At 45.8% G+C, this 72,089-nt stretch overlaps 2 protein-coding genes across 2 annotated transcripts; both read left to right on the top strand.

Moving 5' to 3' along the window:
- The first annotated feature begins 24,800 nt into the window (after nt 1-24,800).
- Nucleotides 24,801-35,435, top strand: CDK20 (cyclin dependent kinase 20). Its single transcript, XM_069747847.1, has 8 exons — nt 24,801-24,994; nt 30,922-31,035; nt 32,162-32,350; nt 32,439-32,560; nt 32,825-32,887; nt 32,960-33,083; nt 34,003-34,158; nt 34,320-35,435. Exons 1-8 carry the CDS (start codon nt 24,920-24,922, stop codon nt 34,497-34,499), a joined length of 1,023 nt encoding a protein of 340 aa, XP_069603948.1. The 5' UTR covers nt 24,801-24,919; the 3' UTR covers nt 34,500-35,435.
- Nucleotides 35,436-37,083: 1,648 nt separating this feature from the next.
- GATA1 (GATA binding protein 1) lies at nt 37,084-69,940 on the top strand. Its single transcript, XM_069747846.1, has 6 exons — nt 37,084-37,296; nt 63,864-64,051; nt 67,312-67,668; nt 67,783-67,928; nt 68,179-68,304; nt 69,268-69,940. The coding sequence occupies exons 2-6, from the start codon at nt 63,874-63,876 to the stop codon at nt 69,577-69,579; spliced, it is 1,119 nt and encodes a 372-aa protein (XP_069603947.1). The 5' UTR covers nt 37,084-37,296; nt 63,864-63,873; the 3' UTR covers nt 69,580-69,940.
- The last annotated feature ends 2,149 nt before the right edge of the window (nt 69,941-72,089 follow it).

Genomic DNA, 72,089 nt, shown 5'->3' with positions numbered 1-72,089 from the left:
CATACCCTAAAGGCGATTCGGTTAACGACGCAATACTCCCAGAAGAGGCATCAGTAACCTACGCTTCATTTGACAGGGCGGTCGAGCTCATGTGGACTGCCGGGCCCGGTGCGCTGCTGGCAAAAGACATAGAATCAGCATTCCGCCTATTACTCGTTCACCCCGAATGCTTCCACCTGTTAGGTTGTAAGGTGAACCAGTTCTTTTACTTTGACATGTGCCTACCGATGGGCTGCTCCATCTCCTGTCACTATTTTGAGCTTTTCAGCACTTTTCTTGACTGGGTAGTGCGTTACGAAACCGGCAGCAATTCGACGGTTCATTACCTCGACGATTTCCTGTTCGTTGGGCGGAAAGACTCGAAACTCTGTTATTTCCTCCTCCAAAAATTTAAATTTCTAGCCAGTCATTTCGGCGTGAAAAAACGGTCGGCCTGTGTAATGTGCTGCCTTTCCTTGGCATAGAGATAGACACCAATGCAATGGTTTTTAGATTGCCAGAAGATTTCTGCGGGGTTAAAAAAGTTACCCTCCAACAGATGCAGTCCCTGCTAGGTTTGCTCAATTTTGCTTGCCGCGTAATGCCAGTGGGCAGAACCTTCTCACGCCGACTATCGCTGGCAACGAAGGGCATCTCCCAGCCAGGACATAGAATTAGGCTTACTCGCACACTGAAGGAAGATTTGCTAGTCTGGAAAACATTCCTAAATTCCTACAATGGCCATACTGGCCTCATGTCTCGGGAAACGCCAAGCAAAGAGCTAGGACTAGCAGTGGGAGGAAATCTCAGAGACGGGTTTGTGGCAATCTACCAAGACCAATGGTGCAAAACGAGCTGGCCAGAGTTATGGGCCACAGCCAACTGGGGCCGCGACCCAGCCCTGCTAGAAGTCTTTGCGATCGTAGCTGCAGTAGAGCTCTGGGGCGCACAACTAGATAACAGGAACATAAGATTCTCCACAAAACACCCGGGACAGCAAAGAGCTTGATCAGCATGTCTTCTGCATCCCCACCTTTACTCGCACTGCTACGCCGCCAAGCATTACTATGCTTAAAACACAACATCTGGTGTCGTGCCACAGTTACGTCGGTTGATAACTAACGGGGTCTACTGTGCTGGAGTACCTCTTTCAGCACCCCCCCGTGTTTCAGGAGGTCCACTCTGCTTTTGCTAGATTCTGAATGAAGGACGCTGGCTGGAATTTCTTGATTACATGAGAGCATATAAAAGCTGACTGCTTCTCCACGTATTTCCAGTCTAAGAACACCCTTTATTTACAGCACACAGATACACAGGGCAAGCCAATAGGAAAACAGCAGGCCAGACATACATTACAATAGCCGCAGGGGGTCGGAGCCTGCCGATATTTACTGTGGGAATTACAAAGGTGGTGGGAGGTCAGAAAGAGAATATCTTGTCCAGGGGCGCAGCCTGTGGACTGATGCATTTCACATGGAAACTATTATACATACATATACTGCATAACATTCTTGGTGCTGGGGGGTTCTGTAACAATAACCTTGTTAACGCTCTTATTTTCTGATTGGCAGGCCTTCAAAGCTCTCCTTCCGAACGCGCAAGCATCGGGTGTCCAGTGTCCAATACTCCTTTTGGACACGGTTGCCAATCAATGATGCCACTGATCCACGCATCAGTTACGCCGGCTACCTAGCAGGCTTACAGTAAGGCGTGGGACGAGTGGTGCTCATTAATTCACGGAAGACCAGTTGATAGGTGCGATCGGGCGAGATGCGAGGTGCTGGTTGATCTTTTGAATTTGCTCAGGCAAAGAGGCACGTCGGGAACATCGGCGCAGCGTCATCTTTCGGGAATAGCCTTTTTCTTCCAGCTATTGGGGTGGGCAGACGTGACAAAATATTTTTTCATCAGACAAGCCGTTAAAGGCTGGAAAAGGCTCCAACCTAGTCCGAAGTGTCATCGTCCCATTTCTTTGAGTTTACTACACGATATTATCACGATTTCCCCGTCGGTATGCACCTCCCATTACAAGTCAGCCCTAGTGTCAGCCGCGTTTGTCATTGCCTTTTTCAGAGCGCTTTGGATTAGCGAGCTGGTACCGCATTCAAAAACCTCATCAGATGGCGGACTAATCAACGAAGACCTCGTCATATGTAACAATGCACTGCACATTAGGGTGTGTAAATCCAAATGCGACCCCGCCGGGAGAGGGACGTGGGTCCTCGTTAAGTCATCGGATGGTCCGTATGCCCACTAAACGTAGTAAAAAGATACACGGCAACGAAATGCGCGGGTAGATTCTGTCACACGCAGACTGCTCCCCCTTACCAAATACCAGTTCCACACAATTTTAATCGGTATCTCGAAGCAGTTAGCGTCGATTCGTCGGAATACGGTAAACATTCTATCCGTATAGGGGCTGCCACCGAGGCGGCTAAGGCTGGCATCCCCGAGGCTGAAGTGCAGCGATTGGGTCGATGGAAATCCGCATGCTTTGCCAGATACATAAGACCCGACCTGCTTAAGTAACATATCTTGTCTTTTCCAGGCGCCCAAAAACCTGCAGTTTGGGTGGTTGGACATTCATACATCTACTGGGCAAAGAAGCGGGCCGAACATCGGCCCGGGGGTGTGAATCTAGGCTTCAGGAATGTAGTGGTCAACTGGAGAGGGATAAGAGGCCTACAGTGGCAAAAAATCTTCCCAGAAGTCATGGACATTGCTTAAAGGGCCAAAGGGCCGGTGATACTAGTCTTGCACGCCGGTGGCAACGATCTGGGAAAACGGAGATGTATTGACCTCAGTTCAAGGATGACAGCTGATTTCGCACGTTTCTTCCACCTGTTGCCTGATATGATATTGGTGTGCTCGGAGATGGTGCCGGGAGCGGTCTGGCACGGAGCTAAGGACCCAAGAGGCTTAGAACGATCAAGAAAAAAGGTCAACCTGAGAGTGGCAAGATTTGTAAAATCAAAATTTGGCATTGTAGTTCGCCACTACCAACTGGAAGGCAACAAATTAGGACTACTGAGGCCCGACGGCATTCACCTCACGGACATCGGGCTCTATATATTGTTGTCAGGTCTACAAGACGGAATCGAACAGGCCCTAACGCTGATGGGTGGGGGTCGGAGTCACGTGTAGGTAGTACACATGATCCTCCGTGGCGGAAATGGAGGGAGGGGCGAAGCTTCGTAGCCGCTCACTGGCTGGCCGCCTGTCGGTCGCAGACTGGGCCCACGGCTGTGAGCCTGCTGCGAAATGTAATTTGCCCCTCCCTGCTTATCAAATTAATAAACTGTGACCGACTAGTTCAACCCATCTAAGCCTGTTCGTGTTATCTTTTCGGGATTGGTGGTAGGGGGGAAGGCACTATTTACGACACACGGGTCTCCGCAGTCTGGCAGGCACGGTACCGCATAGGGAACGTGCCTCGGACTGCGGAGCCCCTTATAGAAGCTAATAGGAAACACCGTGCAGTGCCAATTCCCCCGACACTACTCCCCCAGGTGATGCACTAATTGGGACGCCGAGCTGACCAATGGGAAGAGAGAGGAAGGGGCGTCCGGCCACACCCACAAGGGTTAAATCCAGGTGCCGGGGTCAGTCCCTTCCTCTCCCCGGCTGACCCTCTGGAAGCAATTGTCCCACGCTCCCTCCCCTACATATTTGCTAATGTTTTTGTGACGTTTAAAAAATGTTTTTAATACTTGAACTTTAAAGCTGACGATAATAATACTGTTAATTTTAAGTCACAGCGGAAGTGGAGGGAGGGGCGAAGCTTTGTAGCCGCTCATTGGCTGGCCACCTGTCGGTCGCAGACTGGGCCCAAGGCTGTGAGCCCGCTGCGAAATGTAATTTGCCCCTCCCTGCTTATCAAATTAATAAACTGTGACCGACTAGTTCAACCCATCTAAGCCTGTTCGTGCTGTCTTTTCAGGATTGGTGGTAGGGGGGAAGGCACTATTTACGACACACGGGACTCCGCAGTCTTGGCTGGAATTGAGATCGGATGCCATGTCACGTTTAGAGAGCCCTTGATGGAAACCCCCCACAAGAGACAACATTTTGGAAACTAGACCCCTTAAGGAACTTATCTAGATGTGTGGTGAGCACTTTAAACCCCCAAGTGCTTCACCCAAGTTTATAACGTAGAGCCGTGAAACTAAAAAAAAAAAAAAATCGCATTTGTTTGCACAAAAATGATTTTTTTCACCCCAAAATTTTTATTTTCACAAGGGTAACAGGAGAAATTAGTCCACAAACGTTGTTGTGCAATTTCTCCTGAGTACGTTGATAACCCATATGTGGGGGTAAACCACTGTTTGGGCACACTGCAGAGCTTGGAAGAGGAGTGCCGTTTTACTTTTTCAATGTAGAATTGGCTGGAATTGAGATTGGACGCCATGTCGCGTTTGCAGAGCCTCTGATGTGCCTAAACAGTAGAAACCCCCCACAAGTGACCCCATTTTGGAAACTAGACCCCTTAAGGAACTTATCTAGATGTGTGGTGAGCACTTTAAACCCCCAAGTGCTTCACAGAAATTTATAAAGTAGAGCCGTGAAAATAAAAAATCCTTTTTTTTCCCCTCAAAATGATTTTTTTAGCCTGCAATTTTTTATTTTCTCAAGGGTAACAAGACACATTGGACCCCAAAATCTGTTAACCCGTTTGTCCTGAGTATGCTTATACCCCATATGTGGGGGAAGAGGAGCACTGTTTGGGCACCCATCGGGGCTCGGAAGGGAAGGAGCGCCACTTGGAATGCAGACTTTGATGGGATGGTCTGCGGGCGTCATGTTGCATTTGCAGAGCTCCTGATGTACCTAAACAGTAGAAAACCCCCACAAGTGACCCCATTTTGGAAACTAGACCCCCCCAAGGAGCATATCTAGATGTGTGGTGAGCACTATGAACCCCCAACTGCTTCACAGAAGTTTATAATGTAGAGCTATGAAAATAAAAAATCATATTTTTTCCACAAAAATTATCTTTTCACCCCCAAATTTTTACTTTCACAAGGGTAACAGGATAAATTGGACCCCAAAATTTATTGTGCAATTTATGGTGAGTAGGCTGATACCCCATATGTGGGGGGGGACGACTGTGAGCGCATGGCAGAGCTCGGAAGGGAAGGAGCGCAGTTTTGGAATGCAGACTTTGATAGAATGGTCTGCGGGCGTTATGTTGCGTTTGCAGAGCCCCTGATGCACCTAAACAGTAAAACCCCCCACAAGTGACCCCATTTTGGAAACTAGACCCCACAAGGAACTTATCTAGATGTGTGGTGAGAACTTTGAATGCCCAAGTGCTTCACAGAAGTTTAGAATGCAGAGTCGTGAAAATAAAAAAATATTTTTTTCACAAAAAATATTTTTAAGTCTCCCCTATTTTCACAAGGATAACAAGAGAAATTGGACGCCAAAAGTTGTTGTCCAATTTATCCCGAGTACGCCGATGCCCCATATGTGGGGGTAAACCACTGTTTGGGCACACGGCAGAGCTCAGAAGGGAGGGAGCACCATTTGACTTTTTGAGCGCAAAATTGGCTGTCGTGTTTGGACACCCCCTGATGTACCTAAACAGTGGAAACCCCCCAATTCTAACTCCAACCCTAACCCCAACACACCCCTAACCCTAATCCCATCCCGATCCAGAATCCTAATCACAACCCTAACGATAACCCTAACCCCAAAACAACCCTAATCTCAACCCTAACCATAACCCTAAATCCAACACACCCCTAATGCTAATCTCAACTAACTTCAAACCTAACCCTAATCCCAATACACCCCTAACCCTAATCCCAACCCTAACCCCAAGCGTAACCCTAACTTTAGCCCCAACCCTAACTTTAGCCCCAACCCTAAGGCTACTTTCACACTTGCGTCGTGTGGCATCCGTTGCAATCCATCGTTTTGAACAAAAAACGGATCCTGCAAATGTGCCCACAGGATGCATTTTTTGCCCATAGACTTGTATTGCCGATGGATGGCCACACGTCGCTTCCGTCGTGCACTGGATCCGTTGTTTTGGCGGACCGTCGTCACAAAAAAAGTTCATGTAACTTTTTTTTGTACGTCGCGTCCGCCACTTCCGACCACGCATGCGTGGCCGTAACTCCGCCCCCTCCTCCCCAGGACATAGACTGGGCAGCGGATGCGTTGAAAAACTGCATCCGCTGCCCACGTTGTGCACAATTTTCACAACGTGCGTCGGTACGTCGGGCCGACGCATTGCGACGGCCCCGTACCGACGCAGGTGTGAAAGAAGCCTAACCCTAGCCCTAATTTTAGCCCCAACCCTAACCCTAAATTTAGCCCCAACCCTAACCCCAACTCCTCCAGCTGCTGGCAGATCATGGCGGGCGCACTGCGCATGCGCCCATTTTTTGACCGGATGAAGAGGCCGGCGGGCAGGAGTGGACGCAGGAGGACCCAGGGACACTGGTAAGTATAGCAGGGTCCCCGAATCCCCCTATTCCTCTGTCCTCTGATGTGCGATCACATCAGAGGACAGAGAATGACAGATTGCTTTTTTTTTTTTGCGGCCGGCGGTAAACAGTTAATTACCGACCCCGATCATGTTCTTTGGGGTCTCGGCTACCACTGGCAGCCGAAACCCCAAAGATTTTCTGGGTGCCGGCGGGCGCACTGCGCATGCGCCTGCCATTTTTTTGGCCGGAACAAGATGGCGGTGCCCATCGGGAGCCACGAGGAGAGACAGGTGAGTATCGGGGGGCCATTAGGGACCCCATTTCTGTCCTCTGATGTGCGATCACATGGGAGGACAGAGAAATTAAATGGGAAATTGCGTTTTTGGGGGTTTTTTTTGCGACAGCCGGTAAACGGTTAATTACCGGCGATCGCAACCCGGGGGTCGGTAAAAAAACCCCGAATCATGTTCTCTGGGGTCTCGGCTACGCCTGGCAACCGAGAGCCCAGAGAAAATCCGACTCTGGGGGGCACTATTCACTTTTTCCACAGCGCCGTTAATTAACAGCGATGTGGTTTAAGTACCCTTAACTGCCGCCGTTAAAAGGCGTATCGGCGGTCGTTAAGGGGTTAATCACTGCATATAAAAATGTAAATAAACCTTTTAGGATCAGGGAATTTTTTTTTTTTCGCTTTGTTTCCTCTCTTCCAAGATGTTTTTTTATCTTCCTGGAGACATAGCCTTATGTGAGGACTTGCTTTTCCTGGATGAGTTGTGGTTTTGAATGACACCGGTCATTTTATTGTATAACGTAATGGAAAATGGGACAAAATTAATAGTGCTGTGAAATGGCCTAGTACCAGGACTCTTTAGGTCAGTATGAATATGGCACCACTGCAATAAATGCACACCACAAAATTGTATAGAAAATTATTTAACAGTATATTTTATTCGTACACCACACAAAATATTAAAACCAGAAAACTCAGAAAAAAAGTACATGTTATAGTGCCCAATATACACATATAAACCAATCTCAGACCTACTTTCTCATGGGGCAATGTAGTGCAACTCTGCAAACCTAACGTGAATAATAACATGCCCATCAAAGAAAAGGGCCCCCCAAGGTAGGGAAGGATCTGATTCTTTTTGATATTGCGGCTTTTTGGAGACATACGGCGTTAAAAACCAGTAATTAGACCTACTGGTAATTGTATTTCCAGGAATCCATCCTGACAGCACACTGGAGGACGTCCTTCTTATCCTTGATGGGACAGGAACACGAGAGGTTAAAAGGACCCTCCCCCTACCACCCTTCAGTGCTTTTCCAAAGTAACACATCTGGATGGATGCAAAAACACAGGTTTATTCCGACAACATAATCAATCATACAAATGTTATATCACATGAGTATAAAGATCATACATTAGGGAGGGAACTAATAGTGCTGTCAGGATGGATTCCTGGAAATACAATTACCAGTAGGTCTAATTACTGTTTTCCAGTTCACCACCTGACAGCACACTGGAGAAATACCAAAGGAGAATGGTATTTAGGGTGGGACTACTGCTTGAAGTACCTTCCTACCAAAAGCCAACTGAGGCGATACTACATCTAACTTGTAGTGCTTCGAAAAGGTACTAAGGCTAGACCATGATGCAGCTCTGCAGATCTGATCTGCCGTCGCCCCCCCTTTCTCTGCCCATGACGTGGCCATGGCTCTAGATGAATGGGCTTTGATGCTGACCGGGGAATTTTGCCCGCTAGCTCTATAGGCTAAGTTGATCGTGGATTTTATCCACCGTGCGATAGTCGCTTTAGACGCTTTCCTACCTTTATTTGGACCCCTGAACTGGACAAACAAATTGTTGTCCTGTCTCCAGGGTCTGGATATTTCAAGGTACCTGAGCACCGAGACCCTTACATCTAAGTTATGATAAAATCTTTCTTTCTGATTTTTAGGGGACTGGCAAAATGATGGTAAGACAATTTCCTGATTCATATTGGAATCTGACACAACTTTAGGGAGAAACGCCGGATCGAGTCTGAATACTAGTTTATCCTCGAATATCTGCAAGTATGGATTCTGCACCGACAGGGCCTGTAGTTCCCCCAATCTTTTTGCCGACGTGATTGCAACTAAAAATGCGGTTTTGAGAGAGAGTTTATCTACTTCTATATCCCCCGATACATCCCACGCCGGTTTACATAGGAAATTCAGAACCAAGTTCAGATCCCACGGCGGGACAGAACGTCTAATCAGTGGTTTTAGTCTCTGGACGGCTTTAGAGAAACGGCTAATCCAGGGATGAGCAGAAAGGGAAGAGTCAAAGAATACACTTAGGACCGCTATCTGGACCCTCAATGTGCTTGGTCTAAGACCTTTTTGAAACCCTGACTGCAAAAAATCAAGAATTTTGGGGATATTTGGGTAGTCAGTATCAACTGTCGTCTCTCCGCAAAACCCACAGAATCTCTTCCATATTTTCAAATAAATAGCCGATGTTACCGGCTTCCTGCTCGCTTGAAGGGTAGAGATGACATCATCCGAGAGTCCTTTTGCTCTCAAGACCTTCCGTTCAGGATCCAGGCCGCCAGCTGAAGTGCTCCTGGATTCTGGTGTAGAACTGGTCCTTGTAGAAGAAGATCCTCTCTCTCCGGCAACAGGAGGGGTTCTTCTACTGATAGTTTTCTCAACAATGGGAACCAACTGCGTTTCGGCCAGTGAGGAGCTATGAGAATGACCTTGGCCTCGTCCTCGCAGATTTTCCTGAGTGACCTCGGAATCATCGCTAGAGGAGGAAATGCATACAGGAGACCGTGATTCCAGGGTTGTGAGAAGGCATCGATCGCGGCTGGACTCTCCCAAGGGTTTAGGGAGTAGAAGGTCCTGAGCTTTGCGTTTCCCTTTGAAGCGAATAGGTCCCCCGTCGGCATTCCCCAATGATGACACAGGTCTTTGAACACCTCGTTGTTCAGTTCCCACTCCGTGGGGGATACGCTTTTCCTGCTGAGGAAATCTGCCAACTGGTTCTTGGAGCCCTCCAGGTGAATTGCCGTGATTGACAGAACCGACCTTTCTGCCCACTTGAATATCCATTCCGCCAGGTCTTGCAATGCCGGATGTCTTGGACCCCCTTGATGTCGCAGGAATGCTACCGTTGTCGTGTTGTCTGAAAAGACCTTCACATGTTTGTTCTGTAGCAGATGTTGTGCTGCCGTCAGGACCTCCCAAACCGCTTGTAGTTCCCTGTGGTTTGATGACTGGTTGCTGTCTGCCTCTTTCCAGCGACCTTGAAAATATCTTCCCAGTACATGACCTCCCCAACCGAGCTGACTGGCGTCTGTTGTAACTGAAACGCTTGGTGTTTGAAGCCATGGTACCCCCAGTCGGAGGTTCCTGGGAAGAGTCCACCAACCCAGAGATCTTTTGATCTGCGGAGTAAGGTTCAGAGTTCGGTTCAGCGAGTTTTGTCTTCTGTTCCAGCTTCTCAGGACTCCCCTCTGAAGCTGTCGAGAATGAAACTGGCTCCATCTTACACAGGGAGCGGAGGCCAGGCCGAAGGGGAGACAGCGGAATTGGAAATGGAAGATCTTTCCTTCCAAGACTACCGCGAACCGCAGGAACCTCTGATGGTTTAGATAGATGGGAACATGGTAATATGCACTCTTTAAATCTAGAGTGCACATGACCATGCCTTTTCCCAACAGGGGAATGGTGGACCGAATCGACTCCATCTTGAACCTTTTGTAAATGACCCAATTGTTCAGATGTTTTCAATTTATAATGGTTCTCGATTCTCCCGATGGTTTTGTTACCGAGAAGAGATTGGAGTAATGACCCCTGCCTTCTTCCTGAGGGGGTACTGGGACAATGGCCGCCATTTTTAGAAGGTCCTGAATATCTGACCACATGGGGGATGACAGTTTTAGGTGGGAGCTGGATACCAGGAATCTTTCGGGAGGAAGAGATGTGAATTCTATTTTGTATCCCTGGGATACTATCTGTAAGACCCATGGACTTGACGTGATCTCCCTCCAACCTTCCAGAAAACCTGTCAGATGACCCCCTACTCTGATGGCGTCATTTTCTGCGGTAACTGGAACCCTGTCCAGAGTAGCTAGTTTCTTTATTTTTAGGCCTGTTATCCCCCCCTTTTTGGTAGCTCCATCTACCCTGCTTTCCCTTACCCCTATAATCGGGTTTTTGATTATAGCGGGGCCTCCGAAAGGGCTGGAATTTTTTAGGTTTCTCTTCCGGAAAACCTTTCTTAACATCTGCAGCTTTCTCTAAAATATCGTCGAGGACTGGTCCGAAGACCTTGCCCCCGGAAAAGGGTATAGCACACAATTTATTCTTAGAATGCATGTCCCCTGACCAGCTCTTAAGCCAGATGGCTCTACGGGCTGCATTCAATAGCGACTGGCCCCTAGCTGCGAACCTAACCGATTCTGCAGATGCGTCTGCCAAGAAGGTAGTTGCTAGCTTTAGCAAGGGTAGGGATTTTAGAATATTATCTCTGGACGTTTTAGCTATTAATTGATCCTTAAGATCATCTAGCCAAAGGTCCATGGAGCGGGCTACTGATGTCGCTGCAATATTAGCCCCAATAATTGCCGAGGAACTTTCCCAGGCCCTTTTTAGAAGGCCATCTGCTTTTCTGTCCATGGGTTCTTTCAAGTTGGACGAATCTTCAAACGGAATCGCCGTCCTTTTGGAGACTTTAGCCAAGGGTATGTCAATTTTTGGTACATCAACCCACTCCTTGACTTCCTCTGGGTTAAACGGCAAGCGGAGTCTGAAGTCCTTAGGAATAGTCAGTCTCTTCTCGGCTTCCTCCCATTCCTCCAGAATCATAGATCTGATATGGGAGTTAACAGGGAACACTTTGGATGTCTGTGAGCGCAAGCCTCCAAACGTTTCGTCCTGAACGGAGCAAGATGGCTGCGGCTCCTCCACCTGCATGGTGTGCCGCACTGCTTCCAACAGCTCTCCAGTGTCCGCAGCAGAGAACAGATATCTTCTCCCTTTCTCCGGGGGATCTCTACTCTCATCTTCCTCCTCTACCTCCGACCCACAGGATGATGAGTCTATGGAAGAGTACTCGACCCTTGGTCTTTTCCTCGGCCTCTCCGAAGGTGAAGGTGAGGGTGAGACTTGAGGGAGTACCAGACTGGAGACTGAAGCCTGAACTTCCTCCCTTATCATGGCTCTCATATTAGACATAAGAGACGCCTGCTCCTCTCCTATGACTTTGCAGGTGCATGCTTCACATAGGGGTTTCTGCCAGGAATCCTTTAGCTTAACCGCACAGATAGGACACTTCTTATTCCTACTGGGTTTCTTTACCGATTTCTCAGATAGGGAGGCTGCCTATGGAGATATAATATATATATATATATATATATATATATATATATATATATATATATATATATATACACACACACATACATACATACATATATATAGCAAACACTAGCGTTTTTTTTTTTTTGGCCTATACTTACTAGTGCTGCTGACTCCTGACCCTCTGCTCTAGCTGCGTCCTCCATGATGCTCTAGAGATCACTACTGCCCCTGCACATACCGTTTTATTCTGTTCCTCACTCAAAAAATGACGCTCCAGCGTTCTCCACCGCTCTTTCCTCTGCACTTCCTGTAGCAGAGACGCCGTCCGTCCCCCTCAGCCGCAAACCGGAAGTGACATGCGGCCGGAAAGAGAGGAAGGTGCGGCGTTGAACTGGTTCCCCCAGCGGCCGCATGGAGACGCCGACGCCAGCAGAGGCCGCCGCTGAGCCTGCACACACCAGGGGACGGACGGAGGGATCGAGAGCCCCCGCCAGGAGGAAGCGATCCCCAACCCAGGAGCAGCGCTACACTGGTAGGCTGAGGGACCCTTCGGGCGGGTGTCAGCCAACGGGAGTCACAGGAGGGAAGGGTGAGGCTGAGCCCCCCCCGATCCACATCCCCCCCCCCCGCACAGAACGGCAGATCCTCTCGTCCGTTCCTATCCCTGATGGGACAGGAAAAACACTGAAGGGTGGTAGGGGGAGGGTCCTTTTAACCTCTCGTGTTCCTGTCCCATCAAGGATAAGAAGGACGTCCTCCAGTGTGCTGTCAGGTGGTGAACTGGAAAGAGTAGTTACAATTTTTAATTAAACGTACAGTTTAAGTTATTTAATATGTGACAGATCATACTTTCTTTTAACATTACAATCCCAAAAACTTTTTTAATCTTTCTAATTTTAAGGAGAGTGATTTAACTCTTTATACTTTATTATTTTATTACACTTTCTAAAACTTTTTTTTTTGTCTCCTTAGGGCAGGGGTGGGAATCTTTCTACCAAGGGCCATATGGATATTTATACCATCTTGCTGTTGATAAAATACAGCTACTGGCCCAAGGACAGCGGTTTTCTGGAATCTGTCCGGGGCCCTGATAAAAGGTAATAGAGGGCTGTATAAGGCCAGCTTGCTTGAGGTTACCCACCCCTGCCTTAGGCCTGTCCCACACGTCCAGATAATTCCGGTACCGGAAAAATCGGTACCGGAGTTATCCGTGTCCGTGAGCTCACGTAGGCCATCTGTGTGGCACACGTGTGCCGACTGGGTACCACACGGAGCGTGCAGGAAACAGCGCTAGAGATAAGTGTTGCCCCCTGCATCTGGTGCTAAAGCTGCCATTCATATCTTCTCTCCAGCAGCGTTCGCTGGAGAGAAGATATGAAAAATCCTTTTTTTTTTTTCGTGTTTAACCCCTTCCCGACCCATGACGCCACGTAGGCGTCATGAAAGTCGGTGCCAATCCGACCCATGACGCCTATGTGGCGTCATGGAAAGATCGCGTCCCTGCAGATCGGGTGAAAGGGTTAACTCCCATTTCACCCGATCTGCAGGGACAGGGGGGGTGGCTTCACCCCCCCCCCCGTGGCTACGATCGCTCTGATTGGCTGTTGAAAGTGAAACTGCCAATCAGAGCGATTTGTAATATTTCACCTATTAACCCCTTCATGACCCAGCCTATTTTGACCTTAAAGACCTTGCCGTTTTTTGCAATTCTGACCAGTGTCCCTTTATGAGGTAATAACTCAGGAACGCTTCAACGGATCCTAGCGGTTCTGAGATTGTTTTTTCGTGACATATTGGGCGTCATGTTAGTGGTAAATTTAGGTCAATAAACTCTGCGTTTATTTGTGATAAAAACGGAAATTTGGTGAAAATTTTGAAAATTTCGCAATTTTCACATTTTGAATTTTTATTCTGTTAAATCAGAGAGATATGTGACACAAAATAGTTAATAAATAACATTTCCCACATGTTTACTTTACATCAGCACAATTTTGGAAACAACATTTTTTTTATTAGGAAGTTATAAGGGTTAAAATTTGACCAGCGATTTGTCATTTTTACAACGAAATTTACAAAACCATTTTTTTTTAGGGACCACCTCACATTTGAAGTCAGTTTGAGGGATCTATATGGCTGAAAATACCCAAAAGTGACACCATTCTAAAAACTGCACCCCTCAAGGTACTCAAAACCACATTCAAGAAGTTTATTAACCCTTCAGGTGCTTCACAGCAGCAGAAGCAACATGGAAGGAAAAAATGAACATTTAACTTTTTAGTCACAAAAATTATCTTTTAGCAACAATTTTTTTATTTTCCCAATGGTAAAAGGAGAAACTGAACCACAAAAGTTGTTGTCCAATTTGTCCTGAGTACGCTGATACCTCATATGTGGGGGTAAACCACTGTTTGGGCGCACGGCAGGGCTTGGAAGGGAAGGAGCGCCATTTGACTTTTTGAATGAAAAATTGGCTCCACTCTTTAGCGGACACCATGTCACGTTTGGAGAGCACCCGTGTGCCTAAAAATTGGAGCTCCCCCACAAGTGACCCCATTTTGGAAACTAGACCCCCCAAGGAACTTATCTAGATGCATAGTGAGCACTTTGAACCCCCAGGTGCTTCACAAATTGATCCGTAAAAATGAAAAAGTACTTTTTTTTCACAAAAAAATTCTTTTAGCCTCAATTTTTTCATTTTCACATGGGCAACAGGATAAAATGGATCCTAAAATGTGTTGGGCAATTTCTCCTGAGTACACCAATACCTCACATGTGGGGGTAAACCACTGTTTGGGCACATGGTAAGGCTCGGAAGGGAAGGAGCGCCATTTGACTTTTTGAATGAAAAATTATTTCCATCGTTAGCGGACACCATGTCGCGTTTGGATAGCTCCTGTGTGCCTAAACATTGGCACTCCCCCACAAGTGACCCCATTTTGGAAACTAGACCCCCCAAGGAACTTATTTAGATGCCTAGTGAGCACTTTAAACCCTCAGGTGCTTCACAAATTGATCTGTAAAAATGAAAAAGTACTTTTTTTTCACAAAAAAATTCTTTTCGCCTCAATTTTTTCATTTTCACATGGGCAGTAGGATAAAATGGATCATAAAATTTGTTGGGCAATTTCTCCCGAGTACGCCGATACCTCATATGTGGGGGTAAACCACTGTTTGGGCAGTCGGCAGGGCTCGGAAGGGAAGGCGCGCCATTTGACTTTTTGAATGGAAAATTAGCTCCAATTGTTAGCGGACACCATGTCGCGTTTGGAGAGCCACTGTGTGCCTAAACATTGGAGCTCCCCCACAAGTGACCCCATTTTGGAAACTAGACCCCCAAGGAACTTATCTAGATGCATATTGAGCACTTTAAACCCCCAGGTGCTTCACAGAAGTTTATAACGCAGAGCCATGAAAATAAAAAATAATTTTTCTTTCCTCAAAAATGATTTTTTAGCCTGGAATTTCCTATTTTGCCAAGGGTAATAGGAGAAATTGGACCCCATATATTGTTGTCCAGTTTGTCCTGAGTACGCTGATACCCCATATGTGGGGGTAAACCACTGTTTGGGCGCACGGCAGGGCTCGGAAGGGATGGCACGCCATTTGGCTTTTTAAATGGAAAATTAGCTCCAATCATTAGCGGACACCATGTCACGTTTGGAGAGCCCCTGTGTGCCTAAACATTGGAGATCCCCCAGAAATGACCCCATTTTGGAAACTAGACCCCCAAAGGAACTAATCTAGATGTGTGGTGAGGACTTTGAACCCCCAAGTGCTTCACAGAAGTGTATAACGCAGAGCCATGAAAATAAAAAAATAAAAATTATTTTCTCAAAAATGATCATTTAGCCTGCAATTTTTTATTTTCCCAAGGGTAACAGGAGAAATTTGACCCCAAAAGTTGTTGTCCAGTTTCTCCTGAGTACGCTGATACCCCATATGTGGGGGTAAATCACTGTTTGGGCACATGCCGGGGCTCGGAAGTGAAGTAGTGACGTTTTGAAATGCAGACTTTGATGGAATGCTCTGTGGGCGTCACGTTGCGTTTGCAGAGCCCCTGATGTGGCTTAACAGTAGAAACCCCCCACAAGTGACCCCATTTTGGAAACTAGACCCCCAAAGGAACTTATCTAGATGTGTGGTAAGCACTTTGAACCCCCAAGTGCTTCATAGAAGTTTATAATGCAGAGCCGTGAAAATAATAAATACGTTTTCTTTCCTCAAAAATAATTATTTAGCCCAGAATTTTTTAATTTTCCCAAGGTTAACAGGAGAAATTTGACCCCAATATTTGTTGTCCAGTTTCTCCGGAGTACGGTGATACCCCATATGTGGGGGTAAACCACTGTTTGGGCACACGTTGGGGCTCGGAAGTGAAGTAGTGATGTTTTGAAATGCAGACTTTGATGGAATGCTCTGCGGGCGTCACGTTGCGTTTGCAGATCCCCTGGTGTGCCTAAACAGTAGAAAGCCCCCACAAGTGACCACATTTTAGAAACTAGACCCCCCAAGGAACTTATCTAGATATGTGGGGAGCACTTTGAACCCCCAAGTGCTTCACAGACGTTTACAACGCAGAGCCGTGAAAATAAAAAATCATTTTTCTTTCCTCAAAAATGATGTTTTAGCAAGCATTTTTTTAGATTCACAAGGGTAACAGGAGAAATTGGACCCCAGTAATTGTTGCGCAGTTTATCCTGAGTACACTGATACCCCATATGTGGGGGTAAACCACTGTTTGGGCACACGTCAGGGCTCGGAAGTGAGGGAGCACCTTTTGACTTTTTGAATACGAGATTGGCTGGAATCAATGGTGGCGCCATGTTGCGTTTGGAGACCCCTGATGTGCCTAAACAGTGGTAACCCCTCAATTCTACCTCCAACACTAACCCCAACACACCCCTAACCCTAATCCCAACTGTAGTCATAACCCTAATCACAACCCTAACCACAACCCTAATTCCAACCCTAACCCTAAGGCTATGTGCCCACGTTGCGGATTCGTGTGAGATATTTCCGCACCATTTTTGAAAAATCCGCGGGTGAAAGGCACTGCGTTTTACCTGCGGATTTTCCGCGGATTTCCAGTGTTTTTTGTGCGGATTTCACCTGCGGATTCCTATTGAGGAACAGGTGTAAAACGCCGCGGAATCCGCACAAAGAATTGACATGCTGCGGAAAATACAACGCAGCGTTTCCACGCGGTATTTTCTGCACCATGGGCACAGCGGATTTGGTTTTTCATATGTTTACATGGTACTGTAAACCTGATGGAATACTGCTGCGAATCCGCAGCGGCCAATCCGCAGCCAAATCCGCACCGTGTGCACATAGCCTAATTCTAAAGGTATGTGCACACTGCGGAAAACGCTGCAGATCCGCAGCAGTTTCCCATGAGTTTACAGTTCAATGTAGACCTATGGGAAACAAAAATCGCTGTACACATGCTGCGGAAAAACTGCACGGAAACGCAGGGGTTTACATTCCGCAGCATGTCACTTCTTTGTGCGGATTCCGCAGCGGTTTTACAACTGCTCAAATAGAAAATCGCAATTGTAAAACCGCAGTGAAATGCGCAGAAAAAAACGCGGTAAATCCGCCATAAATCCGCAGCGGTTTAGCACTGCGGATTTATCAAATCCGCAGCGGAAAAATCCGCAGAGGACCAGAATACATGCACATACCGAAACCCTAACCCTAGCCCTAACCCTACCCCTAACCCTATTCTAACATTAGTGGAAAACAAAAATTTCTTTATTTTTTTATTGTCCCTACCTATGGGGGTGACAAAGGGGGGGGGGGGTCATTTATTATTTTTTTATTTTGATCACTGAGATAGATTATATCTCAGTGATCAAAATGCACTTTGGAACGAATCTGCCGGCCGGCAGATTTGGCGGGCGCACTGCGCATGCGCCCGCCATTTTGGAAGAAGGCGGCGCCCAGGGAGAAGACGGACGGGACCCCGGCAGGATCGGTAAGTATGATGGGGTGGGGGGGGGGACCACGGGGGAGGGGGGGGGGAATCGGAGCGCGGCAGGCGTGGAACGGAGCACGGGGGGGGCTGGAACGGAGCACGGGGGGGTGGAACGGAGCACGGGGGGGGGGGGTGGATCGGAATGCAGGGGGGGGTGATTGGAGCACGGGGGGGTGATTGGAGCACGGGGGGGAGCGGAGCCGGAGCAGTGTACCGGCCAGATCGGGGGGCTGGGGGGGGCGATCGGTGGGGTGGGATCACATTAGTATTTCCAGCCATGGCCGATGATATTGCAGCATCGGCCATGGCTGGATTGTAATATTTCACCCGTTATAATAGGTGAAATATTACAAATCGCTCTGATTGGCTGTTGAAAGTGAAACTGCCAATCAGAGCGATCGTAGCCACGAGGGGGTGAAGCCACCCCCCCTGGGCTAAACTACCACCCCCCCTGTCCCTGCAGATCGGGTGAAATGGGAGTTAACCCTTTCACCCGGCCTGCAGGGACGCGATCTTTCCATGACGCCACATAGGCGTCATGGGTCGGAATGGCACCGACTTTCATGACGCCTACGTGGCGTCATGGGTCGGGAAGGGGTTAAAACTGGTGAAATATTACAATCCAGCCATGGCCGATGCTGCAATATCATCGGCCATGGCTGGAAACACTAATGTGCCCCCACCCCACCCCACAGATCGCCCCCCCAAGCCACCGATCTGTCCGGTACACTGCTCTGGCTCCTGTGCTCCACTCCCCCCGTGCTCTTGTCCGCTCCCCCCGTGCTCCAATCACCCCTCCGTGCTCCGATCCAACCCCTCTGCACTCCGATCCACCCCCCCGTGCATCATCCACCCCCCCCGTGCTCCGTTCCACCCCACCCGTGCTCCGTTCCACCCCACCCGCGCTCCGATCCCCCCCCCCCGTGCATCCCCCCCACCCACCCCCCCATGCTCCGATCCCCCCCCCCCCGTGCTCCCCCCCACCCCATCATACTTACCGATCCTGCCGGGGTCCGTACGTCTTCTCCCTGGGCGCCGCCATCTTCCAAAATGGCGGGCGCATGCGCAGTGCGCCCGCCGAATCTGCCGGCCGGCAGATTTGTTCCAAAGTGCATTTTGATCACTGAGATATAATCTATCACAGTGATCAAAATAAAAAAATAATAAATGACCCCCCCCCCCCCCTTTGTCACCCCAATAGGTAGGGACAATGAAAAAAAATAAAGATTTTTTTTTTCCCACTAAGGTTAGAATATGGTTAGGGTTAGGGCTAGGGTTAGGGTTAGGGTTTCGGTATGTGCACACGTATTCTGTTCCTCTGCGGATTTTTCCGCTGCGGATTTGATAAATCCGCAGTGCTAAACCGCTGCGGATTTATGGCGGATTTACCGTGGTTTTTCTGCGCATTTCACTGCGGTTTTACAACTGCGATTTTCTATTGGAGCAGTTGTAAAACCGCTGCGGAATCCGCAGAAACAAGTGACATGCTGCAGAATGTAAACCGCTGCGTTTCCGTGCAGTTTTTCCGCAGCATGTGTACAGCGATTTTTGTTTCCCATAGGTTTGCATTGAACTGTAAACTCATGGGAAACTGCTGCGGATCCGCAGCGTTTTCCGCAGCGTGTGCACATACCTTTAGAATTAGGCTATGTGCACACGGTGCAGATTTGGCTGCGGATCCGCAGCGGATTGGCCGCTGCGAATTCGCAGCAGAGTTCCATCAGGTTTACAGTACCACGTAAACCTATGGAAAACTAAATCCGCTGTGCCCATGGTGCGGAAAATACCACGCGGAAACGCTGCGTTGTATTTTCCGCAGCGTGTCAATTCTTTGTGCGGATTCCGCAGCGTTTTACACCTGTTCCTCAATAGGAATCCGCAGGTGAAATCCGCACAAAAAACACTGGAAATCCGCGGTAAATCCGCAGGTAAAACGCAGTGCCTTTTACCCACGCATTTTTCAAAAATGATGCTGAAAAATCTCACACGAATCCGCAACGTGGGCACATAGCCTTAGCGTTAGGGTTGGAATTAGGGTTGTGGTTAGGGTTAGGGGTGTGTTGGGGTTAGGGTTGTGGTTAGGGGTGTGTTGCGGTTAGGGTTGTGATTAGGGTTATGGCTACAGTTGGGATTAGGTTAGGGATGTGTTGGGGTTAGTGTTGGAGGTAGAATTGAGGGGTTTCCACTGTTTAGGCACATCAGGGGTCTCCAAACGCAACATGGCGCCACCATTGATTCCAGCCAATCTTGTATTCAAAAAGTCAAATGGTGCTCCCTCACTTCTGAGCCCCGACGTGTGCCCAAACAGTGGTTTACCCCCACATATGGGGTATCAGTGTGCTCAGGACAAACTGCGCAACAATTACTGGGGTCCAATTTATCCTGTTACCCTTGTGAAAATAAAAAAATGCTTGCTAAAACATCATTTTTGAGGAAAGAAAAATGATTTTTTATTTTCACGGCTCTGCGTTGTAAACGTCTGTGAAGCACTTGGGGGTTCAAAGTGCTCACCACATATCTAGATAAGTTCCTTGGGGGGTCTAGTTTCTAAAATGGGGTCACTTGTGGGGGGTTTCTACTGTTTATCCACATCAGGGGCTCTGCAAATGCAACGTAACGCCCACAGAGCATTCCATCAAAGTCTGCATTTCACAACGTCACTACTTCACTTCCGAGCCCCGGCATGTGCCCAAACAGTGGTTTACCCCCACATATGGGGTATCAGCGTACTCAGGAAAAACTGGACAACAACTTTTGGGGTCAAATTTCTCCTGTTACCCATGGGAAAATAAAAAATTGCAGGCTAAAAGATCATTTTTGAGAAAATATATATATTTTTTTTCATGGCTCTGCGTTATAAACTTCTGTGAAGCACTTGGGGGTTCAAAGTCCTCACCACACATCTAGATTAGTTCCTTTGGGGGTCTAGTTTCCAAAATTGGGTCATTTGTGGGGGATCTCCAATGTTTAGGCACACAGGGGCTCTCCAAACGTGACATGGTGTCCGCTAATGATTGGAGCTAATTTTCCATTTAAAAAGCCAAATGGCATGCCTTCCCTTCCGAGCCCTGCCGTGCGCCCAAACAGTGGTTTACCCCCACATATGGGGTATCAGCGTACTCAGGACAAACTGGACAACAACATTTGGGGTCCAATTTCTCCTATTACCCTTGGAAAAATAGGAAATTCCAGGCTAAAAAATCATTTTTGAGGAAAGAAAAATTATTTTTTATTTTCATGGCTCTGCGTTATAAACTTCTATGAAGCACCTGGTGGTTTAAAGTGCTCAATATGCATCTAGATAAGTTCCTTGGGGGTCTAGTTTCCAAAATGGGGTCACTTGTGGGGAAGCTCCAATGTTTAGGCACACAGGGGCTCTCCAAACGCGACATGGTGTCCGCTAACAATTGGAGCTAATTTTCCATTCATAAAGTCAAATGGCGCGCCTTCCCTTCCGAGCCCTGCCGTGTGCCCAAACAGTGGTTTACCCCCACATATGAGGTATCGGCGTACTTGGGAGAAATTGCCCAACAAATTTTAGGATCCATTTTATCCTATTGCCCATGTGAAAATGAAAAAATTGAGGCGAAAAGAATTTTTTTGTGAAAAAAAAGTACTTTTTCATTTTTACAGATCAATTTGTGAAGCACCTGAGGGTTTAAAGTGCTCACTAGGCATCTAGATAAGTTCCTTGAGGGGTCTAGTTTCCAAAATGGGGTCACTTGTGGGGGAGCTCCAATGTTTAGGCACACAGGGGCTCTCCAAACGTGACATGGTGTCCGCTAAAGAGTGGAGCCAATTTTTCATTCAAAAAGTCAAATGGCGCTCCTTCCCTTTCAAGCCCTGCCGTGCGCCCAAACAGTGGTTTACCCCCACATATGAGGTATCAGCGTACTCAGGACAAATTGGACAACAACTTTCGTGGTTCAGTTTCTCCTTTTACCATTGGGAAAATAAAAAAATAGTTGCTAAAAGATAATTTTTGTGACTAAAAAGTTAAATGTTCATTTTTTCCTTCCATGTTGCTTCTGCTGCTGTGAAGTACCTGAAGGGTTAATAAACTTCTTGAAAGTGGTTTTGAGTACCTTGAGGGGTGCATTTTTTAGAATGGTGTCACTTTTGGGTATTTTCAGCCATATAGACCCCTCAAACTGACTTCAAATGTGAGGTGGTCCCTAAAAAAATGGTTTTGTAAATTTTGTTGTAAAAATGAGAAATCGCTGGTCAAATTTTAACCCTTATAACTTCCTAGCAAAAAAAAATTTTGGTTCCAAAATTGTGCTGATGTAAAGTATACATGTGGGAAATGTTATTTATTAACTATTTTGTGTCACAAAACTCTCTGGTTTAACAGAATAAAAATTCAAAATTGCAAAATTTTCGCCAAATTTCCGTTTTTATCACAAATAAACGCAGAATCTATTGACCTAAATTTACCACTAACATGAAGCCCAATATGTCACGAAAAAACAATCTCAGAACCGCTAGGATCCGTTGAAGCGTTCCTGAGTTATTACCTCATAAAGGGGCAGTGGTCAGAATTGCAAAAAACGGCAAGGTCTTTAAGGTCAAAATAGGCTGGGTCATGAAGGGGCTAAAATAAAGATCCCTGTCCCCACCCCCTGTGCGCCCCCCCGCTGTTAATAAAATACTCACCCGCCTCCCTCGCAGCGTCCTCTCCGCGCCGCACCTTCTCCTGTATGAGCGGTCACGTGGTGCTGCCCATTACAGTCATGAATATGCAGCGGGAGGTGGAGCCGCATAGTCATGACTGGAATGGGCGGCACCACGTGACCGCTCATACAGGAGAAGGTGCGGCGCTGAGAGGACGCTGCGAGGGAGCCGGGTGAGTATTTTATTAACAGCGGGCGGGCGCACAGGGGGTGGGTACAGGGATCTTGATTTTAAACACGAAAAAAAAAAAAAAAAGGATTTTTCATATCTTCTCTCCAGCGAAAGCTAAGGAGAGAAGATATGAATGGCGGCTTCAGCACCACGTGGGGGGGACAGTGCTTACTGTAGCGCTGTCTCCTGCACGGCACATGGACTGCACACGGACAGCGTCCGTGTGCGGTACGTGTTTTACACGGACCCATTGACTTTAATGGGTCCGTGTAATCCGTGCGCTCTCACGAACACTGACATGTCTCCGTGTTTTGCACACGGACACACGGTCCGTGAAAACACGCTGAAATGTGCAGACACATTGAAATCAATGTGTCTACGTGAGTCAGTGTCTCCGGTACGTGAGGAAACTGTCACCTCAACCAGACTTAGGGGGATGCGAACCTGACATAGTTTGATCACCTTTACTATATATTGCGACACCTTATATTGCAGCATCTCTTGGGATCAGACACAGCCAGCGTCTCTTTGGATCAGTGAAGGCTCCAGCTGTGTAACACAGCCAACAAGTCTCAGGATCAGTAGGGGCTCCAGCTGTGTAACACAGCAGTCATCTCTCTGGATCAGTGCAGGCTCCAGCTGTGTAAAACAGCCGTCATCTCACTGGATCAGTGCAGGCTCCAGCTGTTACACAGCCGTCATCTCACTAGATCAGTGCAGGCTCCAGCTGTGTTACACAGCCATCATCTCTCAGGATCAGTGCAGGCTCCAGCTGTGTAACACAGCCGTCATCTCTCAGGATCAGTGCAGGTTCCAGCTGTGTAACACAGCTGACGTCTCTTTGGATCAGTGCAGTCTCCAGCTGTGTAACACAGCCACCATCTTACTGGATCAGTGCAGGCTCCAGCTGTTACACAGCTGTCATGTCTCAAGATCTGTAGGTGCTCCAGCTGTGTAACACAGCCGTCATCTCACTGGATCAGTGCAGGCTCCAGCTGTGTAACACAGCCGTCATCTCACTGGATCAGTGCAGGCTCCAGCTGTGTTACACAGCCATCATCTCTCAGGATCAGTGCAGGCTCCAGCTGTGTAACACAGCCATCATCTCTCAGGATCAGTGCAGGCTCCAGCTGTGTAACACAGCCGTCATCTCTCAGGATCAGTGCAGGTTCCAGCTGTGTAACACAGCTGACGTCTCTTTGGATCAGTGCAGTCTCCAGCTGTGTAACACAGCCGTCATCTCATTGGATCAGTGCAGGCTCCAGCTGTGTAACACAGCCGCCATCTCACTGGATCAGTGCAGGCTCCAGCTGTGTAACACAGCCGTCATCTCACTAGATCAGTGCAGGCTCCAACTGTGTAACACAGCCATCATCTCACTGGATCAGTGCAGGCTCCAGCTGTTACACAGCTGTCATGTCTCAAGATCTGTAGGTGCTCCAGCTGTGTAACACAGCCGCCATCTCTCGAAGATTAATGCAGGCTCAGCTCCTGAACCTGCATCACACTTTGCTTAGGTAACGTTCACATTAGCGTTATGCTAGTTTGCGTCGGGTGACGCAGCGGCGACGCATGCGTCATGCACCCCTATATTTAACATGGGGGACGCATGCGTTTTTGTTTGTTGCGTTGTGCGTCTTTTTTGCCGCAAACGTCGGACCAAGAAAACGCAACAAGTTGCATTTTTCTTGCGTCCAAATTTCTGCAAAAAACGACGCATGCGTCGCAAAACGCAGCGTTTTTGCGTGCATTTTGGCGCGTTTTTGCGTGCGTTGTGTCGCCGACGCAGCGGCGCACAACGCTAATGTGAACGTAGCCTTAACAATTACAAAAATGTACGTTTTTACATTTTCGCCCCTTTTTAGAATGTTTTTCAGTACCATATCAGTGTTATTTCTGCGACTTATCCTGAAAAAAAAAGCAAGCCCTCGTATGGCTGTGGGGCAAGATAAAGAACAAAAACTGACGGCTCTTGGAAGAAGAGAAATAAGGTGTAAAAAAACAAGGACCGATCTCGTTGTGGTGGAGCCACTCAGTATGGTGGGACGGTGTGCGGTGGAGCCACTCAGTATGGTGGGACGGTGTGCGGTGGAGCAGCACAGCGCCGTGCCGGCCTCCTCCTCGCATCTCTTCTCTTCGTCTCTGTCAGTAGAGACAGTCTATCTGGCCGCGAGCGCTCCCTTTCTCCCGCGCTTTTCCCGTCTCCCCATAATGCAAAGCGAAGGGGCGTTCCCCAGTGGTCACATGACGCTGTGTCCCGTCTGCTGTTGCCAGGTAACCCGTAGCCGCACTCCGGCCTGCTCCCGGGGCCTGCGGTGGTGGCGGGCGGATGGAGCAGTACAGCCTGCTGGGGCGGATCGGAGAGGGGGCTCACGGCATCGTGTTCAAAGCCAAACACATAGAGGTGACTGGACTAGGAGGAGGCCGGAATGTGAGGAGGCAGCAGTGTCACGTGACGCGGAGCCCTGGGCTAAAGGGGCTCTCCGACTGTGTATATGTCACGTGATGTCTCACATACAGGGGGTGCACTTATTTATCAGTCGTAGCTCTGAATGACGCTGTGCACCATAGTATGTGCTGGGACAAATACTACAGTGAAAAACCGCACTGCTGCCATTGTTAGTTTTCTCTGCGCTTCTTGTGCGGGAATTGTGACCGCATCACGTGACCCTGAGACATGGCGGCTCTATCCATTATTTCTTCTTTCGCAGATCGTGCTCTCATAGACGCAGTAACAACAAATGGGTTTTTTTTTTTTTTTAAGGGAGTGGGAGCTCATGCGTTTTTTTTATACTTAGTGTTTTTAAAAGCGTTGTTTATTTTTCAATTTATTATCATTATTTATTATTATAGCGCCATTTATTCCATGGCGCTTTACATGTAAGGAGGGGTATACATAATAAAAACAAGTACAATAATCTTAAACAATACAAGTCATGACTGGTACAGGAGGAGAGAGGACCCTGCCCGCGAGGGCTCACACTCTACAAGGGATGGGTGAGGATACAGTAGGTGAGGGCAGAGCTGGTCATGCAGCAGTTTGGTCGATCGGTGGTTACTGCAGGTTATAGGCACCTTATTAGGCATGGGGTCAGTGTAGTTAGGCAGGTGCTGGCTGTATAACACTGGTAGCAGCTGAGCCGCGCCCTGCACCTACGGTGCTCCTCACTAACTGAGAATATCAGCAAAACCTGCATTTATTTCAGTTCTTCAGTACAGAAAGTGAAACTCATGTATAGAGTCACTACACACAGAGGGATCTATTTCATGTGTTTATTTCTGTTAATGTTGATGATTATGGCTTACAGCCAATAGACACGGGCAGCACGGTGGCTCAGTGGTTAGCACAGCAGCCTTGCAGTGCTGGAGTCCTGGGTTCTAATCCCACCCAGGACAACATCTGCAAAGAGTTTGTATGTTCTCTCCGTGTTTGCGTGGGTTTCCTCCGGGCACTCTGGTTTCCTCCCACATTCCAAAGACATACTGATAGGGATTCTAGATTGTGAGCCCCATCGGGGACAGTGATGATAATGTGTGCAAAATTGTAAAGCGCTGCGGAATATGTTAGCGCTATATAAAAATAAAGATTATTATTAATAGACAACCCAAAAGTCATTATCTCAGTAAATTAGAATACTTTATAACACCAGCTTGAAAAATTATTTTAAAATCCAAAATGTTAGCCTACTGAAATGTATGTTCAGTAAATGCACTCAATACTTTTGCATCAATGCGGCGTGGCATGGAGGCGATCAGCCTGTGGCACTGCTGAGGGGTTATGGAAGCCCAGGTTGCTTTGATAGCAGCCTTCAGCTCGTCTGCATTCTTGGGTCTGGTGTCTCTCATCTTCCTCTTGACAATACACTATAGATTCTCTATGGGGTTAAGGTCAGGTGAGTTTGCTGCCAATCAAGCACAGTGATACTGTTGTTTGTAAACCAGGTATTGGTACTTTTGGCAGTGTGGACAGGTGCCAAGTCCTGCTGGAGAATGAAATTTCCATTCAAGCTGCTATTATAAAGTTTCTGGGCTTCCATAACACCTCAGCAGTGCCACAGGCTGATCGTCTCCATGCCACGCCACATTGATGCAAAAGGAGCCCCAACCAAGTATTGAGTGAATTTACTGAACATACGTTTCAGTAGGCCAACATTTCGGATTTTAAAATAATTTTTTCAAGCCTGTGTTATAAAGTATTCTAATTTACTGAGATAATGACTTTTCGGTTATCATTGGCTGTAAGCCATAATCATCAACATTAACCCCTCTGTGACCTTAGACGTACTGTCCCGTCGAGGTGCCCTGGGCTTATCTGACCCTGGACGGGATAGTACGTCATAGCCGATCGGCCGCGCTCACGGGGGGAGCGCGGCCGGGTGTCAGCTGCTTATCGCAGCTGACATCCGGCACTATGTGCCAGGAGCGGTCACGGACCGCCCCCGGCACATTAACCCCTGGCACACCGCGATCAAAGATGATCGCGATGTGCCGGCGGTGCAGGGAAGCACCGCGCAGGGAGGGGGCTCCCTGCGGGCTTCCCTGAGACCCCCGGAGCAACGCGATGTGATCGCGTTGCTGCGAGGGTCTCACCTCCCTCCCTGCTCAGTCCAGCCCCGGATCCAAGATGGCCGCGGATCCTGCAGGGAGGGAGGTGGCTTCACAGAGCCTGCTCAGAGCAGGCACTGTGAAGCCTGCAGCGCTGCATATCAGATCAGTGATCTGACAGAGTGCTGTGCAAACTGTCAGATCACTGATCTGTGATGTCCCCCCCTGAGACAAAGTAAAAAAGTAAAAAAAAATTTTCCAAATGTGTAAAAAAATAAAAAAAAATATTCCAAAATAATGAAAAAAAAAAAAAATATTATTCCCATAAATACATTTCTTCATCTAAATAAAAAAAAAAAACCAATAAAAGTACACATATTTAGTATCGCCGCGTCCGTAACGACCCGACCTATAAAACTGTCCCACTAGTTAACCCCTTCAGTAAACACCGTAAGAAAAAAAAAAAAAAACGAGGCAAAAAACAACGCTTTATTATCATACCGCCGAACAAAAAGTGGAATAACACGCGATCAAAAGGACAGATATAAATAACCATGGTACCGCTGAAAGCGTCATATTGTCCCGCAAAAAAAGAGCCGCCATACAGCATCATCAGCAAAAAAATAAAAAAGTTATAGTCCTGAGAATAAAGCGATGCAAAAATAATTATTTTTTCTGTAAAATAGTTTTTATCGTATAAAAGCGCCAAACCATAAAAAAATGATATAAATGAGGTATCGCTGTAATCGTACTGACCCGAAGAATAAAACTGATTTATCAATTTTACCAAACGCGGAACGGTATAAACGCCTCCCCCAATAGAAATTCATGAATAGCTGGCTTTTGGTCATTCTTCCTCACAAAAATCGGAATAAAAAGCGATCAAAAAATGTCACGTGCCCAAAAATGTTTTCAATAAAAACGTCAACTCGTCCCGCAAAAAACAAGACCTCACATGACTCTGTGGACCAAAATATGGAAAAATTATAGCTCTCAAAATGTGGTATTGCAAAAAATATTTTTTGCAATAAAAAGGGTCTTTCAGTGTGTGACGGCTGCCAATCATAAAAATCCGCTAAAAAACTCGCTATAAAAGTAAATCAAACCCCCCTTCATCACCCCCTTAGTTAGGGAAAAATAAAAAAAAATGTATTTATTTCCATTTTCCCATTAGGGCTAGGGTTAGGGCTAGGGTTAGGGCTAGGGCTAGGGTTAGGGCTAGGGCTAGGGTTAGGGTTGGGGCTACAGTTAGGGTTAGGGTTTAGATTACATTTACAGTTGGGAATAGGGTTGGGATTAGGGTTAGGGGTGTGTCAGGGTTAGAGGTGTGGTTAGGGTTACCGTTGGGGTTAGGGGTGTGTTTAGATTAGGGTTTCAGTTATAATTGGGGGGTTTCCACTGTTTCGGCACATCAGGGGCTCTCCAAACACGACATGGCGTCCGATCTCAATTCCAGCCAATTCTGCGTTGAAAAAGTAAAACAGTGCTCCTTCCCTTCCGAGCTCTCCTGTGTGCCCAAACAGGGGTTTACCCCAACATATGGGGTATCAGCGTACTCAGGACAAATTGGACAACAACTTTTGTGGACCAATTTCTCCTGTTACCCTTGGGAAAATACAAAACTGGGGGCTAAAAAATAATTTTTGTGGGAAAACAAAAAGATTTTTTATTTTCACGGCTCTGCGTTATAAACTGTAGTGAAACACTTGGGGGTTCAAAGTTCTCACAACACATCTAGATAAGTTCATTGAGGGGTCTAGTTTCCAATATGGGGTCACTTGTGGGGGGTTTCTACTGTTTAGGTACATTAGGGGCTCTGCAAACGCAATGTGACGCCTGCAGACCAATCCATCTAAGTCTGCATTCCAAATGATGCTCCTTCCCTTCCGAGCCCTCCCATGCGCCCAAACGGTGGTTCCCCCCCACATATCGGGTATCAGCGTACTCAGGACAAATTGGACAACAACATTTAGGGTCCAATTTCTCCTGCTAACCTTGGAAAAATACAAAACTGGGGGCTAAAATATAATTTTTGTGGAAAAAAAATATTTTTTATTTGCATGGCTCTGCGTTATAAACTGTAGTGAAATACTTGGGGGTTCAAAGCTCTCACAACACATCAATATGAGTTCCTTAGGGGGTCTACTTTCCAAAATGGTGTCACTTGTGGGGGGTTTCTACTGTTTAGGTACATTAGGGGCTCTGCAAACGCAATGTGACGCCTGCAGACCATTCCATCTAAGTCTGCATTCCAAATGGCGCTCCTTCCCTTCCGAGCCCTCCCATGCGCCCAAACGGTGGTTCCCCCCCACATATGGGGTATCAGCGTACTCAGGACAAATTGGACAACAACTTTTGGGGTCCAATTTCTCCTGTTACCCTAGGGAAAATACAAAACTGGGGGCTAAAAAATAATTTTTGTGGGAAAAAAATTTTGTTTTATTTTTATGGCTCTGCATTATAAACTTCTGTGAAGCCCTTGGTGGGTCAAAGTGCTCACCACACATCCAGATAAGTTCCTTAGGGGGTCTACTTTCCAAAATGGTGTCACTTGTGGGGGGTTTCAATGTTTAGGCACATCAGTGGCTCTCCAAACGCAACATGGCGTCCCATCTCAATTCCTGTCAATTTTGCATTGAAAAGTCAAACGGCGCTCCTTCCCTTCCGAGCTCTCCCATGCGCCCAAACAGTGGTTTACTGCCACATATGGGGTATCAGCGTACTCAGGACAAATTGGACAACAACTTTTTGGGTCCAATTTCTCCTGTTACCCTTGGTAAAATAAAACAAATTGGAGCTGAAGTAAATTTTTTGTGTAAAAAAGTTAAATGTTCATTTTTATTTAAACATTCCAAAAATTCCTATTAAACACCTGAAGGGTTAATAAACTTCTTGAATGTGGTTTTGAGCACCTTGAGGGGTGCAGTTTTTAGAATGGTGTCACACTTGGGAATTTTCTATCATATAGACCCCTCAAAATGACTTCAAATGAGACGTGGTCCCTAAAAAAAAATGGTGTTGTAAAAATGAGAAATTGCTGGTCAACTTTTAACCCTTATAACTCCCTAACAAAAAAAAAATTTGGTTCCAAAATTATGCTGATGTAAAGGAGACATGTGGGAAATGTTACTTATTAAGTATTTTGTGTGACATATCTCTGTGATTTAATTGCATAAAAATTCAAAGTTTGAAAATTGCGAAATTTTCAAAATTTTCGCCAAATTTCCGTTTTTTTCACAAATAAACGCAGGTACTATCAAAGAAATTTTACCACTATCATGAAGTACAATATGTCACGAGAAAACAATGTCAGAATCACCAGGATCCGTTGAAGCGTTTCGGAGTTATAACCTCATAAAGGGACAGTGGTCAGAATTGTAAAAATTGGCCTGGTCATTAACGTGCAAACCACCCTTGGGGTAAAGGGGTTAACAGAAATAAACACTTGAAATAGATCACTCTATTTGTAATGACTCTATATAATATAGGAGTTTCACTTTTTGTATTGAAGAACTGAAATAAGTTAACTTTTTGATGATATTCTCAATTAGTGAGATGCACCTGTATGCTGGAGCTCATGTAGAAGGGTTGTGGATCTTATTTTTTAATGAATTGCAGTACCCTAGATTTACCAGCTTGTGGCGCCAGAGCTCCTTATAAATCAATATCCTAAAGAGAAACCAACAGAATGTTGTCACATAGACTATCCTGCAGCAAACAAAGGGGAATTTCACAGAACATTCATGTCTGATATTTTATGATTTTCTTGTTCTTTGATATTTTCAGACTGGGGAGGCTGTCGCCCTTAAGAAAGTGGCTCTGAGGAAACTAGAGGAAGGCATCCCGAACCAGGCTCTGAGGGAGATCAAGGCCCTGCGCGAGATCGAAGACAATCCATATGTGAGTGAGGAGTTACTCATCTAGTGTCACAATATGGAGAATCATCAGTGAGGGGTATTAGTACTCTCCCCTCTGCTGCTTATATATGTTACCATCTACTTCTGCCCTCTAGTGTTAGCTCTGTCTCCTTCCTCCTCACCTCTGTAGTGTTAGCTCTGTCTCCTTCCTCTTCACCTCTGTAGTGTTGGCTCTGTCTCCTTCCTCTTCACCTCTGTAGTGTTAGCTCTGTCTCCTTCCTCTTCACCTCTGTAGTGTTGGTTCTGTCTCCTTCCTCTTCACCTCTGTAGTGTTGGCTCTGTCTCCTTCCTCTTCACCTCTGTAGTGTTGGCTCTGCCTCCTTCCTCTTCACCTCTGTAGTGTTGGCTCTGTCTCCTTCCTCTTCACCTCTGTAGTGTTGGCTCTGTCTCCTTCCTCTTCACCTCTGTAGTGTTAGCTCTGTCTCCTTCCTCTTCACCTCTGTAGTGTTAGCTCTGCCTCCTTCCTCTTCACCTCTGTAGTGTTGGCTCTGTCTCCTTCCTCTTCACCTCTGTAGTGTTGGCTCTGTCTCCTTCCTCTTCACCTCTGTAGTGTTAGCTCTGTCTCCTTCCTCTTCACCTCTGTAGTGTTAGCTCTGTCTCCTTCCTCTTCACCTCTGTAGTGTTGGCTCTGTCTCCTTCCTCTTCACCTCTGTAGTGTTGGCTCTGCCTCCTTCCTCTTCACCTCTGTAGTGTTGGCTCTGTCTCCTTCCTCTTCACCTCTGTAGTGTTAGCTCTGTCTCCTTCCTCTTCACCTCTGTAGTGTTAGCTCTGCCTCCTTCCTCTTCACCTCTGTAGTGTTAGCTCTGTCTCCTTCCTCTTCACCTCTGTAGTGTTAGCTCTGCCTCCTTCCTCTTCACCTCTGTAGTGTTGGCTCTTTCTCCTTCCTCTTCACCTCCGTAGTGTTGGCTCTGTCTCCTTCCTCTTCACCTCTGTAGTGTTAGCTCTGCCTCCTTCCTCTTCACCTCCGTAGTGTTGGCTCTGTCTCCTTCCTCTTCACCTCTGTAGTGTTAGCTCTGCCTCCTTCCTCTTCACCTCTGTAGTGTAAGCTTTTGTCCCCTGCTTTCTTCCTCTCTTTAGCAGTCTGTTAGGTTCGTCTTCTGTGTCTGTAGGTGGTGAAGCTGAGGGAGGTGTTCCCACATGGCACTGGATTTGTCCTCGTCTTCGAGTACATGCTTTCTGACCTCTCTGAAGTGATCAGGAACTCTGAGCAGCCGCTCACCGAAGCCCAGGTGAAAGGTTACATGATGATGCTGCTGAAAGGAGTCAAGTTCTGCCATGAAAATTCCATCATGCATCGGGTCAGTGCCACCATTCTACATGGAGCTGGCTCTACAAGCCAGTGCCCGAGTACTACTCACCCAACATCTTCTGCCTTACTCGTGACAGGACCTCAAACCAGCAAATCTGCTCATCAGTTCCTCCGGGCTTCTCAAGATCGCAGATTTTGGTTTAGCACGAGTATTTTCCAATGACAGGGGACGTCTGTACAGTCATCAAGTAGCCACCAGGTTGGTCAGAAGTTCTCAGGTTGTGGCACTCCATCTGTTCAAAACTACTGCAAGCTGGCAGGACATGCTGGTTGTTGTAGTAGTTCTGCAACAGCTGGAAAGTGTGAGCCTGGAGTCCAGGTCTCCATAATATTCAGTTCTTTCTAAAAGCTGCATGTACTATGAAACTTTCCCTTTAAATACCTTGTTTTTGGTATACAGGCCTCTTTTAGGTTATGAACCTGGTTCATAGTTTTTTTTCTTTATTTTCCATGTGATTTCCAGATGGTACCGCGCGCCCGAGCTGCTGTATGGGGCCCGCAAATATGACGAGGGTGTAGATCTGTGGTGAGTTTCCTGCCTGGTCCGGCACGCATTACTTGTAGAAGTGTGGTTTTATAACTCTGCTCTCATCTCTAGGGCCGTTGGCTGCATTTTTGGGGAGCTTTTGAATGGTTCTCCCCTCTTTCCTGGAGAAAATGACATTGAGCAGCTGTGCTGTGTCCTCCGAACACTCGGCACACCTAATGTGAAGACATGGCCCGTGAGTGCCTCATCTGAGGCTCAGCCTTTTTACATGTCTAAAAGGGGTATTCTTTCTCATAGGATGGACCCCCCACCACCACTCATGTGATCATGAAGGGCTATATCATCCATCCCTTAAAGGGAATCTGTCACCAGGTTTTTCCTGCCCCATCTGAGTTCAGCATAATGTAGGGGCACAGACCTTGATTCCAGTGATGTCACTTAGCTTTTTGGTGCAATTGTGCTAAAATCACCGTTTTCTCAGCTGCAGATCTAGCAGTTCTCTGAAGGCTGAGCTGTGTGTAACCCCTCCCACACCACTGATTGGTCATTTTCTGCCTATGCACAATCAGTGGTGGTACGCGATTGGTCTACCTGGCAGCAGGTTTACTAGTCTTCTATTGATAATCTACTACTGATTAAACTGCGATGTTATCAAAACTAAAGTAAGCAGCCCAGTAAGTGACACATCGCTGGAATTGGATGCCCTGTGTCATTATACTGATCTCTGATCAGATGGCAAAAACCTAGTGATGGACTCCCTTTAATCAGAGACAAAAACTCCTTTAAGAAATTCTTTGCGGCTCTAATGAAAATGAAACCGATTGATTACAGTTGTGGTTGTAAAGCTTTGTCCTGACCCTGTATTAGGGCTTTTTGAGTCTTTTATTTCCATGTGAACTGTGTAATGCCTCTTCTCGCCTGTGGTGGCGCTGCAGGGCAGTTTAACCCTTTCTGACTGATTTACACTCATTTCTGAGCTTCCTATTAGCAGGATTCCCTGTGATCCCCTTAATTTTAAAGACTCTTTAACAAACATCCATCCTTCGTGGCGGAGAAGCCCTTTAATCGTCTGGTTGCCGGCACTGTAAATCTGATGCCTGTTGCTGATCAGCAGTCACAATCGGATGTGATGGATTTTTCTTTTCTCACTGCAGGAAATTGCCGAACTCCCAGATTATAATAAGATTTCTTTCAAGGAACACCGTCCTCTCCCCCCGGAGCGCATCGTCCCCGACACCTCTCCCGAGGCTCTGCAGCTCCTTATGCGCTTCCTGGTGTATCCGTCCAGCCTGCGGATCCGAGCGGCGGAGGTAAGCGATCCCATCTCGCCATCCGCTAAGCATGCAGAATGGGGATCAGTTAACCCCTGCATGGCCCTCTCTGTCCATCGGTGATGACTCTCCGACCACTCGCTTTCAGAGGGGCTGTCCTCTTTTCTGTGTCCCCCCATGATCACTGCATTCTCTTCCAGGCTCTTCTCCATCCGTATTTTTTTCGGGAGCCTCTCCCTGCTCATCATTCGGAGTTGCCTATTCCCCAGAGGGGCGGAAGAAGAAGCAGACAACTCCAGAGAGAGTTTCACACAGAAGAGCCTGTATGTGACAGCCTGGTGGACCCCGGCCTCCTGAGTGACTTCCTCCATGGTCTCTGAGCGCGGTCCAGGCCTTGTCCGCAGGTGCCGGGACTCTTCATGTGAAGGCTTTAGGTAGAGGTTCTCCTATCCCACTGTGGATAGGTGACAACGTGCTGATCGCTGGGGGTCTCTGCAACCTTGAGAACGGGGCTCTGAAATGCCAGAGTAGAGCGGTGGGCGCAAACGGACCGGATCACTGTTAATAGTTTATGGCACAATGATTTGCCACCGCGGCATTTCAGCGGCGGGATCACTGTGACCCCTTCCTATGGATAGTTGGTGATGACTTACAAAAATGGAAATAACCCTTTCCCCACCCGAGCAGTGGGCTGGGATTGGTAGGGGACCCCGGTTATACTGGACTCATGATTAAAGTGTAAGGTCCCTGGTCTTTCTGAGGGGCTGTTAATAGTTGCTGGCTCCATTTCTTCTCTCCCTTCCCTGCTGCGGGATGGGCGCAGCTCCGCGGGTTATCTGGGTGCCAGAGATAAGGAGTGCTAGTCAGTCACTCTGGGCTCGGGGTGTGTGGGGAGCTCCATGTCTCAGCACTTTGTGTGACAGCCAGAAAAAAAAAAAAAAAACTTGACAGGGACACGAGATGTAGAGCGGCACTTAACTCTTACCCTGCCAGGCCGAGCTCATCACTTGCCCTCTGAGAAAGTAGCCCCCTAGGTAATAAACATCCCACTGCTGCGCTTTTGTAACCCTTCTAGATGTGAGAAGTGTTTGTGGATATAAGTAATTAGCTGAGCAATCGCTTACATAGCACTTACTCAGTATGGCGGTAGCGTTACTTTTATCTGCCGGAGTTTACAGATAAGCGGGGAAGGAGCATACGAGTGTACGGGAGCCATTCCTGTAATCACAGAAGACAATTCCTAGTGTAGCAATTCCACAAAGAGTAAATCTACAATTGCATTTCCTGTAAAATAAAAGTAAACAGAGTAAATGTCATTCTAGTGTATTTGTCCTTTTATTCTGGTAAGATGTTGCCGGTGTCTGGGAATATGGTCGCCACTCCAGCTCCTCGCCCTGCATTGCGTGGTGCCCCCTGCTCCAGCGTGCTCTGTGTGTGCACTTCCCTAATCGAGACCTGTAGGGTCAATTAAGGTAAACCTTCAGCCTAAAGGCGCCCATAAAGCTATTACACGCAACCCCCATCTCCAAAACTAAAGGATGGAGCAGGTTGAAATCCAGGTCCCCATATACCCCCACAAATAATGGTGGGTTATAAGAGGCTGCACTACAAGGAGAAGCTCACTTCAAGGTTCCCATCTTGCCCTTGACTTAAAGGGGTTTTTTTTCCATCTAAGACATTTACGGCATCTCTATAGTATAGGCCATGTCTGTCCGGTAGACGCACGTAGGACCTTCATGTATCTCTAGAAAAAGTCAGGGGAGCAAGGGACTCATTACAAAAATCGCTTTGCAGATGGTTATCATACGTGTTGTCCCCCTCATCGACCACGCATGGATGATACTCCTAAGTATAGGCAGTTAGTATAATCCCAGTGCAGTATATACACTTCTCAGCAGTCAGAGGCCATTGTACAGCAGCCTGTATGCTGCTCCCTAGCAGTCTGTAGTCCGCAGGATAAAGATCTGCAGTCAGGACATGTGTAGTAACCCAGTCCTCGAAATACCAGCAGTCGTTTCATCTCCCCTCTGCCTGTAGCCTTGCAGGGGGCTTGTGCTCATTGTTGGGTTCAGCATGGAGAAGGTTAATTGATGCAGCAGGACTGGGGCTGTCCTCTGTGGCTAGGCTGGTGGCTGGTCCCTTCTCCTCCCTGTTGGCTGCTCAGAAGTGATAAGATGCTATCTGATTCTTGAGAGACAAGTTTGGCACAGACTGACATCAGTTACACGGAGGAGGGAGTTGTGGTGATGAGAGGAGGGAGTGGCGGGCGAGCTGTAACCTCGGGAGCAGAAGACGGTCCGGCGGTGCCCACTATCACTGCACCCACCATACAGCATTGTACCCCTAACCTCTGCACTGCCCCCGGCCTCAATCAGCCAGAGCTGGGGGGACAGGGGGGCACTTGGCAACATTAAAAACTTTTTTTTTTTTTTAGAAGAACATTTGAAATTTAATTCCAACACAAAACACATACATTTGCATCCATGTATTCCTTCCTTTTTTTTTTTTCAAGGACTGTCCTGGTGGTGGGGGGTCAACAAGATGTCATAAGATCTAAGAACTGTGGTTTCTTTCATTATCAGGGGCTGAAGTGAGCGTCAGGTCCTCTGGCAAGTCTTCATTTCTGTGCAGGGGAGCAAAACCCTAGAAAAAGAAGACCAAAAAAAATCCCATTCCCAGAAATATCAGTTAACTCTTTCTGTCCTGTGGAAATTTCCACCCTCAAGATACTAGGTCTATCTATCTATCTATCTATCTATCATGTATCTATCTATCTTTTATGTTGGCAGCTAAAATATATCAGCCCTTCCAATTTGTGGTAATCCAGTTTAAAAATCTAATATACGCTATATTATAAGTTCAGAGGTCATTTATGACCCTGTATATTAATTAGGGGTGGGGGTGCAGTAGGTCCCAGCCTCCCCACCCCACCCTCGTACAGTGGGACCTTTCTCCAGTGCAGGCGGGGCTACGGAAGGGACCTGCTTGTGTGGAGGGACTAGTGCCTATAAGGGGTACGGGCGTCTGGGAGAGAAGAGGTGTACTGTCTGTTAAGGCAAAGGATTACTGGGGTCAGGGTGCACCCGGAGGAGGATCTGCTACCGAAACCAAGAAATTTGGGGTGAATCTAGAAAAGAGGAATTCAACAAGGTGCCTTGTGTCGTTCTCCTGCCGGAGGTAAGTCCTACATGCACATCTATGCGTACGCGGGAGATCACACTACATCCCGGACTGATGTAGCAGAGCTGAACTTGTCCTGTAACTTGTGCCCACTCGCAATCCTGACACTTTGCTACATCGGCAAATGTGCAAATCTAGCATTTTATCACATAGGCCCCTTGCTGAAATCATACATTGAATCTTGCACTGCACATAAAATGTGTACCGGTATATATATTATATCGTATACATAATGTATAGAGTGTATACACACACACACACACACACACACACACACATATATCCTATTTACTGTGATTAATCCGTCATCCTTTACCATTGTATCAGATTTACAGTGGGTACGGAAAGTATTCAGATCCCTTTACATGTTTCACTCTTTGTTTCATTGCAGCCATTTGGTAAATTCAAAAAAGTTCATTTTTTTTTCTCATTAATGTACACTCTGCACCCCATCTTGACTGAAAAAAAAAAAAAAAAACACAGAAATGCAGACATTTATGCAAATTTAATAAAAAAGAAAAACTGAAATATCACATGGTCATAAGTATTCAGACCCTTTGCTCAGACACTCATATTTAACCCCTTTACCCCCAAGGGTGGTTTGCACGTTATGGACCAGGCTAATTTTTACAATTCTGACCACTGTCCCTTTATGAGATTGTAACTCTGGAACGCTTCAACGGATCACGGTGATTCTGACATTGTTTTCTCATGACATATTGTACTTAATGATAGTGGTAAAATTTATTTGATATTACCTGCGTTTATTTATGGAAAAAAAACGGAAATTTGGCAAAAATTTTGAAAATTTCACAATTTTCCAACTTTGAATTTTTATGCAATTAAATCACAGAGATGTCACACAGAATACTTAATAAGTAACATTTCCCACATGTCTACTTTACATCAGCACAATTTTGGAACCAAAATTTTTTTTTGTTAGGGAGTTATAAGGGTTAAAAGTTGACCAGCAATTTATCATTTTTTACAACACCATTTTATTTTAGGGACCACATCTCATTTGAAGTCATTTTGAGGGGTCTATATGATAGAAAATAAACAAGTGTGACACCATTCTAAAAACTACACCCCTCAAGGTGCTCAAAACTACATTCAAGAAGTTTATTAACCCTTCAGGCGTTTCATAGGAATTTTTAGAATGTTTAAATAAAAATGAACATTTAACTTTTTTTTCACAAAAAATTAATTCAGCTCCAATTTGTTTTATTTTACCAAGGGTAACAGGAGAAAATGGACCCCAAAGGTTGTTGTACAATTTGTCCTGAGTACGCTGATACCCCATATGTGGGGGAAAACCACTGTTTGGGCGCATGGCAGAGCTCGGAAGGGAAGGAGCGCCATTTGACTTTTCAATGCAAAATTGACTGGAATTGAGATGGGACGCCATGTTGCGTTTGGAGAGCGCCACTCATGTGCCTAAACATTGAAACCCCCCCATAAGTGACACCATTTTGGAAAGTAGACCCCCTAAGGAACTTATCTAGATGTGTGGTGAGCACTTTGACCCAGCAAGTGCTTCACAGAAGTTTATAATGCAGAGCCGTAAAAATAAAAAATCATTTTTTTTTTCACAAAAATGATCTTTTCGACCCCAATTTTTTATTTTCCCATGGGTAGGAGAAGAAATTGGACCCCAAACGTTGTTGTAAAATTTGCCCTGAGTACGCTGATACCCCATATGTGGGGGAAAACCACTGTTTGGGCGCATGGCAGAGCTTGGAAGGGAAGGAGCGCCATTTGACTTTTCAATGCAAAATTGACAGGAATTGAGATGGGTTGCCATGTTGCGTTTGGAGAGCCACTGATGTGCCTAAACATTGAAACTCCCCACAACTGACACCATTTTGGAAAGTAGACCCCCTAAGGAACTTATCTAGATGTGTCGTGAGAACTTTGAACCCCCAAGTGTTTCACTACAGTTTATAACGCAGAGCCGTGAAAATAAAAAAATCTTTTTTTCCCACAAAAATTATTTTTTAGCCCCCAGTTTTGTATTTTTCCAAGGGTAACAGGAGAAATTGGACCCCAAAAGTTGTTGTCCAATTTGTCCTGAGTACACTGATACCCCAAATGTGGGGGGACCACCGTTTGGGCGCATGGGAGAGCTCTGAAGGGAAGGAGCGCCATTTGGAATGCAGACTTACATGGAATGGTCTGCAGGCATCACATTGCGTTTGTAGAGCCCCTAATGTACCTAAACAGTAGAAACCCCTCACAAGTGACCCCATATTGGAAACTAGACCCCCTAAGGAACTTATCTAGATGTGTCGTGAGAACTTTGAACCCCCAAGTGTTTCACTACAGTTTATAACGCAGAGCCGTGAAAATAAAAAAATCTTTTTTTCCCACAAAAATTTTTTAGCCCCCAGTTTTGTATTTTTCCAAGGGTTAACAGGAGAAATTGGACCCCAAAAGTTGTTGTCCAATGTGTCCTGAGTACGCCGATACCCCAAATGTTGGGGTAAACCCCTGTGTGGGCACACGGGAGAGCTCGGAAGGGAAGGAGCACTGTTTTACTTTTTCAACGCAGAATTAGCTGGAATTGAGATCGGATGCCATGTCGCGTTTGGAGAACCCCCGATGTGCCTAAACAGTGGAAACCCCCCAATTATAACTGAAACCCTAATCCAAACACACCCCTAACCCTAATCTCAACGGTAACCCTAAACACACCCCTAATCCCAACCCTATTCCCAACCGTAAATGTAATCCTAACTTTAGCCCAAACCCTAACCCTAACGTTAGCCCCAACCCTAACTTTAGCCCCAACCCTACCTGTAGTCTTAGCCCTAACCCTAACGGGAAAATGGAAATAAATACATTTTTTTTTTTTTTAATTAATTTTTCCCTAACTAAGGGGGTGATATTTTTTATTTAGATAAAGAAATGTATTTATAGGAACAATATTTTTTTGGGGGGTGGAGAATTTTTGGGGGATTTTTTTTTTTACATTATAACATTGCCCCAGGGGGGGGCATCATGTTATAGTGTAAGATCGCTGATCTGACACTTTGCTGTGCAGTTTGTCAGATCAGCGATCTGACATGCACAGCTGCAGGCTTCACAGTGCCTGCTCTGAGCAGGCGCTGTGAAGCCACATCCCTCCCTGCAGGACCCGGATGCTGCGGCCATCTTGGATCCGGGCCTGCAAGGAGAAGGAGGAGGTAAGAGACCATCGCAGCAACGCGATCACATCACGTTGCTGTGTGGGTCTCAGGGAAGCCCGCAGGGAGCCCCCTCCCTGCGCGATGCTCCCCTATACCGCCGGCACACCGCGATCATGTTTGATCGCGGTGTGCCGGGGGTTAATGTGCCGGGAGCGGTCCATGACCGCTCCTGGCACATTGTGCCGGATGTCAGCTGCGATAGCTGACACCCGGCCGCGCTCCCCCCATGAGCGCGGCAGATCGCTATGACGTACTATCCCGTCGGTGGTCATACGGGCCCGCCTCATCTCGACGGGATAGTACGTCACATGTCAGAAAAGGGTTAAGTCACATGCTGTCCATTTCCTTGTGATCCTCCTTGAGATGGTTCTACTCCTTCATTGGAGGACAGCTGTGTTTAATTAAACTGATAGCACTTGATTTGGAAAGGCGCACACCTGTCTATATAAGACCTCACAGCTCACAGTGCATGTCGGACGAAATGAGAATTATGAGGTCAAAGAAACTGGCCAAGGAGCTCAGAGACAGAATTGTGGCAAGGCAAGGTTACAACAGAATTTCTGCAGCACCCAAGGTTCCTAAGAGCACAGTGGCCTCTATAATCCTTAAATGAAAGACGTTTGGGGCCACCAGAGATCTTCTAGACCTGGCCGTCCAGCCAAACTGAGCAGCTGTGGGAGAAGAGGCTTGGTGAGAGGGGTAAAGAAGAACCCCAAGATCACTGTGGCTGAGCTCCAGAGATGCAGTAGGGAGATGGGAGAAAGTTCCACAAAGTCAGCTATCACTGCAGCCCTCCATCAGTCGGGCCTTTATGGCAGAGTTGCCCGCTGGAAGCTTCTCTGTGCAAGGCATATGAAAACCCGCATAAGAGTTTGCTGAAAAAAAAACTAAGGACTCCCAGACTACGAGAAATAAGATTCTTTGGTCTGATTAGATGAAGATAGAACTTTTCGGTGATAATTCTAAGCAGTATGTGTGGAGAAAACCAGGCACTGCTCATCACCTGCCCAATACAATCCCAACAGTGAAACGTGGTGGCAGCATCATGCTATGGGGGTGTTTTCCAGCTGCAGGGACAGGACAATTGGTTGTCATTGAAGGAAACATGAATGCGGCCAAGTACAGAGAGATCCTGGATGAAAACCTCTTCCACAGTGCTCTGGACCTCAGACTTGGCCGAAGGTTCACCTTCCAACAAGACAATGACCCTGAGCACACAGCTAAAATAACAAAGGAGTGGCTTCACAACAACTCTGTGACCATTCTTGACTGGCCCAGTTCAATTAAGAAAGGCTCAATGTGAGCTGAAACGTTGCCTGAACATGTGGGTAAATTAAACCCTGCAAGGTTTTATACTGAACAATGGAGTGTTGCCTCTTTTTTTGAAAAAAAAAAATAAATTTATATATATATATATATATATATATACAGTGGGGCAAAAAAGTATTTAGTCAGTCAGCAATAGTGCAAGTTCCACCACTTAAAAAGATGAGAGGCGTCTGTAGTTTACACCATAGGTAGACCTCAACTATGGGAGACAAGCTGAGAAAAAAAAATCCAGAAAATCATATTGTCTGTTTTTTTAACATTTTATTTGCATATTATGGTGGAAAATAAGTATTTGGTCAGAAACAAACAATCAAGATTCCTGGCTCTCACAGACCTGTAACTTCTTCTTTAAGAGTCTCCTCTTTCCTCCACTCATTACCTGTAGTAATGGCACCTGTTTAAACTTGTTATTAGTATAAAAAGACACCTGTGCACACCCTCAAACAGTCTGACTCCAAACTCCACTATGGTGAAGACCAAAGAGCTGTCAAAGGACACCAGAAACAAAATTGTAGCCCTGCACCAGGCTGGGAAGACTGAATCTGCAATAGCCAACCAGCTTGGAGTGAAGAAATCAACAGTGGGAGCAATAATTAGAAAATGGAAGACATACAAGACCACTGATAATCTCCCTCGATCTGGGGCTCCACGCAAAATCCCACCCCGTGGGGTCAGAATGATCACAAGAACGGTGAGCAAAAATCCCAGAACCACGCGGGGGGACCTAGTGAATGAACTGCAGAGAGCTGGGACCAATGTAACAAGGCCTACCATAAGTAACACACTACGCCACCATGGACTCAGATCCTGCAGTGCCAGACGTGTCCCACTGCTTAAGCCAGTACATGTCCGGGCCCGTCTGAAGTTTGCTAGAGAGCATTTGGATGATCCAGAGGAGTTTTGGGAGAATGTCCTATGGTCTGATGAAACCAAACTGGAACTGTTTGGTAGAAACACAACTTGTCATGTTTGGAGGAAAAAGAATACTGAGTTGCATCCATCAAACACCATACCTACTGTAAAGCATGGTGGTGGAAACATCATGCTTTGGGGCTGTTTCTCTGCAAAGGGGCCAGGACGACTGATCCGGGTACATGAAAGAATGAATGGGGCCATGTATCGTGAGATTTTGAGTGCAAACCTCCTTCCATCAGCAAGGGCATTGAAGATGAAACGTGGCTGGGTCTTTCAACATGACAATGATCCAAAGCACACCGCCAGGGCAAAGAAGGAGTGGCTTCGTAAGAAGCATTTCAAGGTCCTGGAGTGGCCTAGCCAGTCTCCAGATCTCAACCCTATAGAAAACCTTTGGAGGGAGTTGAAAGTCCGTGTTGCCAAGCGAAAAGCCAAAAACATCACTGCTCTAGAGGAGATCTGCATGGAGGAATGGGCCAACATACCAACAACAGTGTGTGGCAACCTTGTGAAGACTTACAGAAAACTTTTGACCTCTGTCATTGCCAACAAAGGATATATTACAAAGTATTGAGATGAAATTTTGTTTCTGACCAAATACTTATTTTCCACCATAATATGCAAATAAAATGTTAAAAAAACAGACAATGTGATTTTCTGGATTTTTTTTTCTCAGTTTGTCTCCCATAGTTGAGGTCTACCTATGATGTAAATTACAGACGCCTCTCATCTTTTTAAGTGGTGGAACTTGCACTATTGCTGACTGACTAAATACTTTTTTGCCCCACTGTATATATATATATATATATATATATATATATATATATATATATATATATATATATATATATATATATATATATATATAATACACTGCTCCAAAAAATAAAGGGAACACTGAAATCCCACATCCTAGATATCACTGGATGAAATATAAAGGGGTCTGAGTACTTTCTGTATCCAATGTATCTTATCATAATGATAACCCCTGACTTCACAAGTTTCTTATCGCTTCATGATTGCTGCTTCTGAGAAAGCTGAGTAGTAACCAATATGGCTGCAATGACGGCTCCCCCTGTGTTGTCGCCCAGCTTTCCTAGACCCCTGAATGGCAATTCTCCTGAGTCATGCAACCTACTGTCTCCTTCCCCATAATCCTGTAGAATGTAAGCCTGCAAGGGCAGAGTCCTCGCCCCTCTGTATCAGTCTGTCATTGTTAGTTTGTTTACTGTAAGTGATATCTGTAACTTGTATGTAACCCCTTCTCATGTACAGCACCCTGGAATCAATGGTGCTATATAAATAAATAATAATAATAAATCACGGGTTTGTTAGAGCTACATAAAAGACAGACCAGCCGCCATGTTAGTTGTCCCCCAGATTTCCAAGTAATATAGTGGCTAAGGCAACAACATGTCAGGAACATATGGGGGGTAAACCTTTATTTTAGTTAAAGGGATTGAGGTAAAAAAATGTGTATGGATGTAATGTCACTAGGATCACAGTTCACTATGCTCTGATACGTATATAGATAAAGCCGCAGCTCTGGAGAATGATGCAAGATGTAACTCAGGATCAGTAATATAATGTATGTGTAACAACTCTGCTGGCATCACAGCATGGCCTCACATCTCTCACACAATCTTACCCACTGCTCCAGGCCATGATGTGCTTTCTCTTTAATGCCAGCTCCATGTTCTGTGTCTCTGCTCTCTGCATGCCTCATGGCTATGTGTATAGGGGGCCGGCGCCTGAACTCTCTGGTTCTTATAGGAATCAGGTGCACCTGTCCAATCAGTTCCTGACCAATTACCAAGAGGCCTCCTGTATATAGTGCAGCTCCACCCTGTGGTCTGGGCCTGTGCAATGTGTTAGCTCAGTTAGTGTTTAGCTGCTGAGTTTGCCTGGCCTTGCTCTGAGTTACTCCCTCTGAGCTTTTCTCTGTGCTATTGCCTTGATCTTGTAGTCCGCCCTCCAGGAGGCAGAATATCCTGGTCCCTGTGTCTTTGTCCTTGTGTCTTGTTCTATTGCCTTGTCTGTACTTTGTCTTTTCTCGGTCTCCTTGTCTGTGGCTTCCTTCCCTGCTTTCTTTCCTTGTGTTTTCTGTCTGCTTACACTCCGTACTCTTGCGGCTCTGCACTCAGACCTTGCTTCGCACTCTCTGGCTTTGCTCTGTGGCTCCGCTCTTTGCGGTTCTATCTGGCTCCGCTCTTTGCGGTACTATCTGGCTCCGCCTCCTGTGTTTCTGCACTTGGCTCCATCTCTGCTCTTGGCTCCGCCTCCAGCGTCTCCGCTCTTGGCTCCGCCTCTAGCGTCTCCGCTCTTGGCTCCACCTCCAGCATCTCCGCTCTTGGCTCCGCCTCCAGCGTCTCCGCTCTTGGCTCCGCCTCCAGCGTCTCCGCTCTTGGCTCCGCCTCCAGCGTCTCCGCTCTTGGCTCCGCCTCTAGCGTCTCCGCTCTTGGCTTCGCCTCCAGCGTCTCCGCTCTTGGCTCCGCCTCCAGCGTCTCCGCTCTTGGCTCCGCCTCCAGGGTCTCCACTCTTGGCTCTGCCTTCTCCTTCTCTTCTCTTAGTTCCACCTTCTACTTGTTACTTGGTCCTCCTGTCTGAACAGGTTCCAACCTGTTTCTCATACCTGCCTGCAGACCGGTCCCTACCGGTTCTTCCTATGTTCCAGCCGTACCCGCCTGCCTACCAGAGAGCCAGCCGTGTCCGCCTGCCCGCCAGTGTCTCTGTTGTACCCGTCTGCCTGCCTGTGTCCCAGCCGTGCCCGCCTGTCAGCCAGAGTGCCAGCCGTGCCCGCTCCGTTCCTTAGTGGGATCAGCAGCCACAGCCAGACATCACCCTGGAGTGGCACCTGGTAGCTTCCTATTGCACAAGTCTGACCTCACCATCAGAGGCTCCAGCGAACACCTAGGAAGCTACTTAGTTACGCCCCTTCCAGGGAAGTTTGGTCTGTGGTCCAGTGGGGCCACACCCCCGTATGCCCGCGCCTACCAGTCTGGGCGCGCGCGTGACAGTATGTACACAGTGACTGCACCAGCAGAATTGTGAGTGCAGCTCTGGGGTATAATACAGGATGTAACTCAGGATCAGTACAGGATAAGTAATGAATGTACACAGTGACTGCACCAGCAGAATAGTGAGTGCAGCTCTGGGGTATAATACAGGATGTAACTCAGGATCAGTAATGTATGTACACAATGACTGCACCAGCAGAATATTGAGTGCAGCTCTGGAGTATAATGCAGGATGTAACTGAGGATCAGTACAGGATCAGTAATGTAATGTATGTACACAGTGACTGCACCAGCAGAATAGTGAGTGCGGCTCTGGAGTATAATACAGGATGTAACTCAGGATCAGTACAGGATAAGTAATGTATGTACACAGTGACTGCATAAGCAGAATAGTGAGTGCAGCTCTGGGGTATAATACAGGATGTAACTCAGGATCAGTAATGTAATCAGTACAGGATCAGTAATGTAATGTATGTACACAGTGACTGCACCAGCAGAATAGTGAGTGCAGCTCTGGGGTATAGTACAGGATGTAACTGAGGATCAGTACAGGATCAGTAATGTAATGTACACAGTGGCTGCACCAGCAGAATAGTGAGTGCAGCTCTGGGGTATAATACAGCATGTAACTCAGGATCAGTAATGTAATGTATGTACACAGTGATTGCACCAGCAGAATAGTGAGTGCAGCTCTGGGGTATAATACAGGATCAGTAATGTAATGTATGTACACAGTGACTGCACCTGCAGAACAGTGAGTGCAGCTCTGGAGTATAACACAATGTATGTTATATGGTTTTGGTGTTGTGAGCTCCTTTTAATAAGCTGTTTTTTCCACCAGATAAGTTATGATTTATCATGTTGTAGGGATTATGTAAAATGAAATTTGCATGTCAGTAAACATTTATGACATTTTGCTCACTTGATTTTTCCATTATCTGGACTCCTCTTAGGCCGGTTTTTGCTATAGGATCTGGAAACAAATGGAGAAGTATATGCCTGTGGTGTCCTTGTGGACATTATAAAAGGTGGGATAGAGCTGGGATGAATACTTTTACCCAAAAGTGCAGACTGAATGAAGTACCTGTGACTTCCTTGGCCTTGTGGTACTTATGGCCTCGGTGTATATACCTAACATGAGAGAAGTTTAACATTGACAAGATCCCGGTATGTTCTCTAGAACTCGGCAGGTTCCATTTTCAGTTTCTACCTGTCCACTCAAATTGCGTCTTTCCTCTAAAATAGAATGTGATCCTTATTTTTGGCTTGGGGGACCCTCTACCTCTCCAGAGTTTTCTCAATGAATATTATGTCTTCCAATTTTCATATTCTTTGTCTTACGATGATGAACCCTTTAACTCGGTAATTTCTCTTTATATTGTTGAATTCCTTAGAAATTTGAGGTTTGTCGCACAGATCCCCTCTCACTTCCTTTTTGAAATGATGGTCATAGTTTGTGAAATTTCTAACAACGGCCTCTGCTGCCTCACAGACATTAATAATGACACTCCGGGACAAATCGTGCACTAATTGGGATTCTGATGTGACCATCATGTTTGAAGCCTCGCGTCCTGGACGAACCACCAAGGCATTCTACGCACCTGTTTCTTGTCACACAATGTACTACCTCAAACAATACAGATTGGGATCCAGGAACATCTTCTTAGAGGCCTTTTGTCCTGGATAAATCCTTTTGGGCTTTGTTATTTCTTCCCTTATGGTTTTTTTATTACGGTAACTTCTGGCTTGTAAAATGACGTAACGTCCAATAAATACTGGACTCTTTGTGGCCAAATTGGAATCTAGACAGGACATCTTTTTTCAGAAGCCTTATGTCCAGATCGAACCCTTACGGCCTTAGTTTTTTTTCCTCAAGTGTTTACTAGTGTGATCCCGACCCTAGCAGAAGACTTCATCCACTAGAAGTTCATGCTCGGGACTTATAACTGTGCTCTCTATCTGGCCAAACAAGTCTACTCCACCACCCTCATTACATTACTGGTAGACAATCCCAAACCACTGCATGAAACATTCCACTCTCTCCTGAGCGCCAAAGTACAGGCCCAGTGGTGTACCGCCAATGGTGGCAGACCACGCGACTTATGGGTCCTATTAGCCAGGGGGACCATTGCCAGCGCCCACAGTGGGCCCAACCTCTGCCTGTCATCTCCATCGCGAGCAATGAGGTAGGAGGGAGCATCAGCTGACTCCTCCTGCCCCATCATTCTTCCTTAGCGTCTGGACGTGTTAGAACAGCGTGCTCGATGTACTGAGATGTGCCCCTCTTCACACTACATGCCCAGCACACCGCAGCATCAGGGGGAACGAGGAGAGATGAGAATTGGATTTACTTATTTATTTTAATCTGTGACTGGTGGCCATTAGGTGTGCATTATATTGTATGGAGGACCATGGGGGTGTATTATATTATGAGGGGTGCATTATATTGTATGGAGGACCGTGGGAGTGTAGTATATTATATGGAGGACCATGGGGTGTATTATATTATGAGGGGAGCATTATATTATATGGAGGACCATGGGGAGTTCATTATATTTTGAGAGGTGCATTATATTGTATGGAGGGCCATGGGGGGTGCATTATATTATGATGGGTGCATTATATTGTATGGAGGACCATGGGGGGTGGATTATATTGTATGAGGAGCATGGGGGTGCATTATATTGTATGGAGGCTAATGGGAGTGTAGTATATTATATGGAGGACCATGGGGGTGTATTATATTATGAGGGGAGCATTATATTATATGGAGGACCATGGGGAGTTCATTATATTTTGAGAGGTGCATTATAATGTATGGAGGACCATGGGGAGTTCATTATATTATGAGGGGTGCATTATATGGAGGGCCATGGGGGGGGGTGCATTATATTATGAGGGGTGCATTATATTGTATGGAGGACCATGGGGGTGTATTATATTATTAGGGGTGCATTATATTTTATGGAGGACCATGGGAGTGCATTATATTGTATGGAGGACCATGAGGAGTGCATTATATTGTATGGAGGACCATGGAGGTGCATTATATTGTATGGTGGACCATGGGGGGGTGCATTATATTATGAGGGGTGCATTATATTGTATGGAGGACCATGGGGGTGTATTATATTATTAGGGGTGCATTATATTATATGGAGGACCATGGGAGTGCATTATATTGTATGGAGGACCATGAGGAGTGCATTATATTGTATGGAGGACCATGGGGGTGCGTTATATTGTATGGTGGACCATGAGGGGTGCAATATATTGTATGGAGGACCATGGGAGTGCATTATATTGTATGGAGGACCATGGGGGTGCATTATATTGTATGGTGGACCATGGGGGGTGCGTTATATTGAGGGGTGCATTATATTATATGGAGGACCATGGGGGTGCATTATATTATATAGAGGACCATGAGGAGTTCAATATATCAGGGGTGCACTATATTGTATGGAGGACCAAGGGGGGATACATTATATTATATGAGGGGTGCACTATATTGTATGGAGGACTATGGGGGGTGCATTATATTATATGAGGGGTGCATTATATTGTATGGAGGACAATGGGGAGTGCATTATATCGTACGGAGGACCATGGGGGTGCATTATATTGTATGGGGATGCATTATATTGTATGGAGGACCATGGGAGTGCATTATATTGTATGGAGAACCATGGGGGGTGCATTGTATTGTATGGAGGACCATGGGGGTGCATTATATTGTATGGAGGATCATGGCGGAAGCATTATACTGTATGGAGGACCATGGGGAGAGCATTATAGTATATGGAGAACTATGGGGAGTGCATTATACTGTATGTAGGATTATGGGTGGCGTATTATACTACATGCAGGGCTATTTAGGGCCATTATAATATTTGGAGGGCTATATGGGGGCAATAATATTGTATGCAAGCAATTATATAGTGTGAAGGCTTGTGTGGGGTCCATCGTGATGTGTGGAGGCCATTATATTGTTTGGAGGGCTAGTAGGGGCTATTATATGGTGTGAGGGGTGTGGGGTCATTATATTGTATGTAGGCCCATTATACTGTATGGAGGGTTGTGTGTGGGTCACAATTGGGGGATCATATTGTGTTGGGGTCACCATACTTTATTTTGGGAGTTGAGGTGGGGTACAGTAGGGTCATTATACAATGCATCTGAGTGCTAATGTTGAGGAATTCACCATGGGGGTATCATACTGTGTTGGGGGGGGGCACTTTTTTTTTGGTATCATACTTTATGGGGGTAGTGAAAGGTAAATCTAGGACTCCCGCAGGGGTAAAATTACCTTGTAAAAGCTGCAAAGTTGTGATATATGCTCTTCTGTGACCCTGGGAATTATTTGTTAGTGGGAAGGGGGTCCAATTAGAACTTCTGCTATGGGGTCTATGAATTCTATGTACACCCCTATAAAGGCTCATGTAGCCAACATCTTACAATCTGACCAACAATTTCCTAGAAAAAAAAAAATCAACCACATCCATCAGGACATTTTCACACAATCCCCTCAGAGCCTAGATCCCCTTCTCTCCCACACCTCAAGTTTACTTTCCACTTTTTTTTTTTTAACCAATCAAATTTTTATTGTAGAAAAGCTTTACAAATATAACATAGAGAAAAACAGGGGAAGGGGGAAATATGAGGGGAATGCCACCATTGATAATTTACAGAAGTGTGGTAACAATAGTAATACCTGAGATACGCATGAGTACATTATTATAAACAGCATTAAACATAAGGCAATACTTCTAACTTGGAGGCCTAGGCAGGAGAGCGCTGGGTAATGACATCAGAGGAGAGGTAATCCAAGGGTCCCACCAGGTGAGGACCTTATTCTTTTTGGAAAGGGAGCCAGCAGTGATCAGTTCATAGCTTAAGTGTAGGTTAACTCTCGCAATTAGTTCAGTTTTGGAGGGAACTATAAGGGATTTCCAATATTTTGTGATACAGTATCTCGCTGCAATAAGGATGTTAGAGATTATAGGTTGGAGAGGTTTGGGGAAGGACAAGAGCGAAATCCCTAAAATAGCTAATGGGCCAGTTAAGTCGAGAGGAAGATGGGTGACCTCTGATAAAGTGGATTCGACCTGACGCCAAAACACTTGAAGACGCGGACAGTCCCACCAGACGTGAGCTAGGGAACCATTGGAGTTACAACCTTTCCAACACTGGGGGGAGGAAGAGAGGTAAAATTTGGCCAATTTGATAGGAGTAAGGAACCACTGGAGGTGTATTTTTTTAATTTGTTCTAGGTGTCCAATACAAGAGGAGAATTTGGATGTGTGTATCATAGCAAAATGCCAGTCATCCGGGGAAGCTGAAAATGAAAGAGCAGTCTCCCAAGAGGACATAAAAGGGAGTTTATCCGCTATGTCGTGAGACAGAAGAGCTTTGTAAATAATTGATATACCATGGGGCACCAGGGTATTTGGCCTGAAAAATCTTTGGATTGGAGTTTCTTCTGCCGGGATGGAGGTGAGCGCCCCGAATGGACTGGAGCTTTTCAAGAAGCTGCGCAATTGAAAATACTGGAAGAAGCACCTACCAGATAGAGAGTATTTGGTAGCTAGCTCCGGAAATGGGATCAAGCCATTGGAATCGTATAGCTCCCGGATCCAGAGAATCCCACACTCCCTCCAGGCAGATAAAGACAGACCATCAATAGCAGATTCAAGGGCATGGAGGGATAGGTAATGGGACAGAATTGAGAGGTGCGTGGGACAAGATTCCAACCAAATTTTTGTAGCGGAGTGCATTGATTTAAGGAAGGAGCCACGAGGAATAGAACGGAGCAAACCGAGTTCCAGCAAATTTTTAAGGGACCGGCCAGGAGCAAAATTTGATTCGATGCTAAACCACCTGAGCGAAGAGCTTCCCTCCCACCAAATGTTGAGGGGTTCTAGGAGTGCGGCTTTATGGTACGATTGAATTTGGGGGGCTCCAAGACCCCCTAGTGAGTATGGGAGTGACATTAGTGAACGCTTAATTCTATGGGGTTTACCGTTCCAAATGAATCGATCAATCAGTGATTGGAATGTTGAGATATATTTAGATGGGATAATGAGGGGGAGACATCTGAAAAGGTAAATGAGTTTAGGAAGGATTAGCATTTTACAGGTTTGAATTCTGGCCATCCAAGACAAATGAGAGTTAGAAAGTTGGTCTATCTCTTTTTTAACCTCTGAGAGGGACATGTCACAATTAACACGTACGATATTGTTGGTGTGCGTTATTTGAATACCTAAGTAGGTAAACCCGAGGGGAGACCAAATAAAAGGAAATTTAGATTGGATGTGCCGTTGGAGAGAAAGTGAGAGGAACAGAGGGAAGATTGTAGACTTGGATAAATTTAGCTTATAATATGAGGCCGCAGCGAATTGGGTAAGGATACTGGAGATCGCGTTAAGGGAGTCAAGGGGGGCAGAGCAGGTCAGGACCACGTCATACTTTCCACCTTTTGAACCTGTTACGGAAGAAGTTACCCGGCTCCTCGCTTCTTCTCACCCTACAACCTGCACCAGTAACCCTATTCCCACTCATCTCCAGTCTCTGCCCAGTTGTCAATGCCTACCTAACTAAAATATTTAATCTCTCTTTGTTTGGCTATCTTTCCCTCCATCTTCAAACACACCATCATAAACCCTTAGAAAACCATCCCTGGAACAGAAATGCTCCTCTAAATAACTACAGACCGTTCTCTAATCTTCACTTCATGTCTAAACGTATGGAAAGCTTGGTTCACTCTCGTTTAAACGTTCCGCTCTTTACATTGTACAGAAACTGCCCTCACTAAAGTCTCTAATGATTTACTAACAGCTAAATCTTATGGTCACTGCTCCCTGCTGATTCTCCTAGATCTGCAACATTTGACACACTGGATCACCAGCTCCTCCTCACCATGCAAAGAAACTGCCCTCTCTTGGTTCTCCTCCTACCTCTCTGATGGCTCCTTCACTGTATCTTTTTCCTCTAATCTTTTCCTTACTGTCGTTCCTCAAGGCTCAGTATTAGGTCTCCTCTTACTGTCGAGGTTCCTCAAGGCTCAGTATTAGGTCCTCTCCACATACTGTCGCGGTTCCTCAAGACTCAGTAATAGGTCCCTTCCTCTTACTGTCTGGGTTCCTCAAGGCTCAGTATTAGGTCTCCTCCTCTTACTGTCGGGGTTCCTCAAGGCTCAGTATTAGGTCCTCTCCACATACTGTCGGGGTTCCTCAAGACGCAGTAATAGGTCTTTTCCTCTTACTGTCGGAGTTCCTCAAGGCTCAGTAATAGGTCCCTTCCTCTTACTGTCGGGGTTCCTCAAGGCTCAGTATTAAGTCTCCTCCTCTTACTGTCGAGGTTCCTCAGGCTCAGTATTAGGTCCTCTCCTCTTACTGTCGGGGTTCCTCAAGGCTCAGTAATAGATCCCTTCCTCTTACCGTCAGGGTTCCTCAAGGCTCAGTATTAGGTCACCTCCTCTTACTCTCGGGGTTCTTCAAGGCTCAGTATTAGGTCCTCTCCACATACTGTCGGGGTTCCTCAAGGCTCAGTATTAGGTCTCCTCTTACTCTCGGGGTTCCTCAAGGCTCAGTATTAGGTCCTCTCCTCTTACTGTCGGGGTTCCTCAAGGCTCAGAAATAGGTCCCTTCCTCTTACTGTTGGGGTTCCTCAAGGCTCAGTATTAGGTCTCCTCCTCTTACTGTCGGGGTTCCTCAAGGCTCAGTATTAGGTCCTCTCCTCTTACTGTTGGGGTTCCTCAAGGCTCAGTATTAGGTCTCTTCCTCTTACTGTCAGGGTTCCTCAAGGCTCAGTCCCAGGTCCCCTCCTCTTCTTTCTAAACACCTCCCTTATTGTACAAACCTTCAGCAGATTCAGTCTTCAGTACCATCTCGATGCTGATGACACCCGATTATACACATTGTCTCCTGACATCTCCATGCATTACTACAGAATATCAGGGATTGTCTGTCCACTGTCTCTAACATCACCTGAATTTCTCCAAAATTGAACTCCTTGTGTTTCCTCCCTCCACTAACCTACCTATACCCAATATTGCCTGGGGTGGTCTTACCATAACTCCCCAGCAGCATGCTCACTGTCTTGGGGGGCCATACAGTGGGGGAAATAAGTGTTTGATCCCTTGCTGATTTTGTAAGTTTGCCCACTGACAAAGACATGAACAGTCTATGATTTTAAGGGTAGGTTAATTTTAACATTGAGAGATAGAATATCAAAAATAAAATCCAGAAAATCATATTGTATAAATCATATAAATTTACTTGCATTTTGCAGTGAGAAATAAGAATTTGATCCCTCTGGCAAACAGTACTTAATACTTGGTGGCAAAACCCTTGTTGGCAAGTACAGCAGTCAGACGTTTCTTATAGTTGAGGATGAGGTTTGCCCACATGTCAGGAGGAATTTTGGTCCACTCCTCTTTGCAGATCATCTCTAAATCATTAACATTTTGAGGCTGTCGTATGGCAACTCGGAGCTTCAACTCCCTCCATAAGTTTTCTATGGGATTAAGGTCTGGAGACTGGCTAGGCCACCCCATGACCTTAACCCCTTCAAGACCCAGCCTATTTTGACCTTAAAGACCTTGCCGTTTTTTGCAATTCTGACCAGTGTCCCTTTATGAGGTAATAACTCAGGAACGCTTCAACGGATCCTAGCGGTTCTGAGATTGTTTTTTCGTGACATATTGGGCTTCATGTTAGTGGTAAATTTAGGTCAATAAATTCTGCATTTATTTGTGATAAACACGGAAATTTGGCGAAAATTTTGAAAATTTCGCAATTTTCACATTTTGAATTTTTATTCTGTTAAACCAGAGAGATATGTGACACAAAATAGTTAATAAATAACATTTCCCACATGTTTACTTTACATCAGCACAATTTTGGAAACAAAATTTTTTTTTGTTAGGAAGTTATAAGGGTTAAAATTCGACCAGCGATTTGTCATTTTTACAACGAAATTTACAAAACCATTTTTTTTAGGGACCACCTCACATTTGAAGTCAGTTTGAGGGGTCTATATGGCTGAAAATACCCAAAAGTGACACCATTCTAAAAACTGCACCCCTCAAGGTACTCAAAACCACATTCAAGAAGTTTATTAACCCTTCAGGTGCTTCACAGCAGCAGAAGCAACATGGAAGGAAAAAATGAACATTTAACTTTTTAGTCACAAAAATTATCTTTTAGCAACAATTTTTTTATTTTCCCAATGGTAAAAGGAGAAACTGAACCACGAAAGTTGTTGTCCAATTTGTCCTGAGTACGCTGATACCTCATATGTGGGGGTAAACCACTGTTTTGGCGCACGGCAGGGCTTGGAAGGGAAGGAGCGCCATTTGACTTTTTGAATCAAAAATTGGCTCCACTCTTTAGCGGACACCATGTCACGTTTGGAGAGCCCCCGTGTGCCTAAAAATTGGAGCTCCCCCACAAGTGACCCCATTTTGGAAACTAGACGCCCCAAGGAACTTATCTAGATGCATAGTGAGCACTTTGAACCCCCAGGTGCTTCACAAATTGATCCGTAAAAATGAAAAAGTACTTTTTTTTCACAAAAAAATTCTTTTAGCCTCAATTTTTTCATTTTCACATGGGCAACAGGATAAAATGGATCCTAAAATGTGTTGGGCAATTTCTCCTGAGTACACCAATACCTCACATGTGGAGGTAAACCACTGTTTGGGCACATGGTAAGGCTCGGAAGGGAAGGAGCGCCATTTGACTTTTTGAATGAAAAATTATTTCCATCGTTAGCGGACACCATGTCGCGTTTGGATAGCTCCTGTGTGCCTAAACATTGGCGCTCCCCCACAAGTGACCCCATTTTGGAAACTAGACCCCCCAAGGAACTAATTTAGATGCCTAGTGAGCACTTTAAACCCTCAGGTGCTTCACAAATTGATCTGTAAAAATGAAAAAGTACTTTTTTTTCACAAAAAAATTCTTTTCGCCTCAATTTTTTCATTTTCACATGGGCAGTAGGATAAAATGGATCATAAAATTTGTTGGGCAATTTCTCCCGAGTACGCCGATACCTCATATGTGGGGGTAAACCACTGTTTGGGCACTCGGCAGGGCTCGGAAGAGAAGGCGCGCCATTTGACTTTTTGAATGGAAAATTAGCTCCAATTGTTAGCGGACACCATGTCGCGTTTGGAGAGCCCCTGTGTGCCTAAACATTGGAGCTCCCGCACAAGTGACCCCATTTTGGAAACTAGACCCCCCAAGGAACTTATCTAGATGCATATTGAGCACTTTAAACCCCCAGGTGCTTCACAGAAGTTTATAACGCAGAGCCATGAAAATAAAAAATAATTTTTCTTTCCTCAAAAATGATTTTTTAGCCTGGAATTTCCTATTTTGCCAAGGATAATAGGAGAAATTGGACCCCAAATATTGTTGTCCAGTTTGTCCTGAGTACGCTGATACCCCATATGTGGGGGTAAACCACTGTTTGGGCGCACGGCAGGGCTCGGAAGGGATGGCACGCCATTTGGCTTTTTAAATGGAAAATTAGCTCCAATCATTAGCGGACACCATGTCACGTTTGGAGAGCCCCTGTGTGCCTAAACATTGGAGATCCCCCAGAAATGACACCATTTTAGAAACTAGACCCCCAAAGGAACTAATCTAGATGTGTGGTGAGGACTTTGAACCCCCAAGTGCTTCACAGAAGTTTATAACGCAGAGCCATGAAAAAAAAAAAAAAAATTATTTTCTCAAAAATGATCTTTTAGCCTGCAATTTTTTATTTTCCCAAGGGTAACAGGAGAAATTTGACCCCAAAAGTTGTTGTCCAGTTTCTCCTGAGTACGCTGATACCCCATATGTGGGGGTAAATCACTGTTTGGGCACATGCCGGGGCTCGGAAGTGAAGTAGTGACGTTTTGAAATGCAGACTTTGATGGAATGCTCTGTGGGCGTCACGTTGCGTTTGCAGAGCCCCTGATGTGGCTTAACAGTAGAAACCCCCCACAAGTGACCCCATTTTGGAAACTAGACCCCCAAAGGAACTTATCTAGATGTGTGGTGAGCACTTTGAACCCCCAAGTGCTTCATAGAAGTTTATAATGCAGAGCCGTGAAAATAATAAATACGTTTTCTTTCCTCAAAAATAATTATTTAGCCCAGAGTTTTTTATTTTTCCCAAGGGTAACAGGAGAAATTTGACCCCAATATTTGTTGTCCAGTTTCTCCTGAGTACGGTGATACCCCATATGTGGGGGTAAACTACTGTTTGGGCACATGCCGGGGCTTGGAATTGAAGTAGTGACGTTTTGAAATGCAGACTTTGATGGAATGCTCTGCGGGCGTCACGTTGCGTTTGCAGAGCCCCTGATGTGCCTAAACAGTAGAAACCCCCCACAAGTGACCCCATTTTGGAAACTAGACCCTGAAAGGAACTTATCTAGATGTGTGGTGAGCACTTTGAACCCCCAAGTGCTTCATAGAAGTTTATAATGCAGAGCCGTGAAAATAATAAATACGTTTTCTTTCCTCAAAAATAATTATTTAGCCCAGAATTTTTTATTTTCCCAAGGGTTACAGGAGAAATTGGACCCCAAAAGTTGTTGTCCAGTTTCTCCTGAGTACGCTGATACCCCATATGTGGGGGTAAACCACTGTTTGGGCACACGTCGGGGCTCAGAAGGGAAGTAGTGACTTTTGAAATGCAGACTTTGATGGAATGGTCTGCGGGTGTCACGTTGCGTTTGCAGAGCCCCTGGTGTGCCTAAACAGTAGAAACCCCCCACAAGTGACCCCATTTTAGAAACTAGACCCCCCAAGGAACTTATCTAGATATGTGGTGAGCACTTTGAACCCCCAAGTGCTTCACAGACGTTTACAACACAGATCCGTGAAAATAAAAAATCATTTTTCTTTCCTCAAAAATTATGTTTTAGCAAGCATTTTTTTAGATTCACAAGGGTAACAGGAGAAATTGGACCCCAGTAATTGTTGCGCAGTTTGTCCTGAGTATGCTGGTACCCCATATGTGGGGGTAAACCACTGTTTGGGCACACGTCAGGGCTCGGAAGTGAGGGAGCACCATTTGACTTTTTGAATACGAGATTGGCTGGAATCAATGGTGGCGCCATGTTGCGTTTGGAGACCCCTGATGTGCCTAAACAGTGGTAACCCCTCAATTCTAACTCCAACACTAACCCCAACACACCCCTAACCCTAATCCCAACTGTAGCCATAATCCTAATCACAACCCTAACCCCAACACACCCCTAACCACAACACTAATTCCAACCCTAACCCTAAGGCTATGTGCCCACGTTGCGGATTCGTGTGAGATATTTCCGCACCATTTTTGAAAAATCTGCGGGTAAAAGGCACTGTGTTTTACCTGCGGATTTTCCGCGGATTTCCAGTGTTTTTTGTGCGGATTTCACCTGCGGATTCCTATTGAGGAACAGGTGTAAAACGCTGCGGAATCCGCACAAAGAATTCACATGCTGCGGAAAATACAACGCAGCGTTCCCGCGCGGTATTTTCCGCATCACGGGCACAGCGGATTTGGTTTTTCATATGTTTACATGGTACTGTAAACCTGATGGAACACTGCTGCGAATCCGCAGCCAAATCCGCACCGTGTGCACATAGCCTAATTCTAAAGGTATGTGCACACGCTGCGGAAAACGCTGCGGATCCGCAGCAGTTTCCCATGAGTGTACAGTTCAATGTAAACCTATGGGAAACAAAAATCGCTGTACACATGCTGCGGAAAAACTGCACGGAAACGCAGCGGTTTACATTCCGCAGCATGTCACTTCTTTGTGCGGATTCCGCAGCGGTTTTACAACTGCTCCAATAGAAAATCGCAATTGTAAAACCGCAGTGAAATGCGCAGAAAAAAACGCGGTAAATCCGCCATAAATCCGCAGCGGTTTAGCACTGCGGATTTATCAAATCCGCAGCGGAAAAATCCGCAGAGGACCAGAATACGTGTGCACATTCCTAACCCTAACCCTACCCCTAACCCTACCCCTAACCCTAGCCCTAACCCTAACCCTACCCCTAACCCTACCCCTACCCCTAACCCTACCCCTACCCCTAACCCTACCCCTAACCCTAACCCTATTCTAACATTAGTGGAAAAAAAAAAATTTCTTTATTTTTTTATTGTCCCTACCTATGGGGGTGACAAAGGGGGGGGTCATTTATTATTTTTTTTATTTTGATCACTGAGATAGATTATATCTCAGTGATCAAAATGCACTTTGGAACGAATCTGCCGGCCGGCAGATTCGGCGGGCGCACTGCACATGCGCCCGCCATTTTGGAAGATGGCGGCGCCCGGGAGAAGACGGACGGGACCACGGCTGGATCGGTAAGTATGATAGGGTGGGGGGGGACCACGGGGGGGGGGATCGGAGCACGGGGGGGGGGGATCGGAGCACGGGGGGGGGGAAATCGGAGCGCGGGAGGGGTGGAACGGAGCGCGGGGGGCGTGGAACGGAGCACGGGGGGGCTGGAATGGAGCACGGGGGGGTGGAACGGAGCACGGGGGGGGGTGGATCGGAGTGCAGGGGGGGTGATTGGAGCACGGGGGGGTGATTGGAGCACGGGGGGAGCGGACACGAGCACGGGGGGGAGCGGAGCACAGGGCGGAGGGGAGCCGGAGCAGTGTACCGGCCAGATCGGGGGGGTGGGGGGGCGATCGGAGGGGTGGGGTGGGGGCACACTAGTATTTCCAGCCATGGCCGATGATATTTCAGCATCGGCCATGGCTGGATTGTAATATTTCACCCGTTATAATGGGTGAAATATTACAAATCGCTCTGATTGGCAGTTTCACTTTCAACAGCCAATCAGAGCGATCGTAGCCACGAGGGGGTGAAGCCACCCCCCCTGGGCTAAACTACCACTCCCCCTGTCCCTGCAGATCGGGTGAAATGGGAGTTAACCCTTTCACCCGATCTGCAGGGACGCGATCTTTCCATGACGCCGCATAGGCGTCATGGGTCGGATTGGCACCGACTTTCATGACGCCTACGTGGCGTCAAAGGTCGGGAAGGGGTTAATGTGCCTCTTTTTGAGCCACTCCTTTGTTGCCTTGGATGTATGTTTTGGGTCATTGTCTTGCTGGAAGACACAGCCACGACCCATTTTTAATGTCCTGGTGGAGGGAAGTAGGTTGTCACTCAGGATTTTACGATCCAAGACTCCATTTATTCTCCCATTGATGCGGTGAAGTAGTCATGTGCCCTTAGCAGAGAAACACCCCCTAAACATAATGTTTCCACCTCCATGCTTGACAGTGGGTACGGTGATCTTTGGGTCATAGGCAGCATTTCTCTTCCTCCAAACATGGCGAGTTGAGTTATTGCGAAAGAGCTCAATTTTTGTCTCATCTTACAACAGTACCGTCTCCCAATCACTCACAGAATCATCCAGGTGTTCATTGGCAAACTTCAGATGGGCCTGCACATGTGCTTTCCTGAGCAGGGGGACCTTGCGGGCACTGCAGCATTATAAACCTTTATGGCGTAATGTGTTACCAATGGTTTTCTTGGTGACTGTGGTCCCAGCTGCCTTGAGATCATTAACAAGTTCCCCCGTGTAGTTTTAGGCTAATCTCTCACCTTCCTCATGATCAAGGATACAACATGAGGTGAGATTTTGCATGGTGCCCTAGATCGATGTCGATTGACAGTCATTTTGTATTTCTTCCATTTTCTTACTATTGCATCAACAGTTGTCTCCTTCTCACCCAGTGTCTTACTTATGGTTTTGTAGCCCATTCCAGCTTTGTGCAGGTCTATGATCTTGTCCCTGACATCCTTATAAAGCTCTTTGGTCTTGCCCATGTTGTAGAGGTTAGAGTCTGACTGATTAATTGAGTCTGTGGACAGGAGTCTTTTATAAAGGTGACTATGTAAGACAGCTGTCTTTATTGCAGATAACTACTTGATTACGAGCGTCTAACTGGTCTGGAGGAGCCAGAACTCTTAATGGTTGGTAGGGGATCAAATACTTTCCCCCACTGTATGTGACACAGAACTTTCCCTTATTCTCTATATGTGGTCATTCTCTCATGTCATATGCATTTACAAATATTTCTAGAATTCAACCTTTTCTCTCCTTTGAACCCTCTTACTGTCGCTTTTTTTTCATTTTACTTCTCCTCCCTCACCTCAGTTTATGATCGTACCTGTGCTCTACGGTTCGCAACTGATCTAAGACTAACAACCTCCATAATCCAAACCTCGAACCTCCGTCTCCAAGACTTCTCTCATGCTGCGCCAGTTTTCTGGAATGCGCTAACCCGGACGATCCGACTAATACCTAGAGCCTGCATTTTTTAGTGCGCTTTAAAAACATCTCTTTAGACAGATTAACACAAAAGTGTCCACTTAACCAAAGGGAATGGTGCTTCACTTCAATTATAGCAACACTAGTTGGTGGCTCGATTCTAACGTATCGGGTGTTCTAGAATATGTATGTATGTATATAGCAGCCACATAGTATATAGCAAAGGCCACGTAGTATATAGCAAATACTATGTGGCCTGTGCTATATACTATGTGGCTGCTATATACATACATATTGTAGAATACCCGATGCGTTAATACAGGCCACGCAGTATATAACAGTGGCCATGCAGTATATAACACAGCCCACATACTATATAACACAACCCACGCAATATATAACACAGGTGACGTAGTATATAACACAGGCCATGCAGTATATAACACAGGGCACGCAGTATATAACACAGGCCACGCAGTATATAACACAGCCCACGTACTATATGACACAGCCCACGCAGTATATAGCAGCCACGCAGTATATAACACAGGCAACACAGTATATAACACAGGGCACGTAGTATATAGCACAGCCCACGTAACATATAACACAGGGCACGTAGTATATAGCACAGCCCACGGAGTATGTCATACAGCCCACGGAGTATATAACACTGTCCTTGTATATAGCAGCCACGCGGTATATAACCCAGTCCACGTAGTATTTAGCAGTGTGGGCACCATATCCCTGTTAAAAAAAAAATAACTAAAATAAAAAATAGTTATATACTCACCCCCTAGGATCCAGCGAAACTCTGGCGATGCGCGCGCGGTTGCCGCCATCTTCCATTCCCAGGATGCATTGCGAAATTACCCAGATGACTTAGCGGTCTTGCGGGACCACTAAGTCTTCTGGGTAATTTTGCATTGCATCTCTGGGAACGGGAGATGGCGGCCAGCGCGAGCGCATCGTCGGACGACGGAAGGTGAGATTAGCAGGTTTCTTTTTTTTTTTTTTTTCTTTTTTTAACATGACATCTTTTTACTATTGATGCTGCATAGGCAGCATCAATAGTAAAAAAGTTGGGGAGACACAGGGTTAATAGCAGCGGTAACGGAGTGCGGTACCCGCAGCCAGTTACCGCTGCCATTAACCCTGTGTGAGCGGTGACTGGAGGGGATTATGGAGCGGGCGCCGGGCACTGACTGCAAGGGAGTAGGGAGGGACTAATCAGACTGTGCCCGCCGCTGATTGGTCGCGGCAGCCATGACAGGCAGCTGCCGAGACCAATCAGCGACGCAGGATTTCCGTTATGGAAGTTGCCGACAGAGAGAAGGAAGTGCCCCTTAGACAATTATATATATAGATATTCTGGTACCTAATATAACCAGAAATTCTGAAGAGATCCATAATATTAAAATTAATATAACTTTATTAGTAATTTTTCTTAAAAAATAAATACAACAACACAATATTATTTTTGTCAAATTCTCATGGAACATGTACCCAGGATCCCGATTGGTTGTTCTAGACCGCCCCATATGTTAGCGCCTCTCCAGCCATCCGACAAACCCCCCCTTACAGAGAGGACGGAAGCGCACCAGGAATAATGCCCCCTAATCTGCGCGTACATCTGGTACTCGGTGCAACGGACATATGACGTGAAGACTGACCAGTATTTTGACACCGCTGTTGAGATCTCCAGCTGATAAGTTCATTAAGGAAACGAGATCTGACTTCCTGTAACGGAACAAGGTTTGTTTTTATCGTACTTTTCGAAAAAAAAAAAACCCTTGTACTATTGGTTTAACGCATTAGTCACTGACTAATCCCCAGCGCAGTGCGGATAGACCAAAGCGATGTCTAATACGGATCATTAGATGTGTGTTAGGGTCCTCCTTAAAGGGGCGTTTCCACCTAAGGAAGATATTACCCATAAACAATGTAACCATTCCTCAGTTTTAGCTGTTCGAGGCAAAGCTAGGTGATGATTTGGCCGCCCCAACATTAGTTATCACTGATCTGCTTGGTCAGGAGATTATATAGCCCAATATTATCGCCGATCTGCATAGTGGGCGATAGCTACATAACTAGGTACATTTACTGTTCAGGAGCCTGGGAAAGCTGGTTGGCACCCACTGAATAATAGAGACTTCGTTTTTTTAATAAATGGTCATTATCGGGTGCCATCTAGACTAATGTCCATGCGGGCAGTGTAATGGTGCCCATTAGTGGTTGGAACCCTCATCGTGGAGGAGGCCAAAACAACTCCATGTAGTGACAGGTCCTCTAAACTCCTGCAGGGCTCACCCTTCAGTACCTTGGACAGCGGGCATAAAAGGAGATCAAGCACAAGCCCTATAAAGGGATCCTTTACCACTAAGCCCCCAGATATTAATACAAGGAGACCCCAAAATGAGGAGAAAGGTTAGGACGAGCCCACCCTGATGTGTGCAATGCACAAGTGAAAATATCTCCGAGCATTGGCCTGTAGTTATATACTTGTCCACAGGAGGGCAGTATTGTAATGATATTTCTCATATAGGGCAGTATTATACTGCCATGTGGTGCTGGGGTAGTAGAGAATCATTTGGATTTGGGACATTATTGCATAGGGATTATCGTTTCTAAGCCCACAAATATGTGTAGAGCAGTTGTCACTTTCTTTACCCGACTCCTTTTTAGCAGCTCCTGCAAAGTCCATATATCAGCAGGGGGTGACACTGAGCAAAGGAGGAAGCCTTGGTCATCTCAGTTAATAGCAATAAAATGAATGATGGTCACTATATATTGTACATTAATTGTACCTGTGTTGTAATGTATGCCAGGTGCCCAGTAATGGAATTCACATCTCTATCCGGGAGTCAGGAGCCGATACCCCAATACTCAGACAATGCCCTTACCCAAAGCCCTGAGGAGTCTGACTACTTCTACACCCTGGGCAGTGACAATAGCCCATCTCAATATGGCGGACCTTTGTCCAGTCGCGAAGTGACAGCTTTCCGTCATTCTTCAGGTGCGTAATGCAAGTTAGATACAATTTAATTTATCTTACTTGCATGTAGAAGTAGTATTATAGTAGTTATATTCTTGTACATAGGGGGCAGTATTATAGTAGTTATATTCTTGTACATAGGAGGCAGTATTATAGTAGTTATATTCTTGTACATAGGAACAGTAATATAGTAGTTATATTCTTGTACATAGGAGCAGTATTATAGTAGTTATATTCTTGTACATAGGAGCAGTATTATAGTAGTTATATTCTTGTACATAGGAGCACTATTATAGTAGTTATATTCTTGTACATAGGAGCACTATTATAGTAGTTATATTCTTGTACATAGGAGCACTATTATAGTAGTTATATTCTTGCACATAGGAGCAGTATTATAGTAGTTATATTCTTGTACATAGGGGGCAGTATTATAGTAGTTATATTCTTGTACATAGGGGGCAGTATTATAGTAGTTATATTCTTGTACATAGGAACAGTAATATAGTAGTTATATTCTTGTACATAGGAGCAGTATTATAGTAGTTATATTCTTGTACATAGGAGCAGTATTATAGTAGTTATATTCTTGTACATAGGAGCACTATTATAGTAGTTATATTCTTGTACATAGGAGCACTATTATAGTAGTTATATTCTTGTACATAGGAGCACTATTATAGTAGTTATATTCTTGCACATAGGAGCAGTATTATAGTAGTTATATTCTTGTACATAGGGGAAGTATTATAGTAGTTATATTCTTGTACATATGGGCAGTATTATAGTAGGTATATTCTAGTACATAGTAACAGTATTACAGTAGCTATATTCTTGTAGATAGGGGCAGTATTATAGTAGTTATATTCTTGTACATAGGAGCAGTATTATAGCAGTTATATTCTTGTACATAGGAGCAGTATTATAGTAGTTACAGTACAGACCAAAAGTTTGGACACACCTTCCCATTTAAAGATTTTTCTGTATTTTCATGACTATGAAAATCGTACATTCACACTGAAGGCATCAAAACTATGAATTAACACATGTGGAATTATATACTTAATAAAAAAAGTGTGAAACAACTGAAATTATGTCTTATATTCTAGGTTCTTCAAAGTAGCCACCTTTTGCTCTGAAGACTGCTTTGCACACTCTTGGCATTCTCTTGATGACCTTCAAGAGGTAGTCACCGGAAATGGTTTTCACTTCACAGGTGTGCCCTGTCAGGTTTAATAAGTGGGATTTCTTGCCTTATAAATGGAGTTGGGACCATCAGTTGTGTTGTGCAGAAGTCTGGTGGATACACAGCTGACAGTCCTACTAAATAGACTGTTACAATTTGTATTATGGCAAGAAAAAAGCAGCAAAGTAAAGAAAAACGAGTGGCTATCATTACTTTAAGAAATGAAGGTCAGTCAGTCCGAAAAATTGGGAAAACATTGAAAGTGTCCCCAAGTGCAGGGGCAAAAACCATCAAGCGCTACAAAGAAACTGGCTCACATGAGGACCGCCCCAGGAAAGGAAGACCAAGAGTCACCTCTGCTTCTGAGGATGTTTATCTGAGTCACCAGCCTCAGAAATCGCAGGTTAACAGCAGCTCAGATTAGAGACCAGGTCAATGCCACACAGAGTTCTAGCAGCAGACACATCTCTACAACAACTGTTAAGAGGAGACCTTGTGCAGCAGGCCTTCATGGTAAAATAGCTGCTAGAAAACCACTGCTAAGGACAGGCAACAAGCAGAAGAGACTTGCTTGGGATAAAGAACACAAGGAATGGACATTAGACCTGTGGAAATCTGTGTTTTGGTCTGATGAGTCCAAATTTTAGATCTTTGTTTCCAACCACCGTGTCTTTGTGCGACACAGAAAAGGTGAATGGATGGATTCTACATGCCTGGTTCCCACCGTGAAGCATGGAGGAGGAGGTGTGATAGTGTGGGGGTGCTTTGCCGGTGACACTGTTGGGGATTTATTCAAAATTGAAGGCATACTGGACCAGCATGGCTACCACAGCATCTTGCAGCGGCATGCTATTCCATCCGGTTTGCGTTTAGTTGGACCATCATTTATTTTTCAACAGGACAATGACCCCAAACACACCTCCAGGTTGTGTAAGGCTAGGTTCAGATTGCGTTAGGGCAATCCGTTTAGCGCTAAGCGCTAGCGGATTGCGCTAACGCAATGTCTTTTTCGGGGTCGCGTTTAACGTCCCCCGCTCTCGCAGATCTCCGATCTGCGAGAGCGGGGAACAGACCTCGGGCGCGCCGCGGACACTGCAAGCAGCATCCGAGGCGCGTCACAAAACACCGGCACATCGCTAGCGCGTGCCGAAAATGGCACGCGCTAGCGATGCGCATTCCCATTGCTGCCAATGGGCGCGCTAACGGACGCGTTGCACGGCGTTAATTTCGCCGTGCAACGCTGCTCGTTAGCGCGGTCCCATTAATGCAATCTGAACCTAGCCTTAGGGCTATTTGACCAAGAAGGAGAGTGATGGGGTGCTATGCCAGATGACCTGGCCTTCACAGTCACCAGACCTGAACCCAATCGAGATGGTTTGGGGTGAGCTGGACCGCAGAGTGAAGGGAAAAGGGCCAACAAGTGCTAAGCATCTCTGGGAACTCCTTCAAGATTGTTGGAAGACCATTTCTGGGGACTACCTCTTGAACCTCATCAAGAGAATGCCAAGAGTGTGCAAAGCAGTCATCAAAGCAAAAGGTGGCTACTTTGAAGAACCTAGAATATAAGACATATTTTCAGTTGTTTCACACTTTTTTGTTACGTATATAATTCCACATGTGTTAATTCATAGTTTTGATGCCTTCAGTGTGAATTTATAATTTTCATAGTCATGAAAATACAGAAAAATCTTTAAATGAGAAGGTGTGTCCAAACTTTTGGTCTGTACTGTATATTCTTGTACATACGAGGCAGTATTATAGTAGTGATATTCTTGTACATAGGGACAGTATTATGGTAGTTATATTCTTGTACATAGGAGCAGTATTATCGTAGTTATATTCTTGTACATAGGGGCAGTATTATAGTAGTTATATTCTTGTACATAGGGGCAGTATTATAGTAGTTATATTCTTGTACATAGGAGCAGTATTATAGCAGTTATATTCTTGTACATAGGGGACAGTATTATAGTAGTTATATTCGTGTAGATTGAGGGCAGTATTATGAAACAGGAGACTATCAAACATGAAAAATGCAGTACAAATGTGGAACAATAATTCTGCATTTACACTTACGATTGCTTCTATTTTGCAGTTCTCCATACCTTTCCTCCTCACTGGGCAGACAGTAGTCCTGGATTTCCACAAAGCCTGACCACCTATGGAAGACCTTCCAGTACAGTACCTCTGTTCACATCGGGTGCTTCACCTTTAGGACCCCTTACCTCTCCCCCGCTATATTCTCCTGTCCCACTGCTTCTGGGTCCTGCACCATCAGCTGAATGTGATGGGAGTCCTAAATTTTTAGAGACCTTAAAGACAGAAAGGATGAGCCCATTGACCGGTGACCTCGTGTCCTTGGACTCACGTAGTCCGAACAGCCAGGTGATGGCCCAGATGGGATATCTCGGCTCACCGCAGGACTTCAGTAACAGTCTCTTCCAGCCATCAGGTATCTCTCAGCCTTCAGTGTTTGGGTGCAAGCACTAAATAATTAGATTGGTGTTGGGTTTTGCTGAGGTCTAGATTTTCATATCTTATGCCTTGTTCCCCATATATCCCCCAGAGGATCGTGAATGTGTGAACTGTGGGGCCACGGTGACCCCGCTGTGGAGGCGAGATATCAGCGGCCACTATCTGTGTAATGCCTGCGGCCTCTACCACAAGATGAACGGGCAGAATCGTCCTCTGATCCGACCAAAGAAACGTCTGGTAAGGAACATGGTGGTATGATGTAAGGAGGGGAAGACCAAGGCATGATGGGTCCTAGGGTTCATTGTTAGTACTGTCCCTCAAGGGCTTAAACGTCACCTGGATGTCAGTCATCTGTGGTTTTTCTCAAGACTCTGTTGTCTGTTGGAGCAGTGATGACATTTGTGGTGAAGAACAATTATTCTCAGTAATACTTGCAAAATATCCCAAAAGTTTCTCCAGCCATCTTCATCTTAACTTTACTTGACAGATCGTCAGCAAGAGGGCCGGGACCCAATGTAGCAACTGTCATACGAGCACCACCACGCTATGGAGGAGGAACACAAACGGGGACCCCGTGTGCAACGCCTGCGGATTATACTACAAGCTCCACAATGTAAGAGCCGGATGTACATACTCTAAGGCTGGGGGGCAACCAGTGCAGCCACCGCCAGACCTCCCAAGGGGTTGTCACCAAGCCGGTAAACACTTGCCATTCCGAGGGCAAAGACAGGGCAGGAGAGGACGCCTCTTTATTTCTCTTTCTCCATCAATTATTGACCCCTGTAACCTCTGCACGTGCATTTATTATATTTTTAAAGAAAATTCTGATGTCATTATATTCTGCTTTTTAAACTTTTGTATTCTGGTTTTTGCTGCAATTAAAAGAAACGTGCAAAGCGCAATATGGTCTTACCCCAGTATGAGGGCTAGAAGGATGGGGATGATATGCTCACCTTGAGAGGTGGTGTGTGACAAGAATCCACTTTTAATTAACCATTTTGTCTTCGATCTTGGACTTGGCAGCGCATTTGGAATCCACTGTTCCTGTTTTTGCTGAAATTAGACATATAACAATGAATAACTACTATAATAATAATTATAATTATTATTATTATTATTATTATTTTGTTCAGCTATTTTCATTATTAGAATTTTTTGTTCCATGTAATTAATTTTTTACCCTGACCCTGATCTTGGCCCCTGCCCTACCTAGGGTTAGAAGAAGTGTAATAACGTAACAGCAGCTCCTACTGTTGCGAGTGCACGTGATCATACCGTCTGCATTCATTAGCTGCTCAGTTTCTTCCATTGCTCGCTGCTTATGCAGAACACGCAGCATTGTAGAGGAGTTGGTCATTGGCTGCTGAGCTCTGCATAGGCAGCAACTAGAGATAACAAGGCTCACTTCTTTCTACTTGGGCAGCGACCGAGATGACAAAGCTCTATGCAGAGGACAACCTCCTGTTGACTGCCTCGCTCTGCATGGGCATTTGACTTTGGTACCCTATGCCTATCCCACTTTTATGTCACAGCTGAATCTAGTCCTACAACTACTAATTATTGCCTAATTTCCCAGGTAAACCGCCCCTTAACCATGAAGAAGGAGGGGATCCAAACACGTAACCGGAAAGTGAGCAGCAAGTCCAAGAAGAAGAAGCAGCAAACCCCCGATGGTCTCTACGACCCTCTGAAGAACGTGCCGGAGGATCAAGCCATGTATCAATTTGGACCCATCCTTCTACCCGGCCAGATTCCTTCTATGGGACACTTAATGCCCTGCTCGCCCTCTCCTCATCACCTGATTGCGCCCCCGAGGATTCCTCGCTCACCGCCGCACATCACGTATAGACCTCACATGTTACCGGGAGTCTCATCTGCTCTCAGCTAGAACTCTCCTACAGCTTCCACCCCGACCCTACAAGGATGAGCCGAGTCCATTGGGCTTCTTGATCATTCACGATTTTTTGGAAACGGCTCCACCCATGACCTCTCCCCATACAGACATGTTCTCTTCACTCCCCTCTACCTCGTCCCCCAGAGCCAGCAGGAGACAAGACCTTGTACAATATTCTCTGCATTTGTATTTTTTGAACAGAATTTTATAAAAGGATTTTGTATCGGGCGATATAATGATGATGTGTGAGCCCTGTGTACAGGGCGGGCAGACGCACCCAGTCCTGAGGGTCAGGGACCGTCCCAGGTTGTTAGGACTAATCCTAGGCTTATTTCAATAAACAATGTCTCCTGTGACGTCTCCGCCTGTAATAATGGGGTCTGTGCTCATCAGAGAATATCACACAGGACAGGGTTAGGCCTCTTTCACACTTCCGTCATTTGCAATCCGCCGCAATCCGTCGTTTAGGGCAAAAAACGGATCCTGCAAATGTGCTCGCAGGATGCGTTTTTTGCCCATAAACTTGTATTAGTGATGGATCGCAACGGATTGCCACACGTCGCATCCGTCGTGCGACGGATCCGTCGTGTTTTGGCGGACCGTCGTCACAAAAAACGTTCAATGTAACTTTTTTTGTGCGTCGCGTCCGCCACTTTCGACAGCGTATGCGCGGCTGAAACTCCGCCCCCTCCTCCCCATACTGCAGAATGGGCAGCGGATGCATTGAAAAACTGCATCCGCTGCCCACGTCTTGGAAAGAATTCACAACGTCCGTCGGTACGTGGGCCCGACGCATTGCGACGGGCCCGTACCGATGGAAATGTGAAAGAGGCCTTAGGCTCTGTAAACTCTGCGCTATTGCCCACTGCAGGAGGTACACGCCCCACTGTGCCCACTGTCAGGAGGTACATGCCCCACTGTACCCACTGTCAAAATGGATGCATAGGCCTCCGCCACCATAGGGGCCCATTGTAAAAGAAAAAAAATTACCGCAGGGTACACAGAGGCCTCTGTTCACGAAAGAACCATCTATATGGTAAAACATGGCATGTAATAATTTACGGGGTGATCACTGGTGTAATATACGGGGCAGATCACTGGTGTGTAATAATATATAGGGCAGATCACTCGTGCAATAATATATAGGGTGATCACTGGTGTAATAATACATGGGGGAGCTCACTGTTGTGATATTACACAGGGAAGATAACTGGTGTAATATTACACATATATATGAGTCGATCACTGATGTGTAATAGTACACGGGGGATAACAGTGGTGTAATAATATAGAGGGTGATCCCTGATGTGTAATAATACACGGGGGAGATCACTGGTGTAATAATATACAGGGGGATCGCTAGTGTGTAATAAAAGACTGGAGGAGATCACTGTTGTGGAATAATATATGGGGCAATCACTGGTGTAATACTATACGGGGGAGATCACTGATGTGTAATAATACACCAAGATGATCACTGGTGTAATAATACACGGGAGATCACTGATGTTAAAATATACAGGGGCAATCACTGACATGTAATAATAAAAGGGGGCAATCACTGGTGTAATATATGGGGGCAATAAATGATATTTAATATATGGGGCGTTCACTGATGTAAAAATATACGGGGGCGATCACTGATGTGTAATAATATACGGGGTGATTACTGGTGTAATAATATACTGGGAGATCACTAATGTGTAATAATACACCGAGGCGATCACTAGTGTAATAATATGCAGGGGTGATCACTGGTGTAATAATATATGGGGCGATAATTGATGTGTACTAATATACGTGGGCAATCACTGGTGTTATGATATACGGAGGTAATTACTGGTGTACAAATATACAAGGGCGATCACTGGTGTAATAATATAAGGAGGCGATCACTGATGTGTAATATATGTGGGCGATCATTGATGTAATAATATAAGGGGTGATCACTGATGTGTAATAATATACGCTGGCTTTCACTAATGTAATAATTTACAGGGGCAATGACTGATGTGTAATAATATTAATATACGCTGGTTTTCACTGGTGTAATAATTTACGGAGGCGAACACTGGTGTGTAATATAAAAGGGAGATCACTGGTGTAATATGCGGGGTGATCACTGATGTGTAATAATATACGCTGGCTTTCACTGGTGTAATAATTTACGGGGGTGAACACCGGTGTATAATAATATACGGAGGCGATACCTGATGTGTAATAATATAAAAGGGAGATCACTGATGTGTAATAATATATTGGGTGTGATCACTGGTGTGTAATAATACACGGGGGTGAACACTGGTGTAAAAATATACGGGGCGATCACTGATGTGTAATAATACACAGCTGAGATTACAGGTGTAATAATACATGTTGATGAACACTAGTGTAAAAATATACGGGGGCGATCACTGGTGTAAAAATATATGGAATTATATAACTGGTATATAAGAAAGTATAAGGTCATGTATATGAAATGAACCAGGATCAAACAATGTATG

The sequence above is a fragment of the Ranitomeya imitator genome, chromosome 2, assembly GCF_032444005.1.
Source record: "Ranitomeya imitator isolate aRanImi1 chromosome 2, aRanImi1.pri, whole genome shotgun sequence".
NCBI lineage: Eukaryota > Metazoa > Chordata > Amphibia > Anura > Dendrobatidae > Ranitomeya > Ranitomeya imitator.
This window is presented reverse-complemented; position numbering and strand designations above follow the sequence as displayed.

What these genes read in the sequence shown, in the direction of transcription:
- CDK20 (XM_069747847.1), top strand. Translation starts at nt 24,920, where the DNA reads ATGGAGCAGTACAGCCTGCTGGGGCGGATCGGAGAGGGGGCTCACGGC. An exon ending in TCAAAGCCAAACACATAGAG is followed by an intron (nt 24,995 to 30,921) that starts GTGACTGGACTA and finishes TGATATTTTCAG; the next exon opens with ACTGGGGAGGCTGTCGCCCT. An exon ending in CTAATGTGAAGACATGGCCC is followed by an intron (nt 33,084 to 34,002) that starts GTGAGTGCCTCA and finishes TTCTCACTGCAG; the next exon opens with GAAATTGCCGAACTCCCAGA.
- GATA1 (XM_069747846.1), top strand. Translation starts at nt 63,874, where the DNA reads ATGGAATTCACATCTCTATCCGGGAGTCAGGAGCCGATACCCCAATAC. An exon ending in AGCTTTCCGTCATTCTTCAG is followed by an intron (nt 64,052 to 67,311) that starts GTGCGTAATGCA and finishes TCTATTTTGCAG; the next exon opens with TTCTCCATACCTTTCCTCCT. An exon ending in CAGTCTCTTCCAGCCATCAG is followed by an intron (nt 67,669 to 67,782) that starts GTATCTCTCAGC and finishes TATATCCCCCAG; the next exon opens with AGGATCGTGAATGTGTGAAC.